We start from the raw sequence: 72,089 nt of genomic DNA, 5'->3' as shown, positions 1-72,089 counted from the left end.
TTAAAACATATGTAGCTATTATATCTTCTTTCACACTTGACTTGATGTGCTGTAGGTGTTTGTAAAGCAAGACGCAATTAAATGAACAGAAAGTGAAGATACAGTCACCAGCAGAGCCTATAGTAGCCACAGTGCCAAGACTTCCGCCAAACATGGGGAGTTTAGCTGCTGAATTCTTATGTGTGACTTTAATGCATATTATAAAAAAAACAAAAAATGGCACAGTGTTCAACTACTCACAATACATATGACTGTATCTTCACAAAAAATATAGTGACTAATTTGGAACTCTCTAAGGGAAATAGGACACTTTGTTGCATTCCAGAGAGATTTTTATCTCTTAGGTATATACAGTATTACACATAGGTACAGATCTTCTATCTGTATTCTCTTAGAGATTAACTATTTTCATTAAGAAATATAAGTACTATACTAGTAGTAGCAGTAGTACTCTGCACCATCTAGGATTTTGTCTGTGAATATAAGAGAGACCTCAAAATCTACCAAGTGAAGGAACATAAAAATTGATTTTCCATAATAATGACAAGGTAAGATGCATATACTCAGCCTAAAAACAACTGCCTACCTTTATGCCATGTAACTATTTTATTACTTCAGAATAACATTTTTACATTCAAAACGCCCTTTTGAGTCACTATACATTACACAGTATCAGTCTACACATCATTCACCCAGGAAATACAACACATACAGCCAACAGCAGAAGTGATATTCTGTCACCATACCCTCTTCAATGAAAAAAAAAAGAGGCGTTTCTGTGTTGCAGGTGGTTTTTCTCCCCTTTTATTTTTCATTGTCTTTAACTACTAGAAAAAAAAAAAGAAAAAAACCAACTAAAAAAACAATGGATCTTCACACGTTAATACAACTGAATGGGTGTTTAAGATCTAAAAGCACAGATGGTATTGGAGGTGAGCCAACTTTGAGGCTTATTTTGTAGCTTGAAGCTTTTTTGCACAGCTGATCTGCATTCAGAAGGCACCATTGGGCCCAAGAAGCAAAAGACCCAGAGTATTCATGGGCATAGGCAGAGATTCTTGTCTCTGTGTAGGCTGACTTAAGATCTATGCTGTAGCTTTGCCAGATTTCCAGCATGTGGTTGGTATGCAACGACACATCTGCTCTGACTGAATGGGAGAGAGGGAGATGCATGAAAATGGCTACTATTTCAAAATCATGCTTTTCTGTGGTGGAAAAACAGGAGATATGAACTTTAGAGGAAGAATATCCAAGTTAGTGAATGTAAAAATAAAAATGGAAAAGGGTATTACTGTCTGACCTTTATTGAACTTGTATATGTCAAATGTGAAACATTTTATTAGAGGAAATTATTTTTCTTTCCAAAATACTCTCCTTTAATTCTATTGAATTTCCACACACCTTTACACTGACAATTCCTTAGCCAGAATCCTCAGCACATAGTTGCTGTGAGTTCAGCTTTCCCTCAGAGGATGTGTAGCACAAACATTAAAAAGACAGGAAAAAGTACTAGAAAATCTTAATTTCTGCTTTGTCACTGCCATGAATTTTTTGAGACATTAAATATGTATAAAATAGTCTTTCTCTGCTCCCCTTATTCTTCTGTAAATTTTCTGCAATTTTCATTTCATTTTTAGTGCCTGAAGGGTCAAATAAGATTCTTCCACATAAAGGACAGAAATGCAGAAATAGACAACCTCTGTTCTAAAACTATTGTAATATTAACAGCTAGAGTAATAAAAATTGTGAGGGAAAAAGAAAAAAGTCTCAAGGTGCAGGAATTTATGTAATTTATTCAAGTTAACATAAAAACCTAGCAAAATTAATATAGATAGACCACTTGAAGACCAGCTGAGTGACTGTGTCTTATCCACTAATAAATTATATAACAATATAATTCAATTATAGGGATATTGTGATATTAAATAAATTAAATCTAATATTTTAATATTAGATGAAAATCTATCAAAAAACAAGAGACAAAAGGAGGCATAGAAATTTTGTAAAGTATGTTAAATTCAACTTTAGTCAAAGACTTGGGATATTAATCTCTGTATCATACAATTCCCACATAAGGTACATTGATGTTCCAATGCCATTTTCTATATAGGAGAAATATGATGGTCGAAGCGTTTTCACAGGCAGAACCACCTTGCTAGTGATGAAAGCACACAAAAAAAGTGTGCCCAGGTGGCAAAGAAGGTCAATGGCCTTCTGGCCTGTATCAGGAATGGTGTGGCCAGCAGGACAAGGGAAGTCATTCTTCCTCTGTACTTGGCACTGGTGAAGCTGTACCTTGAGTGCTGTGTCCAGTTCTGGGCCTCCGAATTTAGTAAGGATGTTGAACTGTTAGAGCACATCCAGAAAAGGTAACAAGGCTGCTGAAGGGTCTGGAATGCAAGTCCAGTGAGGAGAGGCTGAGAGAGCTGGGGTTGTTTAGCCTGGAGAAAAAGGAAACCCAGGGGTGAGGTTATCACACTCTAAAACTACATGAAGGATGTTGTAGCCAGGTCAGATTGGCCTCGTCTCCCAGGCCAACAGTGACAGGAAAAGAGAACACAGTCTTAAGCTGCACCAGGGGAGGTTTAAGCTAGACATTGGGAATTTCTTCACAGAAGGGGTGATTGGGCATTGGAATGGGCTGCCCAGGGAAGTGGTGGAGCCACCATCCCTGGAGGTATTTAAGAAAAGACTGGATGTGGCACTCATTGCCATGGTCTAGTCTACAAAGTAGGTCATAGGTTGGGTTTGATGATCTCAAAGGTCTTTTTCAACCAGTTGATTCTGTGATCTTCAATTTGAGCATTTTGTACTCCCCTTCCAAGTAGATAATGTCCAATATAGTTATATGGTGTCTTAATTCCAGACTTCTGAAGGTCCTATGTAATCTAATATAATTTTTAAGCACTAATTTATGAACAAGGAAATGCACCTCAATGCATAAAGAGAAATGCATTCCTTATTAGCATGCTAAATAATGTAACAATTAGAAATTGTTGTGGCCCTAGAAACTGAACTTCATCTCTGATATTTGTTTCAAATGAATCTGATTTGCACACCTAAATACACAGGATGTTTGTGAAAAAAAAGAACAAGGAATGACAATTATTGCTCACTATTCAGACATCTCCAATTTCATAAAGTATTATTACAAAGCTACTAAAAAAACCTCTGCTATAATTCATCTCATGGATCTAATTACTTGTTTCTCCACATTGAATCCAAAATATTCAGTCTTTCTCTGTTATCATGTGTTACCATTGTTGCTTTGATCTAAGAAATAGCTAAATAATATCTCTTTGAAGTTCATCAGCTCTCTACTGATTCTTAAATGTTAATTAAATGCATTTTCAGCCTCACCTGAATGTTTCAGCTTCCCTATGAATATAATTTTTTTTTCCTAGTCTATAATAATTTAATTTTGGAAGAAATTTTCACATGTAATACTTTCATACAGAAAACAATTCATTGCATTTCAGTGATATTTAAGAAATGTACCACAAATCATCTGTAGCTAGCTTATATTTCTTTAAATAACCATATGTCAAATAATTTATTTTTATCTCAAATTCATAAATTTGGAATAATAAAGCAGTTGAAATATATGTTCTTTTATCAACTGTACACCAAATAACTTGCAGATTAAATATACAAAGACAAGGGAATTCAAAAGATGTATTTATTATGTCACTGTAGATCAGTTAATAATGCAGATATCTAATTATGTAATTAGATTTAGCATTCAGATGCCACACTCAATTAACTTAATTACAAAATGAATTTAAAAATCAATCCTGCAAAAGGTAAACTTTTACTATGGGGATGCTCAATGAATTTTTCAAATATTGCAGACAGAGACATGAAGTATTTAAGATACCACTAAATGCAAATTAATGACAAAATAATTTTATATGTGTTTCTTCTTAACAGAAACATACTCATATGTCAAATTTATAGTCCATTACCTTGTCTAGTAGATAGCAGTAATAATGAAGATAATGCAGAATTCTAATTATATCTGGAATAGGATATAAAGAAAATTAAACAATTTTGTACTTAATCTAGTCTTCTCTAAAGAAAAACAAAAATCCCAGTTGGTCAAAAAATGCTCCATATTTTTGTGATAATGACCTAGAGACTATGCATGGTGATTCTGATTAAAACATTAAAGAGCTATTTCAAGTCATGTAACTCAGTCATAAACTGAAATCGTAATTTGTCTGAACTTCAACAATCATCAAGAAAGCAATAGGATAAGTTGACAGATTTCCCAGCAGTATTTCAATATGACCAGGGAAATCTTCAAATTTTGATCATAATTTGAACTCAACCTGTTATAAAAACAGATCAGTGAAATCAAGCATCCACTAGTCAGAGAAACCTGCTTTCTTTCTGTGCCTGATCTTGGAAAGGAGATTACAGCAAAATATCACCAGCTACAAGTGTATCTTCTTTAAGACTTTGTTCATTCTTCTCTTTTCCCTTTTGCTTAAGCTAGGCCACAAAATTCTTATCATTCATATGGTCCACAGCTGAAGGTTCAAGGATGCAGAAACAAATTATTTAATAAATGAATAAAAATGACTGAAATTTTAAGGCCTGATCAAATGAAAATTGAAGATAACCCATCATTTCACTGATGTGAAAAGGAATACCTCAACTGGAAGAAGGTTAAGGGAGGTGAATGGAATATTTATGACTTTTCCCACATTAATTATACAACATCTACTCTAAGAAAATTTCGCAATCACTGAAATTTTATTTTTGCTGGAAATGGGACTCATGCTAATTTTAAATCAGGCCAACTACAGCCTTATGTTTGGGGCTACATGCCCTTGAGTTCTCTGGCAGAGAAGCTCAGCAGTGTGCACCTGCAAAACAGAAAGCCAACTTCATTGTTTACTTCATCAAAAAAATTGTGGTCAGCAGATCAAGGGAGGTGATTTTCCTCCTCTACTCTGCCCTCATGAGAGGCCACCTGAAGTATACATCCAGGTCCAGGGCCCTCAACATAAGGACATGGACCCATCAGAGCAAGTCCAGAGGAGGCCACAGGAGGAGCATCTCTCCTGTGAAGACAACTCACTTTGCTGAACAACACAGTGGGGAGAGGGCTCATATGCTTTTTCCCATCCCTTGTCTTTGCTGTTAACCACTGCAGTCTGGAGTGTGGAGGAAATAATATTGCAGTTTGGGGTTGTTAACACCCACATGTTAGCATGATCCATAGATAGGGGATATCTTTTTCACTTCAAGGATGTAAAAATACTCCCTGTGTAAATTTGCAGCAAATTTCAGTCCATTTCAATCCCCTGGTACAAAAAGCCTGTTTAATAATAACATGTTTGTGTTCCAGTTGTAGATGCTTCTTTGTTAGATGAGATTGTGTTCATTCTTTATATACCTTTTTTTTTTAATTCCTTGGGTTTTTATACCTTAAAAAAAGAAAAGGTATCTAAATAAACAAAGGGTATCCAGATAGGTAATTGCTGCTGACTGAAAATCCCTCAATAGTACAATTTCCTCCAAAAGCATCAGCTCATGAAGTTTTAATTAAATTTTACTTTTTGGGAGAATCCACTGACTAGACAAAATTTTCAAATACTTAGAAATAAAATATTGCTGTCATTCCTTTCTAAGGCTATGTGGTTCATTTCAATCTTTATATTAACTTAATATATACTTTATGGTCATTACTGTAAGTGTATGAAAGAATCAAAATAACACATTTGAAATATCTGTTAACCAATTCAAGAAGTAACATTATTCAAGAACATGGTGTAATGTTCATCACCAAGCTGAGAGGGAAGTTGAGATTCCTGCTTCCCTTTGATTCATAATGCAATTAATTTTTAGGATGTCAAAATTTCTTTCCTAACTGAAATGCCAGGTCCTGACCAGATGAGCTGATTAGGGAAACAATATTTATTCCTGTAATTTGCTGTCTGATTTTGCTATCTTTTCAGTGTCAGAGCAAAACATTCAGAATAAATGATCACTAAAGGTCATCCAAAATGAGTTAATATTTTTTAAAAAGTCGACAAATTTATAACTGAGAATCTTCTTCTCCTGTAGTGACAGCAGTTGCCTGTTTACCTTGAGTTCTGCTCATACACAACCACCAATACTGAACTGGACACCTGCCCACACAAGAAATAACAGCATAAATATACCAGTTATCATTAGGTACACTGCAAGAACTGTTAGATGTGCACTTCCTACAAATTTATTTCAGCGTGTTGCTTTTTGCCAAATTTATGAATTTTTAAAAAACCCAGAAAGCACAAAAAAATCACCTTAACAGAAAAAAGCTTCTTCTGTTGAAAATTAACATCTTATATTAGTGATGGCCAGAACTAATGTTCTCTGATGTGTTAAATGATTTTAATTCCCCATGCAGACATATTCATAATGCCAAGAAATGCTGATGCAATTAAAATGCAAAAAGGAAGCCCTGTCCCTGCAGCTGAGTACCAGCACTTACACTGTGAAGACACCAGTATGTCTTGCATCACTCTGCAGAGGTGAGATGGAGCTTAAGACCTGCCCAGCTGCATCTACACCACCACTAAACTGATGAAATTGAAGCCCTGCTGTTCTCTTTGGAGCACCTCTGTGAACTGGCCAGGTATAAACAGTCCCTGCTGCTACAGGGGATGCTTTCAGACACAGATTTGTGAGGATTTGTTAAATCAACCCATTTAAGCCATTCTCCTTTCATCAGAAAATTATATTAACATATAAAATGGACAAATATTTTGTATATGGCTGTTTAATGAGTCCATTAGTGGTTATCACCTATTTTAGTCTAATGTGCAGACCAGCCCCATCCTACTACTTCTCCCTTCCAACTACTAACAGCAATCTTTTTCTGACCAAAGTTTTTTTCTTTCTAGCACCAAGCAGGATTTTTAAATTCCCCAAACTGTAGTACTTCTTCAATATGCCAGGCTTGCCATGCTATCTAGCACATCCTAGCAGCATGTTAAACTATTGTTTTGGGAAGCAAGTCATAAATTCCTTCTTCCTTTTCCTCTCTCACCATTCTGCTGCTCCTGCTTGTTCTCTCACCAGGTAAATATTGTCCTAGTCCTCCAGCTCTGGGCCACTCACCAGTGCTATCTATTTCCTTTTTACTGTGGTGGAAATGCTACTCCAGGCAGTCCCCAAGACAGTGGCTGGATGTTCAGCTGTCCCCACTGAATTTAGAATCCCTGGCAGAAGTCTGGACAGCTCTTAGCTGTCAAACCAAATTGTTGTCAAAGCAATCCATGAACCTTTTTTTTCAGAAATAATCCTAAAATCATAGCACAGGGATGACTGAACACTCTGGTTTTACAGACTTACTGAATGTCTTCCAGATCTAAACCATCTAAACTGTTACTCTTAGTGCAAAAAAAAACCAACCCAAAAACCTCTGCACCTGTCCGTCTCTGGAGCTCTCCTAACCCAACTCTCCCGAAACCTGAAAACTGGGGATCAGTGCTTCATTGTGCCATGTTCAAGCTTCCTTATGGAGGTGAAAAATTGCACCTTGTGTGAACACTTGAAGGTAAAAGCATTTCCTTAAGGTGACAAATAAAAGTCTTCCTCAGCTTCAGATTGTTTAGAGCTTATCCTCCCACTCCCATAACCACACATTCAAGGAAAGTATCCTTGAACTTCAGGTTTTATCTTTGATAAGAACGTTCCTCGTGTCTCATGTTGAAATGATGTCAAATTGCAACCAGAAATAAAAGAGGCACAAGAGAGAACAAAAGTAGGTGATATCTGCATAGGATGAGGTAGAGAAAACATAAGTTCTGGCTCCTAAAGTATTTCAGAAAATTAATACTGAGCCAGACAGGAGCCAAGCCTAGCTTTTACCTGCTAGGAGAATTGGAGCATTCTTCCCAGCAATACTGATTACGGCTTTCTGAATGGAAACAGGATTAAAGGATTCAAATCTCTTCTGAGATAAGAGAGAGGGTTTCTCTTTACCAGCATGAGTGCTATGATTACTTGGCAATGATCACCACCACACATTCTGAATTGATTCAGATCTGTCAGCACTTGTTGGACAGCTAACAATGACACCTAAGTTCTGCTAAGAGTTACTGGATCAAAATTCTGGGTACACTTGAAAAAAGAGATGGCTTGATTACCTCACTCACCTGTGCAGGAGTCATGCTATGGATGCTAGCCTAAATAGATATGCTCAGGGAGATTTCAGGTTAGCTGGCAAAGCACCTGCTGTGTGTACTAATGAGAAGTCCACAAGACCCCCATTATCCCTCTTCTCTGCAGGGATTGGGGAAGACTGCACATGGCAGCAAATATTATCAGCTGACCAACCCTCTGACCTGAGGAAGCTAAACCAGGTGAGACTCTAAGGCAGGACAGTCACTTTCTCATAGCACTGGGTGCTCTCGATCACATCCCACACTTCAGCAGATCTCAACGCTGCACTTCCCCAGTCGTATCCCTTCTATATTAGCATTTTCTTGGCAACCTAACAACCTTAGTGTGCCCACCAATCTGCAATGTAGCTAGCATGTAAACTACCTGTTAAACAGTCTATAACAATTTTTCTAACCCTTGATAGAAGAGAATGCATCCTGTGACCCAAAGGGACTATTTCACAGCCATTTTCCTTGTTGTATGTACAAATTACCTGGGTACAGATATAAAAGCATATTCCCACTTTCCAAAAAGTCTGGTACTGAGCTTAGATCTGTTCAAGGACTGCATTAACCTTTGCACTGTTATTTACATGAATTTGTCATCTTTTAATTACTGCTGGTTCACCCACAGAAAAATCTGCCCTCTTCTTTTTAAGTAATGGCTGTATACAGGAATTTATTTGTGGGTTACTGAACACATCCCTAGTCATTAGTCTACAGTTCACTTCAGAAGAGGTTGATTACATTAACAATCCAACCATCACAAGAGACTTAGAAATGTAGTAGGTTTTGTTTGCTGTGGTTTTTTTTAAATAAAAACCCACACTATGAAATAAAACAAATGTAAAAAAAATCATTGTGCTTTTTTTCTATCACTATACTGTCTTGAAGGTTCTCTGAAGAGGACAAATATTTTCTTTAACTTGTGTGAAGGGAAAACATCAAATACTTGTATGTACTTCAATATGCAATCTATGCAAACAAAAAAATGACAGCAAAGGCACAGTCACAGTGCAAAGAAACATACTGCATGGAATTTGAGACCATTTTATTTGTTTATTTCATACATACCTGTCTTTTCCATTGCTGTTTAGCATCTTGCATACCAAGATAGAAAATATGTGTCTGCAGCAAGTGCCAAGTTTTACTTTACTGTATGGTTTATTTGCCAACCTATACCCACATAAAAGACACTTATTGATTTCTTATACTAAAGACATAGATGATATAAAAATTCTGTTCCATGGATCATGGGATAATCTCATACTCCTGTGCAACCTTCTATTCAAGAGCTTCAGTTCTATCACACTGGGGTTAACACAAGAGGTTGTCTTCAACCTGTGAAGCTGTTCTTCCTGTGAAAGCATAAACAAACTGGTATAATAACTGACAAGCTAGAAAAATCCTTTCTTTTCTTACAAGCTTCTCCATTCCCCACAATTCTGAGACGGAATCAGGTCATTTGAAGCATATATAGAATACATTTTCCCAGATGTCCCTGCTTAAGCACTATCTTTCCAATACATTATGCAAATTGTCAATAGTTAATTAATCTATTTACTACCAATGCTTGCTGGCACTTTCTCCATTAATGACTCACCCACGAACCAAAAGTCATCTTTATGGATTTCTTATTATGTATTATTTTCATTCTAAATAGTATGATTTTCCAAATTTTGTTTTGGTGTTCTTGATTAGCTCATCAGTATTTGGAAGAATTTTTAACCTTATATAAGATAATATTTTTGTCTAAAATCATGAACAAAGGCAAGAGAATCTCTAACTTAAAATACCTGTTTAACTTCTTTAGGGAAGTTACTTATTTACTATAAGTATTGTATAAACAATGAATTTCCCTGATGCTGAACTCTTTAGGTCTCAAAAATTTGAGAACAATGTATAAGAAGAAAAAAGCACCCTGCAGAAGCCACAGGAAGTTGAAAAACCCATAATCTAAAATAAGCAGGTTTTTTAAAAACATAATTTTTTCAATATCCCTTTATAGTCACAGAAAAATATTTTAAAAGATTACTTAGGACTTTTATATATATTTGACCCTTTGACAAGGAAATCAAATACTGAATGTCAGAGATATGAAGAAGATAAAGTGTCTGATTTTTGTTATGCTGTGAGTGGAAGCTGCTGCACAGCTGCTTTCTCAGAGGTTGTGGAATGGAAGGAAGAGGGTGTCCACAGGCAAAGGGGCATAAGGCAGGCAAAGGGCTATCACAGATCAGTCTCTTCTCCTCCAACACACATGTGATACACCTCTGCAAGGAATACCCATCTTTTAGATTGACTATGTTGTTAGAGTGGCCAATTAACTATTTTAAATAAATCAAAAAATCAATCAAATTAATCAATTAATCAATTGGATATTTTAAAAGGTGTTACATGTCCACTTACTATAATCATAGTGAAATCTTTTTCTGATATTTAACCTGTAGTCTCCGAGGAGCAAGAATCTGCCAATCCATTTTTCCTCAGAAGCACCTTAAAGAGTCCACATTGACACGGCAATCAGCTGCACACTGAAGACGTAATTTTAAAGGATCATAAGAATCATGAGAACATAACACAAACTTGAGTATTTAGCACTAAACATAAATTTTACCAAAGCATAATAGCCATTCAAACATTGAAATCTGTAATTAATCAGGAAATTTTTTAATCAGTAAAAACCTTCATGTTGACCAAGGGAACTTCGGTTTGCCTCTCTGTGGGCTCTCTCCCCAGTTCGACAGCAAAAATGTCCACAGGTGCTAGTGCTGTATGAGTTACAGCAAACACATTGCATATACTTTTCACAACCATGCTAAGGTTTTTGTGACTGTGAAGAAAGAGAACAGCATTACACCATGAATAAGAAATTGCATCAGAAATGCACAGACATTTCAATATAGCTTTTTTGTGGGTGGCATGGTTTGAATTAAGCAATATTATGTCTTGAACATATCAAGGTACAGAGTTTTCCCTATTTCTTTTTGCATCATGCAAGGTAGACTGATGTATATGCAACTCTCATTACTTATTTGCAGACTTGAAGAGAATATTTAAACAGTTTTTACTTCTAAGTTGCTTTAGTATTTTTCTTTTATAATTGCAGCAGATGTTATTATTTTTGTTATTGTGGCCAAGATGAGTTACAGAATCAGAGGCCTCTGAACATGACCTTTTTTGAGAAATGCACAAAGAATGGTCATTAGGAGGAGCTTTGTCAGTGGTTTCACTATGGTCAAATCATCTTTGAGAAAAGTGAGCTGTGGGTTTAACTCTTGGCTCCTAGACAACAGCAAGGTCTGATCCTTGTCAAATGAGAAACAGGAGGTCACTTACACAGTCTATAAATTAAAAGCTCCAGTTAAAACAAAACTGACAATGCATGAGACTCTTTAAAACAAGGGGCAAAAATACAATTTAGAATCAAGAAATATGAAACTATCAGGGAAGATAATCAGGAAGACTTACTTATCAAAAGCTCTAGTATACTATGGAGAACACCTTAAGATACCAGAGTATAGAAGCAACATGCTGCAAAGTAGGATCATATCACTGTATGGAACAAAAAGAAAAGTGGGACTATAAAGAAGGCAATACTCGTCATACCTGTTAGCATAACTGAACTGCCTTAAAAAATAATTCACAGGCATTTAGGCTAAATAATTTAGTGTCCCTCTCCTACGATATATTAATATAAAGAAAGTAAACTACAGTTTTAAAAAGTAAGGTTGCTAAGTTGCAGCATAGTTTATCAGCTAATTTACCATTTCTAAAGACTCATATTGAAGGAGACAGATCACAGTGATGCTCCTATCACTTTCTGAGCAGATAAAAATTATTCTTCTCTGGTGTAAAAATTTAATTTTAAAACAAACCAATGTGTGTGCTTTTCTGGCATCAGAAATGTAATTGTCCATTTCTATGCTGTAAGTTGTATAAATTTAACAGGAAAATACATTGTTAGAAGTGTGTCTCAGTAATGAGTTTAGTTCTCTGGATATTTTAAAAAACATATTTAACCTTTTCTATTACTGTTGTTACTAATGTACCAACAGTATAAGCCACTGTGCTCCTAAAATGCAGATACCTGTATAGATTTAATTACCTTTCCTTTAGCTCTATTGGAAGATTTCTAAGTTACAGCTTCTGGAAACAGCACAGGTGCCTTAGCGTGGTCAAGCCTTATACAGTCACACAAAGTCACTAGTAGCTCAAGAACATTATTTCAGAATATTCCACCCTGTACAAGAGATTTCAGTTCATGATTCAGTAAGGTGATATCTTCACATATATTCCTAAACTCGAACCAAATTGACTTGGCATGAAACCTAAACTAGAAAAGATGGCTGGGTAAAGTTAGAGGAAATGGCTAAGCTACATTCACATCATAAGAGATGTTATAACATTATAGGGTAAGATACAGTTGCTGCTCCCTAGATGGAATGTGGTTGGCATGCTCAAAGCTTGAAAAAATAATATGCAAAGATTTTCCCAAGATGGAGGAAGGCATTAAAGAAAAGTGAAAGGTCAGACTAAGATAGCTGCTCATGATCTGCAGTTCAAACACAGACAGCTAGCTGCCTTTGCAAATTTACCTTGCACTCTCTGCCACCTTCAGGACAGGACTGGCAACTTTCAGGACAACCAAATAGATAAACAGATACAAAAATGGAGTTTGAGGAGTGGATGATTCCAGGTTATGATTCTTCATTTTAATTAATTTACAGTAATATCTATTCAAAGCACTAACAACAAAAGTTTTGTACTACACTAAGAAGCTAAGAAGCAGTGTAAATTTTGTATCAGTGCTGAGTTTCACAGTATTTTTGCACAACTGACCATGTCTTTACAGATGAAAGAGCTGGTCATGACAAAATCAGGAATCAGTATCCTTTGGGTCATTAGACCAGAAGTATACATAGAAAAGAATTGGCTGTATAAATATTAGATGTACTTAAAGCAGACAAAGATGCAGGACCACATAATATGCATCAGTAAACATTATCAGATGTTTCTAGGAAACTGGTGAACATTTAAATTATATTTATAAACATTCAATCACTTCAAAGGAGATTAAAGAGGAACCCAATTCTCTTGATTTTAAAAGTTATAGGAACAACATAAGAAACTAAACAAGATGTTTTAAAATAATAACTGTTATCGGGAGAAATAATCTTAGGAAATATCTTAGAGAATAAACCACGTCAAAAAGCATGAGAAACTGTGTTGAGGGAATAGAGAAATGGGTATTCGTTATTAACTCATAAGTTTGGAAGCTGTAGTTGTATTGGGTTTTGTTTGGCTTTTTTTCACAATACACAGAGGGTTAGTAATCAAGGATAGTGAGGTGGGAGTTATGTGGTTTATATCACCCTGGGGCAACCTAATCTCAGCATATTAAAGAGAAACTGCAGGAAGTCTAGGACTTCAGCTGTCCATAATTGGAGGGTTCACTTCTGAGAAGAAAAAAAAGCAAAACAGCAGGATAGTTCTAATTCTGGAGACAAATTTTGTGGTTCAGAGAAAGGGACTGGGACTGCAAATCCTTCTCTTCCTATCAAGTGAAAAGCTGAACAAGGATGCATGAAGATTGCCTTCCTTCTTGACTCCACTCAGGCTCATGGGAGTGAGCCTCACAGTGCTGTGGGAAGGGCTCTGCTTCATCTACTAGAAACCTATAGAGAAAAGACTTCTTCATTTTTCCATTTTAATAGATGGTTTCAGAACTGGCAGAATCTGGCAGACTGGATGTACTGCCACCAATTGTCAAATTTGCAGAAAGAAAGTAGCGGTCATTTGAGCACCAGAGTGTTATTTGGATAGCAGTGTACTTTTACTTCCATGTGTTTCATTTGGAGATTAAAGTAAGTCATTACAACTTGGCTTAATTGAGGACAATCTTAACGAGGTGAAATGAGATTTATTTCATTTAGAAGATGTCATCAGTTTCAGGAAGACTGAGTGGGAGAATCAGTAGAAGGAAGGATCAAAAATGCTATCCTCAAAAAAAAAGGAGAGGACTACAGCCTAAACAGCATTTCACATGGGATACAGCAAAGACTGATTTTTATGACTGATGTTTTAACAAATAAGATAACACTAAGTCGAGATCAAAATTTAAGACCTGGTTTATTTCAGATACTAATGCAAAGCATAGCATAAACTGGTAGTAGAAGAATGGCTGGTGATTGGGAGACAAAGAAGTTTGAGATCAAAATAATTGCCCATAAGTTCAAAGACACAGCATTTATTATTAAGAACTGTGTCTATCTTGAATTCAATATTATATTTGTGAAAAAGAAATTTGAGCAAAATGGAAAATATAAGCATCATAATTGAAACTCATGACACTAAATTCAATTTTTTTCTATATATACTTGAAAAATTCTATTCTCCCCAATTAAAATGTGACTAATATAAATAATAAACAAGGTTTTCATTTACAGTTTTTTATAAATGAGGTTTAATTCTAGATAATTTTTCTCTCAACATATTATTTCCTGCATTATAAAATAGGAGACAGCAAAACTTCCTCTGAATACAATTTCAAGCTTATAAATCACTAACTACTGTATCTATACAGTGAGATAAGAAATTGAATATAATGAAGTGAAAATATATTTCTTATAATGCCATGTTATTCTGAGCTCATTATTTTCAATATGTGGTTCTGAAGCCTAAATACAAATTAAAGTATCTTATTTCTATACACAATGTGGAAAAGTCATCACTTCAGAATGAATGTTGATCCACCTACTGCAAAATAAAATGGTAACTGAGGGTTTCCACATTATGGATCACTTAAATTATAAGCATGCCACCAGCAATATCAGGGATCAAATATTTAAATTTTTCTCATATTCAATGGTTACTTGGGCAAATACTAGTGACATCAAGTCATGTCATACTGAAATGACCTTTTGACAAAAATACCATTAATATATGGTGTTGTAACACATACACATCTTCTGTTTATAAAATGTGGAGTATGGTAACATTAGGAGGTTTATAAGAGCTATAGCTTCATTTAAAACGTCTTCCTGCTCTTTGATGTTGTACAATCACCAACTGCTCCTTTGAAATGCAGCAGCAGCTGAACCAAATCACCCTCAATCGACATTAGTGATAACCCATTCAATCTCCTGTCCCACAGTTGACCTCAGTCTGGTTTTGATCAGAACTAGTTTGGTTAAAAAAGCATTCACCTTCACAGTCTGACAAGGAGAGTCAGGTAAATTGAAAGCTATTTTTGTCAGCATTTCAATATTGTATAGCTATTACAAATATCTATATAATCAGCATTATATAAAGAGGATTGTATGTTATGTGAACTTTCAGCTGATAAGCAGTTGATCAGATATTAATATTTTAATATACAGCTAAACAAATTCATCAGTATAAAGACTTTTTTATATATCCTAGGTTATAAATTGACAGCAGCAGCAGCTTTCATGCCAATGGTATCAAATATATGATCAATGCTTGTGAGAAATTCAAAGTGACTTTAGACAGCAATGTCCTAAGCTACTTTGCTGACTGTTACAGGGTTGTGGATTTCAATATGCATTTTAATTTGACCTTTTACAGCCATATTACTCTTTCACCAGTAGTTTTCACCTTCCCTGTGCCTGCTTTGGATTCTGAAGTAACCATGTCCAAGCTTAGGATTTGGTTATCCAAATTCACCACTATTTCCCTGAGCTAAATGTTTCTTTGATTTTTCTAATCAAAATATATGATTGTGTGACAAAAGAAACATTTCTGTTTCAAACAAATTTGTCTTAGAAAGGTTTAAGACCCTCAGTTCCAGTAGACTGGTATTGAAAATTGTATTTTTCTGTCCAAAGCTGGGGACATTCTAACGAGGTTGCAAATACACACAATTATTTTCTCTGAAATTTTAACATAAATAGGCCTTAATTTACCTGACTATTTAAAATAATATATTCCAGTTTCAAATTTAGGACAGGAAAATATGTGTTTCCAGAAGCACACAACATATAGCAAGTAGTTTTCAATAAATTAAATTTGTAATATGGGATACGGCATTGTATTAATACTAAATTTTTCCCTCTGTGCCATCCACCAGAATTAACTAGATTCTAAGGACACATAAGCAAATATCAGCCATCAATTGTGGCCATGCATCCCTCCTGCCTTTGGATGGAATTGCACTTTTATGATTGGCAGAATTTTGCTAATTAACGTAGCTGCAGACAGCTACATTGTCTTGGTGATTATAGGAAGTTTTCCTGCAAATGCAGATTCCAGTTTACATAATATTCTTAGAGGCTGTCACAGTTACCTCTGATTGATGTATACATGTTTGGCTGCATTCAAACACTGTAACCTGGAAAAGCTGTCAGAAAAAGAATCAAAACACTCAGAAATCAAAATATCTGAAATAATATCTAAAAAGACCTTAACAGATATTTTAGCCATCTGTCCCAAGGCCAGATCAGCTATATCTGTCTCATATCTGTGAGACTTTTGTGTAGCCTGTTCTTAAAGACCTCCAAGTCTGAAGACTGTATAGTTTCTTCTAAGCAATATGTTGCAGCACTTACCTAACCCTACTGTTAAAATAGGTTTAAATCTTTCTTGCTTCAGTTTAAGCCCTCTGCTCCTCTGCCTCTCCTTAACTGATGGGCAGCTCTTGACTGACAATACTGGTCACACAGTTTAGAGAGACCTGGGCTCAGGAGGAGAAGCTGGTTTAGAACCAGACCAGTTACAGGAAGTGGAGGCAGGAATGGTTTATCTCAGAGACTACCTTTGTTCTGTCAGTCCTGTTAAACGTAAAAGAGTCTTGTGTGTAAATTTGTTAAATGTGTTTAGAGGGTGAAGTATGTCTTTCCCAATAGTACATTTGTAAATTTGTGCTCTTCTGCTATGCAGAATCTTTTGCAAATATGCACACACTAACATCTCTTCCCAAACTAGGAATATATGTAAAAATATTTTTATTTGATTATTTGAGTTTTTAAATTCATACAGCAGCTGTGTTGATTAGTATCAGTAACCTTACAGATGTTGATTTATGAAATTTGTTCCCTGCTCTTTTAATGCAATAAGTGCTACTCTGATGTGAAAGGAAACATTATTGTCTTAATACACAAATTAAGGAGCAATTTGCTTTACACAAATTTTTACTGTTCCTGATTTTCTTAATTTCTTTCTGGATGTTTACAGAAACTTTGATTGTGTATGACAGGTGACGTTATCGTAGTTGATCTGTTAATCTTCCCACTCCTCCCTTCCTTCTTTCCATTTGATGATAGAGGACACATCTGCCATTTCTTGGCTGTCTAGTGTATTAGCTGTCTTATACAAATCCAGTGTAACTTCTGATTTTTATGAGACTTGCTTAGTTAGTCTCAAATGCCCTAGGAAGAAGTCCTTTAGGTCCAATTTATTCAGAAGTGTGCAACTTATTCAATCAACTTTATAACAGTTCTGGAAGACAAAAAACAGGGTAGGCTTGGGAGACTGCTAGACTGAAAGTAATCTGGAGTACACAGCAGAATATTTCCTTTGACTGCAAACCAAGAAGTAATGAGCCATCAGGCACTTTCTGCATCAGAAAATATTTTGTCAATATTCTATCACTGAAGTTTCTTTATAATCTTCTTAGAAGAATCTAAATTCCTCCGATTTGCAAGTATTAAAACCTATATAAATTCACATCTACTATTTATATTGTGGTATTTCTTAAATGGGATGGCAAAGTACCCTGGCAAAGACATCTTAATTGGGGCTTGGAGGAAATAATTATTGCACAGGCTGGAAGGTCCTGCAGGAAGGTGGAGAAGCTGAAATAAGACAGCAGGGGAGCAAGTATTTCTGAAAATTTCTAATATGCAGAATAATTTATCATTTTTCTGCCATAAAATGTTCTAAGAAAAATTTACAAAGTGTTATGAGGATTACAAGGAACAGAATGTGACCTTGAAGGTATGAGACACTTGCAATTTCTTTTTTCTTAAATTGTATAAACTTTTATGCTTTATAAACCCTTAAGATTGATTTTGTGCGCCAAAAAAGCATTTTTAAAAGAAAGCATTAAGGCCACAGTGTCTTGGCCTAAAAATAGCAGATAGTCAAAGTTCCTTTATCACTCAAAATTATTGGAAATTTTATTTAAAAAAAAAAGGATCTCTCCATTTTTGAGTTTTAAATTTAACAGAAGCAACACTGATAGATGCAATAAAATTCAAAGCCTTCGAAAGATGCCATTTCCCAGACATCGCTGAAAAAAATATTCAGGAAATTGTTTAAAATTCCTCTTTCTTCTTCCAAGTATCAATAACAAAATGAATACAGCATTTCATTTCTGCTTGGCTAGAAGTCCTGGATATTCTAGGATGCTATTAAACAGATAGCTTTAGCACATGAAAAATTCATGCTAGTTGTTTTGTTCTTATGTCAGTTGTTTAGCACACTGTATATAAATCAGTTTGCAAGATATAGAGTTTAATCTTTTCTTGTTTTACTGCTTTACCATTTCACTGTACTTACATTGCATTCTGTGAAGATGAAACTTTGATTTAAAATTGTGCATTTGTAGGCCTGAGTGTTAATACTGCGCACACACAACTCAGACAATCGCTGATGGGAATCACACCATTAGGCTTTACAGCCAACATCCCCTCCAAGGATTAGTGTAATTTGTAGTCCCAAATGAATTCACATTGAGTGCACATACAGGACAGTAATGTCCTTTGGACCAGAGCTGCTTCTTGTTGTCTGTGCAATATCAAGCACAGTGCAGCCTTTCATGTTCAGAGTTTACAGGTGCTATTACATAATTTATGTTCTTTTGGTTTCCCTCCCCCCCACTCTGCTGGTAAAAAAAATAGTAATTTATTCATCCATTATATAGCTGTGTGTTAAGTTCTTTATGTCCACTTATCTTTAAACACAACATAGGGACTTAAAATGTAAAGGTTTTCTGTGGGCATGGAGGCCACTCTCCTCCCATTGTAGCCACTGACCCTTCAGAAAACAGGAAAACCCCTTAAGCTCCACCTTGCCTGAAGGCAGTGACATGTACTCTCACTGTGCTCTTTCCTGTGCTGTTTTAGTTCTGCTTTCCAAGTACCCACTTCCCTTTCCTTTTATTACTACATACAGGTGTCCCCTTTCCAATTTTTCTTTCATTCTTTCTTACTCTCGGCCTTTATCCTTGTTTCTCTCCCCTAAGTTTCCTAGAATTATCTTCTTCTCTGTGATTGTCCAAGCACCATCGCTTCTCTAATACACAGTGTTTTGTATTTACATGTTTCAAATTTTATTTACATGTTATCAGGGTTAAAATATCTTATCTCATAGGAAAACTGAGAATTTATCTCATAGGAAAACTGAGAATTTAAAAATTCTCCTGCCATGAACTATATCCCCCACTGTTAAAGTTTCCAGTTGTTCTCTTCTATATTAATAACTAATAATTTCTTTATCACACTACATTTTAGTCACACCCTGAAATCAATTTTTTTCTTCTAATGTGAACTTTGCATTTTCTGATTTTTGAATGTATCCCTTCAAACATTTGGCTTTGTTGCATTATTTTCACATGTTATGACTTATGCATGAACATGTTACATTGCACAAAAGGTCCACGAACACCTTGGTCAGAGTGACACCTAGAAAAAAGTTGGTCCCCATCTCAAGAATGTCTAATTTCCACAACCTGTCCTATTTTTAAACAAAGGCTGATCTATCTTGATACATCTAAATACTTTACTTCAGTGAGTAACTTACATGTTCTGAATCCCATATGGCAGACATGGCCACACTCCTGAAATGTAACCTCAGTATCAGACAGACCCTCTCCTGAATTCTCTGCCAGCTGTCTGAAGCATCCTGCTCCTCCCCACACACAGTACAAGGAATTTATATCCCTAACAGCACCATGAATTCTACCCAGCTCTCAGGCTGGCTCTCAGGCTCTTACATTGCTAAGGATTCTACTTACCAAGCCTCCTTTACATTTAGCCTGAAGTGTTTTTTCATAGGCATGTATTTAGTACAGATGGCAAGCCATAAAACTGTTAGAAAGATTATTTATTTTGAGGTATTTCATCAGGAAAAACTCACCAAGATGACTCAGTTCATTTCCAAGGCTATCCTAAGGCAAAATATGTTGGTACTAAAGTCAAATAAATCACATGTACAAAAAACAATTACAAACAATTGTGACTTTTTTGTGGAGAATAAATTTTAAAAGCTGTAAAATAGGAGCTAAAGTCTTCTAGTATTAAAGGTTGTGCATACATTCTAATCCAGTCCAGCTGTTTAGCATGCAGAGCCTATTATCTTTCATAATCATTAGCCTGTGCATTGAAACTTACTTTTTAATGCTATAAATTGCCAGAATACCCTTTTAATAATTACATATTAAATATTAATATTAAAGGTACTGACCCAAATTCTGCTAAGACATGCATGTCCCTCAGAGCTGTATTCACCCACAGGAAGGCTTCATACAGAATAAGTATGTCAAGTAGAAAATATGTGAACCTTTTCTAGATTATATCAGTCTGAACTCTTTTAATATTTATCAAATTTTCTTCTTCTGTGCCTGCAGTTTACATACTTTGCCCTTGTTCCACACCATGAGAACTGTTTCTTGGTGAAAGGCACTGCATGGAATATATCTGAGAAGAAACAGGTGACTCACAAGGGATGGATGGGCTCAGAGTTGCCTGCCCAGTTGTCAGACACCTCTAGCTCTATCTTCAGTAAATTCTCCTCAGTTAAACTCTGCTCTGTCCCCTGAAATTCCCTATGGATTTTATTGCCATATATGTAGAGAAGTGAGCCTTTCTGGCAGGGACACCTCCAGAGGTACAACTCCTAGATGGTTATCTGAACAGAGAGGTTCAGGGAAAGCTTAGGATATCACAGCCTTACTTCTTTAAATGTTTTCTACTCCAAGTGAACATGAATTTATCATTTCACGATGAGCAGTTTGACACCACATAATGACACAGCAGAAGTGTCAAAACTGTAAGTCAAGACAAGCAATCAGAAAAGCTGGAGCCAAGTAGGGAAAGAAAGAAACTAATTCCAGAATAAAGATTGCAGTAACAATGGGATCCTGACAAACCTGGAAAGAGTGAGCAGTCTGGACAAAGCATCAATACACCAAAGAGGAGTAATGATTCACATAGAACTCAAATGTGATTATTATCATATAAACAAATAATCATGGGCTGTAGTGGAGAGCCTCACTCTTCCTGGCATGCTGTGGGGTACCTATAAGACTCGTTTCAAGACAAGAGACATTCTTATCTCTCTTCATGTTCATTTGAAAATAACAGGATTATCTAAACTATGATTTCTAGTCTCTTTTGGTCTCTGTGTAAGAATTATTTGAATCACAGTCTACAGTTGACTGTTTCTGCATTCTCTCTAAAGAAAAACTGTGATAACTAGCTCAGAGCTGAATATTTTCACTAGAGACATCAGCATTTGGTGAGATGAATTTAAGCCTTAGAGTTTAAACTGAGAAGACAAAGACTAGTGATTTAATAGCATGAACAAAACCATGGCTTGCATCAGCATCTTGCAATACAACCTGAGATTTTTATCTTTGTAGAAAAAGGGGTTACCAGAGGGACTTGGCCTTTTTAAAACATTATTGAATGTTTGTTTGATAAGTACGGGGCTAGCAGGGAAAGAAAGGAAAGAAAGCACAGGTGAGGGACTACTGAATACAAGACAAGGAAAACACCAGGACAGCTTGCACAATTGACATGAGGTCAGCAGTGTGTGGGACATGAAAAGGTAAAACCAACAGCCAGGACTTTTAGGGTTAGCAGTATCCAGCCAGAATTTCAGCCCAATAACATAATCACTACCTGATGAGCCCAGATTTGTCATCCTGAACGTTCACAGATCATGAATACAAGACATGACATGGACTTGAAAAACAAAATTTCTGACATTTAAAAACAATGAAAGCTACTGCATATCTGTGGTTTTGTGAATCTGACAGCATCCTCTTGATTTTTTGAGCTTTCTTCCAAAACTGAGAGAAGGTATTAAAGTCACTTTTACAAAAACTAAAGATCTCTGGGGTGTTCTATTCAGCAAAAATTGAGTTTCTAATAGAAACAATAAAAATTGTTGGATATTTGTTAAAATTTCAAGGAATTAACAAAAGACATGTTCTTTCTGACCATACTGTATGCCTGTCCTTTATGCAGAATTGTAGGTCGTCAGGATAACTCCTCTGCTACTTCTTTGTTACATAAGCCGACATTATTTAAGGGATTCAAAGCTGTCATACAAACTCTGCTCCTATCACAGCCGCGACAGAAATATCTACCATTATTTCTCTAGTGCGACTGGTCTGAACAGAAAGGAAATTATGTTTCTGGTATTCTCTCTTTGTAGCAACAAAAGATCAGCATTACCTGACATAGACAAGAAATAGTTGAGTTGCACAACAATTTCCTTTGTAAGGGTTGCTGCCTTAGAATCTTTCCCATAATTGAATTGACGTCTGCTTTTACTGTGCATCTGGGAATGAGATCTCATAAGCGACATGAACACTGAAGTGTCTCATGGACACTTTTCTCTTTCAGGCAATTGATACCTGTCCTGAGTCCAGAATCACTACAAATCCTATCTTCTCCTGTGGTTAGCAAAAACCACATCTAGATCTCTAACCATGCTCTGTGATCGTATTGTGGGGACAAAAGAGATAAACAGAGACTATTGGTGTTGCTTAAAAATGCCCATGGCAGATAAGAGGGTACCCTGGAGCACAGGGAGTGTTTCAGTACCTGAGTACCTGAGGTTTGCACCATGAGGACTGAAAAAAACCCATTTGGGGTGTTTCACAGAAAGCAACAGCAGTGAATGAATCAGGCCTCCTGTCACATCTACCCAGAGTGCAGACTTCATGTGAAAGTTCATAGAACAGAAAAAGGTAGAGCCACAGCTGCAGGCACAGGCACTTTGGACTATATTAAAACACAAAAGTGTCTTGTTCTGTCTGGTACTGAAACTACAGAGCACATGCCTGCATGTCAATGTCTCTCCTACCTGACTTAAACAGAATTCCTCAGTGATAGTACTTAGCACAAGTAGCATAAGAACAGAAAGATTCTTTAAACCCTCAGTGTTCAGGTACAGGTACCACAGATATTAAAACCTTTATTTGTGGCAGGCCATTTAAATGTTTTTAATTTCTATTACACCAACATTTTCTTATATTATCATATGTGCTATAAATAAATTACTTGCTTCATTTGGCATTAAAAATTGTTAGTTTCAAAAGGAATAAAACCTCCAAGGATGATTAATTCATTGTGATTTGGAAAATAATTCTAAGGAAATATTTCATTTGAATTTTAAAAATTTGTGAAGGGTTTTCTCAAATGCAATTTGCATCTGATAGTGGGTTGGCTTTTGTTCCTTGTTTGTACAAAATACAGATCTTGGGTAACAGTGCAGCTTTCATGTAAACATACATCTAGGCATCCTATTTTTTCATACATTATAGGTTAAGTCTTGAAGGAAATTAATGCCACAAGGTTAAACTGATTTACATCAACTTACAGTATGTGATGATTTAGCTTGTCTTAATTATTTTGAATTGTTTCAATCCTGCACATCCATGCAAAATTAAAAATACAAGTGAAAACTTCCATTTTCAGCTCCTTTTGACTCTTCTCTATTACCCTGATTTACCTGTAGTGAAGAAGATTGTATCAGACAGACTAAGGATGGATCAATACAGGCAAAATGACAAATACTGAATGTTTCATTCCTGTTTGACAGTTCTGTGTCATATATGTTTTCCAAAATTCCTCTAAGGAAGCATAAGAGATAATACTGTGAACCACCAGAAGAAATAAACACAGTAGGCTATTTTTTTACTCAAGATTTTCAATATTAAAAAGTGGAATGAAATAAGAATATATTGGCTACTCAGTTGTGAGGTGTAGATCAGTCTACCACCTTTAGTGTTGCCTTTTCAACTTCCATCAGAAAACAATTCGGCATTAGAGAGGCTGTAATTCTCTGAAGTCATTAAATCTCTATAAGAAAAGTTACATCATTAATTATCAGCTACATCATCAGACTTTCTGGAAAACAGCTGGAACAAGAAAGGTATTGTTGCCAATTTGCTAAGAGTCTTATTTCCCAACCACAGTGATGCAACAATTTTTGAAAGAAATTGTTTAAAAGAGAAGGCAGCCAACATGTATTTTTACATTTCATAGAATTTCACTTCAGTTGTTTCATAAACATCAGAAAAATATCCAAAGCAAGCTCCCTTCTGAGACCAGAGAAAACTTTAGTATGAAAGCTCTCCAGCCTGAAGAGCCTTGTATATTACAGCATCATTTTGTAACCTGTCTTCAAATATTTCTCTGTTCCTAAGTTTTTAAATTCAAAGGCTCAGAATCAGGGGCCATTTAGTCTCCATTACCTTGAAGGATTTTTAAATAAGCCTGAGATCACTGTAAGTCTTTTCCAGAAGAAACATTTCACACTATAGCAAAAAATTCCCAGAGTCAACAGAATTTCAGAAGGGGAGGTTTTGATTTGCTCAGTTTTCTTTTCTCTCTGACTTCACAAAAGAAACAGAACTTTACTCAGGATTTATATGAATTTTCTGAACTTTTGGAACCTTCCCCTCTTTTCAAATGTCACTGGGTTGATGGGATGATTTGCATGGGTACCTCTAGAACAAATATTTTCATATGCTACCCCACTACCTGTCTTTTTAGAAGGTGAAAGATTGTGCACAATCAGGAGCCTGAACACAGCTGTTCCTTTCAGGTACATAGTTTTCACAACTTGACTATCAAATGTATTTAATACATTCTGCTCTGATAGGAAATTGCAAACATGAACTCAAAGCCAATTCTGAAATGTTCTCAAAATTAGGACCTCTGTGAAAAAATATTCCTCTTTTACAAATTGGAAGTAACATTCTCTGAAAAATTTCTCCAAAAGTTTGTTGACAACTCACTTTATCTTCCCTATGCCTTCCTTCTGTGAAGGAAACTGAGGATTTCTGAGGTCTTAATGTAGGATGTTAAGAAAAGAACTGAACTGGGAAGGATGGTCTTTATTGACAGCAAGTCACCAGACTGACAGACACTTCCCACTTACTAATTTCCCTATCATGCTTGTAAGAAAACTCTGGGAAAACACTGACTTATTTTCATTGCTCCAATTCTTGTAATCTTGGCCTGCTCATTCAGTCAAAATGAAAGCAAACAGACAGATGGAGGTGGATGTGTTCATTAGGAACAGAATCCATGTGATTCATCTCTTACTGTTCAAGTACTCAGTGCAGTGTGCTGACTGTCTAAGGATAGACCCTTAAAAAGAAATGTGAGTTCAGTGCAATTGCGTGAGATGTTTTTTTCAGTGCCAATGTTAAACTAGTTTAGATAATACAAGGTTCTTGTGAGAGAATAATTGGCAGGGTGGTGTTGATGCCATTTCCATATTAATTTAGAACCTCTAATCAAAATAGTTTAGGAAATAAATGGCTAACTATGTTCTACATATAAAATAATTAAACATGCAGAGCATGATATTTAGCAAGTATGTATATTATATTAAATTTGGTATTCGAATTTATCTAAAAGGACAGATTAGGCCCAATTAAAAAAAGCAAGAAAGCAAGAAAGAGAAAGAAAGGAGATAAAGAGCTGATGGGGAAGGAATTTACTAACAAAAATATTATTCCTGGAATAGCAGCAGAAAATCATGATACTCACAGTTATACTTCCCTATGTATACTACCAGTTATTTGTCAAGAATGGATGGTAATGTAGCAGATGAATATTCTGAATATTCTGAATATTCTGAATATTCTGAATATTCTGAATTCATATTCTGAATTCCTAATCTTCACAGTCATATTGCACTGTTTGACCCTAGCCCACCTGTCCTGAATGAAGGGAAGTCATGCTGGACTGAAAAGATCCTCCCTTACCTCCTTAGGGCACACTGACACTGCATAAAGCAGCACAGGAACATGCCAGGCAGCAGTGGTGCTCAGTGACAGCAGCATTGTGGCACCATGGCATTACTCCAGCTGAGCTGAGCATCTCTGCTAGCACAGCAATACTCTTCTGGGACTGGAACTTGCTCTTTCAGCCTGTACTCAAATTTCCCCAGAGAGTACAGCAGGAAAAAACTCACACCTGGTGTAGCAGCCAACATTTATTATTAGGAGTGTCAGAAGCATTTCTGAATATAAGCTGAATGGTGGTCTTTGTATGTTGTTCCTACCTCCTCTTTCCAACAATCTTGAAGTTATTCTTAGGCAACTCCTAAACCCTTCACAGGGCTCTCAGAGGTGCTGAATAGCCTTGGGATCCACTGGTACTTCATGTATGTTTGAGCTAAACAACTAAAAAGGCCAGTAGGCAATGCTGCTGGCAGATTATTGACTTTCTTGTGATGTGACCTAACCTTTACAGACAGAGAAAAAATGCCACACTGAAAGAGCATAGTTTATGCTTAATTTCAAAGCTCTAAAAACACCCTAAGTATTTTGTCCATATTTCTTATTTCCATGTGTTTAGAAGTAAATCTATTTTTATATTGTGAGGAAGAAGATTTGGGGTTTTACCCACACATGTACGAGACTAAGGTTTCCTGTGTATTTTGATTCTGCTTAGCTGTCACAATGTGAATAACAAATATACAAGTATAAATTTTCCAGAAGACGGATAAGCAAAAGGAAATCATCTGGCCAACCTTCATAGGGAAACAATGGCTGGGCCAACAACACACTGAATTTTGCTGCATCAGAAGGTTGCTGTTAATCATCAATTGTTCCCCTCTACCCCTTCTACCATTTCTTTGTAAAATAAACAGCAAAGGAGTTAAGATCAAATAGTAAATATTAATTTTATCCTCAATATTTGTTAAATCAATACCTATCTCTGTGATATGCAGTAATAATTATTTTTTCCTCCTGCTTTTTCTTAATTTAACTTCCAAGTAGTTTTTATTAATTGTGGATTTTTCATGTGGATTCTTAAATGCGTTTTCTTTGTAAACTTCTCAAAAAGACATTTTGTAACACTCACTTTCACACCCTAGCTGAAACAGATACTTTGTAGTAAGTTATAATTGACTAAAATAAATACAGTTATAATTTAGAATCCTAAATGTTATTACTGCAAAAGGCCTTTATTATGTGACGTGTTGATGCTCTGTTACGGTAGAACCAAACACTAATACGAGAGTAGGACATTTTAAAAAATATTATAGCAAGCTTAAAATGTGTCTGAGTTAAGCATATCCTGGTTGCATTCATTAAAAAAAAAATAAGAAAAAAGGTTTTTTTAAGAATGAAGTAAGAAATGGCTTGAAGAAAAGGCAGCCTTTCGGTGGTATCTGCTGTAAAGCAGCCAACAGGTACCTCCTATTTGGTATTCCATCTTCTTTTAAGGGGCAGCCACACTTTGGGCCACGATTGTTCAAGATAAAGAATCTGATCCAGTGGTATTGCAAACAGGAAGGAGAGATTACCTTTGGCCCTTTTCCCAGACAAACATGGTCCCAGCACAGAGTCAAGAACTGTCATTGAACTCCTCTTCCAAATGCTCAGCTCCAAGGTCTGCACTGCCCAGCTGAAGGTGACTCTTCCTAATTGCAATCTATTATATCACTGTGATCATACACCTGCCTGAAAGCCACTAGGAGATTGATTTCAAAACTTGGTATTCAGTGGAAAACCTGAGATGTATTTTTGAATGGGTTCTCTGCTCCCAGTGTCACTTGTTTAAAATCAGAATTTGTATTTCTGTTACGTACACTTCCTCTGCAGCTCCATGAAACTGCCTATTAGGTACAAAACCTGAAAGCCACTAGGAGATTGATTTCAAAACTTGGTATTCAGTGGAAAACCTGAGATGTATTTTTGAATGGGTGCTCCCAGTGTCACTTGTTTAAAATCAGAATTTGTATTTCTGTTACGTACACTTCCTCTGCAGCTCCATGAAACTGCCTACTAGGTACAAAATATGAGAACTACTGGAGAGTTCTACACTTTTAGTAGGCTATCTGAATAATAGACACTCCTGGAAAGGAGGTTACTGCAATATTCTGGTGCCTAATCTCATAACTGTAACATATATATATATATATATATATATATATATATATATATCCTTAATTGAAGGTATCATTTCAATCCTTTACAGCACTTTAAATTTCCAATATATTCTTTTTATCATAAGAATGGGGGAAACAAGGGAAAGATAGTCCTGACCCCTAACCACAAATGAAACTTAAAAACTAGGAGAACAGTTACTTTCATTTCTTGATTGAGTGAAAAGCACACAGAGAGCAAAAAAAAATTTTAAAAAAAGGAAATACTGCACCTTCATCTGTTCTCTGGCCAAATACACTTTTTCCATCATTGTATATAAAGGGTGGACATTAATAGAGGTAGCAAAGGTGAGGCCTGAAGTAGATATTTTAAATAATTCTGGTTTCATTTATCAATCTGACTGCTAGCAATCAGGGAATTTTTTTAAAACTCCAATGATTTTTATCTTGGCAGTGCCTCTTTAATAACTAAATGGAATTGATATTAATTATTTATCTCCTTTAAAGTGCACTGAATAGCTTTGCTGAAAATTACCACGTTTGTATTTATAGAACACTAGTACATGTATGGATAGGTTCAAAATTCATTATTTATACAGTGATGGCTTTATTTATAGGAATCAAGTTCAATAATTAGCATCAAGTACAAAATCTCCAGTAGGGATGGTAATATTAATGGAAATAGTGCCGTTAGGTTTGCTTTGTCACTCCTGAATTTTCAGTGACTGTTTCAGTTCCTTACTCTCTAAGTCTTTTAATCAATATTGTTACCTGGGCTTCCCTTGTTCCTTTGAAAGATGGGAAGATAAGCTCAAAAGGCAGTAAGTCCAGCCCTGTTTTCAAAACTCCTTACTTGTAAAGGTGTATAAGGATAGTAGTATGAGGAAAAAAAAAAAAAAGAAAGAAAAAGAGGAGCAATTTTTTCTACCCTTAGGAAAAAATACAATCATTCTCCATGTCTGTGAAATGAATGACCTCTCTGTTGCATGGCATTTTAGATGCTGTTAAGGTTGTGAAAAACTCCAAACAACCTTCACCCAGTATTTCCAGGTTATATTGAAATTGGCCTGATAAATACAAACCTTAAACATTCAGATGTTTGTAGAGAAAAAGCTTAAGGCTGTAATCCTGTGGCCTTGTATCCAGTAAGACTGAATGTGGTCCACTTTTATTGCCATCATGTAACTAATGCACCATCAATATTTCATGCATGTAATTTCAAATGAGTAAATAGCTTTCTGCAAGTTGCATAATTTGCTCATAATCTCAGTGCATCTTGCTCCATTTAAAGCTAAGTGCTACCATTTTCAAAATGCCCCCGCAGGAATGATTCAGCCTAGCCAAGAATGATTATATCTTACAAAGTCCTCAACCTCACTTCTGCTGTTACCTATTCTTACTGCCAGGGTGAACAATTTATCCCAATGCAAACACCAAAACAAAGTCATGCAGCAGACCCTACCAAACCTTTAGTGTTGCCACTTTTTAGTCACTAAGGCAGAGAGAGGAGAGCAAGCAAAAACTAAACTGTGACATATAAGGTGTGATACGTTTAGTTGAAGGTAATGAAACCAAGGGCTCAGCCATTAACCTTCAAGGAAGAAAACCCAGGCCCACTGCTTTAAAAATTGCTGGGACCAATCTTTCACTATGACAAGCATTAGTAATGAATAATTAAGCATTTAATATAATGTTGCTTTGGTGAAAAATGATAATTTTACAATTGATGGCCCCAAACCCATTGAGTGTTATTATGGTGCAGTAAAAGCAAAAAAAGAGTTTTGATGAAATGCTTGTTTTCCAGTGGAGTGGGTTTTTCCCCTTTGTTTTCTTTTCCTGATGGCTGGACTGAAGCAGTTATGGTTATTAGGTTCAAAATCCTTTCAGAGCTGAACAGTAGCCTGCTGAGAGAATTTCATGAAAAATTTAAAAAGGAAAATTCAACCTGGAACAGTTTCACATCTCATGCCAGCCTGCCAGAGGTTGAACTGTGTTTTCCCCATAATATTAAGCTAATGTCAGGGATATAAATCATTCAGCAGATGCAAATGCTGAAATCTTCCTAAAGGAAACCTTAACAGCTCTAGAAGCTATGCGATTAAGTGACATAGTTATTTAAAACAATTTAACAGATTCTCTCTAACAGTTCCTCATAATCAAATGTTTATTGCAAAAGAACTATTTGAGTAGTAAATTATTTGAACTGTACTCTAATATTTCTCTTTGCTTTTAAGAAAAACTGAAGAATTAAGCTGCAGCAGTTCCTCTCAACCATTTCTCTCTTCTTTTAGACCTTGCTGATGTTAGAAAGAATTTTAACTCTAGATTATCACAAAATACAAGTTTTGGTAGGTTTGATGAGGCAATGGCATATTTTGTCATCACAATTCAGACTAATTGCTTTGCTTTAAATTGGTTTCAAACACAACTTCTTTATAATCCACTTTCTAATATAGCATGGAGGTATTCAATAAAAAATTACACCTTTTATCACATAGGTGAGAGGTGATGGAAAGTCTTCACTCCTTACTGTTGTACACTTAGGTATGACGTTTGCCAGTGACACTGAACATTTGGTTGGACTTCCACTGAATAGGCTCAGGCACTGTGAGTTTTCAATGTATAATGAATTATCCTTGAGAAGCAAGAGGCTGAAAAAGATGTATCTAGTCCTTTAATAGCAAGATTTAGCCTAGATTTTCCTCTCTGTGGAGAAGATTATTCTCCCAACCTCACAAAAACTGAATTATCTCACATCTATGGTATACATTTTCTGACTTTTAAAAACACCATATACTGTGGGGAGTGTGTATATGTGCGCACACACACGTGTTTAGTTACTAATTCCTGTGAAGTAAGCATAAATCACGAAACAACATGTAGTTAAACTATTCTCCAGATGGATTGCAGTGTGTAGCAGTTGCTTAGAAATGGCCACTAGCTGGTTGCAACAGCTTCCTTTCACAGGGTTTAAAAATGCACCAGCTACAGGAAATTCTCCTAAGCAGATTACTGCTGAAATTCAGACAAAAACAGTTCATAAATGAATTAATTATCCCAGTCTCCTACAAAAAGAAGAACTACAGGTTTTTCTGAACACCTAAGAAAGTTTTCTAGAATATCTGCAATAACCAGAGATGGAGTATTATGAGTCTCTGAAATATAACTATTTTTACTTTCCTCTTGATATTATATGATTGAAATTGTATTAAAAAAACAAAACACCACCACCACAAAACTCTCAAGATGGCTTTTCCTGTCCAAATTTGTTCTTGAATAGTAGACACAGTAACTCCATCATGATTTTAAGTAGATCTCAACTATCACCATTCCATGTTGCAGTAGAGATATGGAGATACAGAGCTTGGGGTAAAGTTATCAGAGGCACAGCAACCAGTGCTACCCCATTTCCCCTCAGTCCCAGGTCTTCTGCTTCTTTTGTCATACAGCATCATCTGTGTCTTATTCTCCAAGTTTACCACAACACCCCATTCCAACCACACACTTTGAAAAGAAACATCTTAGGACTCCCTATGAGTGCATTAATACAAAGCCTAACAATTTATGCCCTGGATTTAATGGAATTTATACAACAGTACAGCACAACTCAGTGTGAGATTAATTGCAGGAAGCTGTCTGTCTTCTTTCAGGAATCTGTCTGCCTTTCAGCAACATAGCTTGGACATTAAAAATTATTGAGTTTTCATCTTTTACTGAAAATCTCTCATGGAAAATGACTGAAATTTGAAAAATTTGAAAAACCCAGATAGCTGTCTGTCTTCTTTCAGGAATCTGTCTGCCTTCTTTCAGCAGCATAGCTTGGGCATTAAAAATTATTGAGTTTTCTTCTTTTTACAGGAAAAACTCTCATGGAAAATGACTGAAATTTGAAAAACCCAGATAAAGAGGGAGCTCAAAACTGAAGACATTAAATAGCATTTACCCTTGCTATCAGAAACAGAATTGTTTTTTCTCCAGAAACACCTTCTGAAAATCTAACAAAGGAATTCAGTTCAGCGAGTTTTCTTCTTTTTACAGGAAAAACTCTCATGGAAAATGACTGAAATTTGAAAAACCCAGATAAAGAGGGAGCTCAAAACTGAAGACATTAAATAGTATTTACCTTATTACAAAAATAATGCTAAAAGGTACAGAAAACTCTAGGGAGGGAAGGAGAAAGTCAGTTGTGTATACAAAGAGAAGTTAACTTGCCCTTGCTATCAGAAAAAAATTGTTTTTTTCTCCAGAAACACTTTCTGAAAATCTAACAAAAAAATTCAGTTCAGCACTCATTCTTATTAATCAGATAGGTATATCCAGAGATAACCAAAGAAAAGGAAATCTTTAGGAGTACTTCCTCCATGTATAGAACCATCTCCAATATTTATACACCATCGAAGATTTCAAAGAATGAAAATACAAATGGAAAACTAACATCTGTAATAGGGAACAGGAAGGAACATAGGCTCATATAAATGCAATACAGAATTCTACTAACTGCTTAAATTTTGGGAAACCTGGTAGGTTTCCCATGAATGAACTTTTCTTGCTTCTTAGCAGAGATGACACAAACTGAGTATGTTTACTGCTATTACAACAGAAATAGAGACAGAAATTACAAGGGAGCCTTAGTACCTCACTCTGAAGAAAAAATTCCATGAAGTTCAGCATCACAAGCCTTAGTGAATAAAAGACACACCTTGGAGGGGGATTCAGCTGGACACCAGAGTCAAATAAAACAACAGTCCCTCAAATAAGCTCAGCTGTCATTCCAGAGGAAGCAGAAGTCTGAGGCAGCCTTCTGCTCCCTTTATTCCTCAGGATTTTTCATTGACTTCTATCCAGTCAGTGAGTAGAATGAATAGACAAATTTTACTGAGAAAGCTATTTCTGCACGAGACAGGGCCTTCACATTTGATAAATTTTGTGGTGTGAATGCAAGCAGCATGTCCCCTTTACCAGGGCACCCTTTCACCCAAACCCAAGGCAACATTTTCAAAATGTGTATCTTCATCCTTGTCAGAAGAGAGAAACCCAGTGTTCTCAATGCACAAGACACTAGGAACACACCTCTTTATTAACAGGCTGACCAACACTATTTTCCATTATTTGTCTGTGTTTTTACAGAAAAATCTACGCTGTAACATAAGGCAACACTGCATATTCATAGAATCTAACACTTGATTATAGATGTAAGATACAGTTTGACTATCTTCCTTCCACATTTTTTGATAATTTCTACTAAGTTCACCTTTTTATCCAGTAATAATTTGATTTCAGAAATGCTAACATACAAAATGTAATCTAAAACTATGGGAGATTATTAGATTACTTGGTGAAGGTTTGGATCTCAAATATTCATGGTTTGGTCTTAGACAAGATACAATTTTATTGTGTTACCTTTCCAATTACTTTAATCAGTTCCCTGCCAGTAAAAGAGGCTAAGACATGATTACCTAAATTGCTACACTTGTTCCAGGGAATCAAAGCCAATAGCAAGAACAGATGGATCAGTTACTTTGGTGAATACAAACAAAAAGGTATCTAAATAGAGTGCCATGGTTACTGGATAAAATTAGGGCATATGTATGTCATAGGCAATTTTGCTGTTTATAAATACAATTACGTACATATCTAGATATATAGATAGATATAGAGATATATTTATGTATATACATCTATAAAACAAGATAAACTAAATAAATGGCATGAAATACTGAATAAATGGTATGAAACTGTATGAAAGGCAGTTTCTAATGCAGAGTTCTAATGCAAATTACAGTCCTTTCCAATCAGAATCTTTTCAATTGATTTGCTTTAAGTTGACCAGAAAGATATATCCAATACAAGAGCAAAATGATCAAGGAACAGCCACTGAGAATATACCCAGTCTGCATGATTCATTGTGTTCAATGAAGCAAAACCAGCAGCATTTCGAGTGTCTTTCATTTTATCCATTTAATTTTCACTGTACATTTTGACATGTTTGCAACATCATTGCTCATAGAATCTGCTGGAATTTACAGGAAATGTTTGAGAAATTGTTCCTTCCACCAATACCCCTAGAAGAGAAAGAAGAAAAAAAAAAGGCAAATCAGTTTTGGTGGTCTAAGCACATGTGAAATAGGGTTCATTGTAGAATGTGCTTAGATTTCACAGGACAAAAGACTTCTGCCTCAATACAGGGACCATCCAACCCTGAGATCCCTGTGGATGAATCAATACCTTGAAGTGTAGCCATGACAACCAAAGAAATCAAATAGGCTCAGCACACATAGTATTCACAGTATTGATTTTTCAGCACAGGACAATACAGTGCTCTCAGTGCCTGAATATGGATGAGGAGTAGCTGGCTGAGACAGACTTCTCCTGCAATGTCTGAAGTGATGCTGCTGAGGACAGAGCAGCACTTGGAGGAATTTCACATCACGATAGTGAGGGTGTCCACTCTCCAGTCATTAAGATAGACTCCAGCCTTTGTGTCCACAGCTCACAGCCCCAGGTTTCTAAACAACTGGTTAGCCATGATCAGGAAAAATAAATCTTTATTATTCCCTTTTTATGGAAATAAGTATCACTGACATGCTGGCATTTGTGAGCAGGGCTTTGGATTTGCAGCTCCCAGCATTTAAAGAATGAAGCTGCTGCACTTTAAATAAATAAACAGCATATATATTAAAAGTAAAACACCACCAGCAGTTCAGAACAGTAATCTCTCTTCTCAACAGATGCAAGAGAATTCATCATTGCAGTTTTTGGGCTCTATTCTGCTCAAGTTATATAGGCCCTAGATTAAGAGATTTGAAGTTAGTAAACTCCTATAAAATAATCAATATGACTGTAATTTTGAGTGATCTGGAATGTTATGTTAATGTAATTAATGGGCATCACACCCAATGATAATGACTTTTAACAATTAAATTTAATTGGAACAACAGAACAGCAAATTTAAGTGTGTCAGAAAAAAAAGCTCTTAAGAATATGGAACATGTTCAGGAAACCATAATCACTGTTAACATGAAAATTTCTGCAGAAAATGTCATTTTTTGAATTATCTATTGAACACTTAAAGCTTATAAACACGGACAATTCTTTTTCCAGAAAACATCATCTGCTTCCATCAAAAAAACCCAAAAAACATCAATATATTATATAAAATAACATTTAAAAATCAAATCCATTACAACCAGGGTGCAATATTTTCCAATGTCTGATTGTGATGTTTCATAAAATGTCCAGTTCCTCCACCTCCCTGGTACTTACTTAAATTTCCACCTAAGTGTGTGCCAACACCTACTGAATAATTTTTTTGTAATGCCACACTGAAGGCACAATCTACCTAACCTCAGATTGGCAATGAATGTGCTTTTGGGTGTTTCAGAGCACAAAGCTCATGAAAATATAACCACCCAGGACAGAGCTCAATACATTCCAAGAGCTGACTCACGCAGAGGGTGACTCAACAACCATTCCTTCCTAGTCTTTCCTAAATATCATGACAGCATTCCAGTCATTCCAGTTACGTGAACTGTCCCACCACATCTCTGTAACTGCAGTGAGATCAAAGCCTTGTGACTGCACACAGATCTCTAGTTCCTCCTGGTTGTTCTCCATACTGTGTGCATTTTTGTGTGTGTACTTGTATGAAGTGCACGTACATAAATGCACACAGTATGGAGAACAAACTTCTTTGAAGTTTGAACTATTTTAACTATTTGAACTTCTATGAACAACTTCTATGAAGTGTTTGTGTCAATGTCCCAGTCGGGTTTGAGAGCGAGACCCCAGTAGTCCTGTCTCACAGTGACAATTTTGGGTGCTTGTACTTATTGGAGGTATCCCCTCTTAAGCCTCTTTTTGCTGCTTGGGTGGTACCTTCAGTTGCCCCCATTGCATAGGTTGTATCTGTCAAGCCTGCTATATTCCTGTACCACTTAAGCAGGACTGTATTTCAAAATTGTTTTTGAAAACTTTTTCAAAAAGTTTTTAAAAAACTTTTAATCCTTCATCTTGATTTTATTCATCATTTGCTCTTTTTTCTTGAAAGCATTTCCTTTTTCTGCAAGTGTATCTCTAAAAAATAAGCCTCTAGAGGAGATACAGATATCCCAGAGCAGATTCCTATTCATTGACTGCTTATATCAATGACCAATATGAGTCTTATGGCAAAAAAAATACAGCAATGATAGTTACTGTGAAGTAATTGTTAATACACAAGTAAACTTTTAATGAGCCAGCTACAGTTTAAAAAAATGCAGATTACCTAATTATGTTAAGCACATGTACAGAGGATATTTCCCCTCCAGACTCACTATTCATTGTTCTGCTGCAAGTCTGCAATGGATCTTCATTGATGCTGATGTTAATCCAGTTCTTTTTTGCCTATGGAATTAGGCCAATTTGAAGTAAGAAGGAATCAGGCCAAGCTATTCTTCAGAAGAAGCACTCAAAATGCAAATGGCTAGGACTCCTAGTTTCACATTTTAAAAAGCCCTTCAAATTGCATTTTACTAAGTGTTTCTAATGTAACATTTTATTTCCGTATGGATGCTCAAAGAGCAGCAAGAACACGTTTGCCATTAAAACTGACAAAACTTCAGCCATATCTATTTTCTCTTGGTTAGGGCATACAGGAGATGTATGCCCTACATACATGTATTCCCATCCTACCCCATGAAACAAATGAACTACTGAGAAACCATCCACAAGCATCCAAAAGAGCTCGAAGATTTATGCCTGTGAGTTACCACATAAGAAGGTAAGGCTAGGTTCAGAGATACATCTCTAAATGTAAGACTGCTGGTTAGATATTAACTGAAATCTCATATTGTCAAGATACATAGCATATGTTAATATAGAACACAGTCTGAGTAAAAAATGTTCAGCAAACTGAAATATTAGTACTATTAAGGAAAAAAACCATGCACATCCAGCAGCAAATTCTTACTTAAGGAAAAGCTCTTTTCCAAAAATATTGCCATATTCCATGCTGTAGAATAACAAACCTACTGAAGTCTTTGAGGAATGAACTGACTTGCTTCTCCACATGCTTCATAATGCACCTGTGATAAGTTTTAATGGTCCGTGACATTTATGCACCTGTTCCCTTGCTACTGATTTGCATTCCATTATTAAAAATAATGTGATCTTGTTTCTAATTACATGCATCTGTCCACAGTTCAAAGACCTTAATTCTTCCTTATTAACAGATTGCTGGTTATTTAGAGAACCTGTCTGTACAATTCATGAATTCTCTCTGAGACTATGAGCTCTGAATATGCCTATGCCAGAATATAAACTGTTTTACTCAATGAGTTGCCTTTGCCTGAATATTTTTTGTTTCCTGTGTTGCATACTATTCAAGAGTAGCAGAGAAGATCTAACAGAAGAGGATTGTTTTCTTAAATATTCTAGCACTGAAACATATTCAGCATAGACAGCGAGTTACCACCAAAACTGGGTCTCTGACTGGAGGGTGGTCGTGCACATAATGCTATTTGCCTGTATTTGTTATGACCTTAGGGGAAATGCTCCAAGCAACACCTGATTAAGGGTTTGGAGAGTTACACAGGGACAAAGTCAGCTGTTGTCCTTTGCTTGGTTTTAGTCACTAAAACCATAGGAGTGAGCTATCTGCCCTGGGAACCTGGTGAAGGAAACACTGATATTCCAACAGACAGACCTCCCACAACTTCCAATGAAAGGATTTATTAGAACAAGAAAGTTCATTGTTTGTTTTATTTTTCCTAAAGCAGTACCAGCTCCTGTAATTTTTCTTCAAGAAAGTAAAAATATAATAAAAAACTGCTGAACACCCCCCATTCCATTTTTCAAGTGTTTTTCATATCCCATGCTCAAAAATACGTCAATGATACAACACAAAAACATTCCAATATCTCTAGAGCCTGTGAAAAAAAGGGCCTTAAGAAGTCTTAAAGCCTTAAAGAAGCCTTCTCAATTATAAGGCCAGACACCAAGAGCATTACAAGCCCACTGAATTTTATTTGGAAGGAATGTACAACTATGCCTCTCTTTAAACCTAGCAGTATTGTGGGGACAATGTTTGCAAGAGCTATCAGCTTAGATTCAATCTTGTGAATCACTAACCTTCCTTAGAATCCTTTCCACTTTTCCTTGTCTGTATTTGTCCATTTGATAGACGTTTCCTATAAATAGTACTTGGCATTCATTCTGATTAAGCAGCAATTTTCCTTCAAATTCATAAAGTTCAGTTAAGTCAAGGTAATTATGAATGTCAATTCTAGATTCCAAAATGCTGAAAAATGTTTTACTGAAAAGTTTCTAACAAATTTATAAGTAAATTCTTGCAGATTATTTACATTATACATACATTGTGTATCAAATATATAAGTAGAGAATCATAGAATTGTTTGGGTAGGGATCTTAATGTTCATCTAGTTTCAAACCAGATGTATGTACATAATGCAGCATAGTCAACTACAGCTCAAAGGAATAATTAAAAATAATGCATTTTCTAATATAACATGATAGTAGTAGAGCTTAATCTGCTTAAGAAACTATACAGCTTATGATGGCCAGAGATAGTTTTTAAGTTCTTTTAGCAGTGAAACTTGATAAATCTAATCGTTTAAATATTAAATACAGAGGTAAGACAGCTGGTGATCCAAGTATGAAATACAGGTGGCAGAACTCTGACTTGTGACACATTTTTGCCAACTAAAAAATAAAAAATAGGAACAGTTTTTTAAAAATGTTTCTAAGTAGTATGTTCTCTCCTGGGAGACAACAAGTTTTAGTCTCGAAAATTAGGGACTTGCAGACTGACTTGTTTGATTCTATTTGCCTGCAAGAGGGCTACCAAGGGCTAAATTCTATGCAGTAGTTTAGAACAAATTTCTTTGTGAAAGAAAAGCAATTAGTTGGCAACAACAAGGGAAATATTTTCAAGGATTTATAGGCAAAACTCACCACTTATTTTGCTGACCAGGAAGATGCCTTGAAGGTACTTTTTGAACATCATCTAGCAATAAAGGTTCCCACCATAATAGAAGCACCTGTTAGAAGTGACAAAACAAATACAGTTTATAATAAAAAAGACTTATTTAATTCTTTTATTCCCTCTATTTTAAAATCCTCTGCTCCCTTTAGTGGCCCTCAGGCCACTACAGAGGAGTTTGTTTACAAAAATAACTTGTGTGTTCTAACATAAACTGAACTTTCTCATTTTGCCAATATGCTCCACAGTCCATTTGAAAACTTAGATCAGAAACTTTGGCCTGGATTTTTAGTTTTAATCTAATAAGGCCTTACCATGGTTTATACTGTTTTGAACTTGGTGTACACATCTTCTGAGTCTTTCAGCAAAGAATTTTTGGGCAGAGAAAAACCGTAAGTGTTAAAATAAACAAAGCATCTTAGTGCCTGGGAGCAGGTGTCCCAGCTGTTTGGTAAGATTTGCAGGCTCAAAAGATATTACTTGCTCTTATCCCAAATGTCAGATGCATGTTACAGTAGGCATATATTTAGTAAAGGAGCTTAATCCTTCCTGCTCCATCAGTGTTGAAGATGCAAACACTTCTGGCTTATGCCAGTGCAAAGTCAATTTAAAGGATACCAAATACTGATGAGCCAACTACAGTAGCTGGAGAGCAGTAGTAAACCATCCGTAAAAGCTTCTGACAAACTGCTGAACCTTGGAAAATTATCAAAATTAATTCTCAATTCTTGAATATTTTCAGGTTTCCTAAGCACTGTTGGCTATAACTTTAATCACAGCACAGAAAAGTTTTAATAATGTGACAGGTAAGGTAAGAAAGATAAAGAAATCATAAAACTGTTTAAAAATGGCTTGAGATTTTATATAGAAGTACACATAGACAACAGGCATGTCTGCCAACAGCCTTTGCACAACTTTGCTTGAATAAATCATACAGGAGCAGCAAGGTTTAGCTGAAGTGCTTTGAAGGCACTGAGCCTCAGCGGTCCCAGTGATGGTGGGTCTGAGTCTGACCCTGGTTATCCTCACCAGGCCTGATCCAGAGCTGTGTTCTGATCTCCAGCCCCATCACCAGGAACCTGCCTGCTGCCCTGCCCTCCTGGTCCAACGTGGCTGTGCTCTCTGGGTCTGCTCTGCTCCCTTGCTCGTGTGCACCTGGGTCCCAGCTGGCTTTGTCCCTGCCCTGCTGCTCTGCTGCCCCCTGAGAAACCTCCTGTGTCTCATCTGGCCTTTGCTGCTCCCCTCCAATGACTCAATCAAATCACACTCAAGTGGGTAAAACAGAAATAATCTACATCTCTTTGTACCCATTATTCCACATTTAGATTCCATATCACAGCAAGCATTTTAAAGACCTGTCAGAATGTCTCTGTTGACCTTTACAGTGGAGGAAAGGATTCAAAATTATTTCATATTATCTTGTAATTTTTTTAACTTTTTTGAAAAGTTATTTAATTTATACACTTCACCCTTCCCATGGCTGGCTAGAATGCCTGCTAAAACATAAATTTGGGCTTGCCATTTTCTGTAACCTTGGAAAGAAACCCAGAGGAGTGAGATACCATGAGAAGAATAACTGTAATGACAACAGGAATTTCTTATGACTGGGAAGTCAGGCCAGGTGGCAGCCATGACTTAGTGTGACTTGCCTAACAATTCTAATTGTCTTGTTGCACAAAATCCTTATTCAATCCCAGGTGACAATCTTGGGAGCAGCAGCTCCCAAGGTCTATTATTCTGCTACAAACGGAAACTAAGCTAGGTTGGTTCAATTCATTTTTGGAAATCGTATCTTGCTATTCTTTTTATTATTTTCCTAATACTTACAAAAGCTTGTTTTGTTATTTTCCGAAGGTTTTGTCTAGAAAAAACCTGCTTGACCTATGATTCCTTGACTCTCCTTTTTGGTTTTCAAAAGATAGCATGACGTACTTCTTCAGCTTTCTGTCAGGTATCCTTCACAAAATAATCAGTAAGAGTCATTATTCTTTTTGTAACTAGCCTATGTTGAACCTCATCAAGGAGTTGATAAGAAAATATCTGCTTTATCTATCCACACAGCGCCACGTTTTTGCCTGAGCTCTTTCAACAAATTGTGGTAATAATTGCATTAAAGAGCTTTTCACCATTTAAATTTCTTCTTGTGAAAAACAGTAAAAAAAACCAGATATTAAACGCTGCTACAATTCAGCATCATCAATCACCAGTAAAAAGGAACAGATCATCCACAAAATCTCTTTTCCTGATTATAGAGTTAAATAACAATTTCCTTTACACTTAATTTCCTTTACACTACTAGTTGGCCTATATTTATTCTTTTACAATTCCCTTATACACACCCTTAACAATTTTGCTTGGTTTATATTTTTCACCTACTTTTTATCCTTTGATGTCAGTAATGAGTTTGTGATTTTGCCAAGTCAGTCCCTTTTTACTCTTCTTACTTCTTTTTCCTGTAACTAGTACTGTATTTCTGAAAATTAAAGGCTTTTCCTCTTTTTTTTTTAATGTAAGATATGCCTCTAAGATCCCACCCAATTTTTTCAATTTAATTACTTCATACTGGTTTTAGTTTATTTATTTTTACCTTCATAAGGATTCCAAAATTAAGCATACCTTTCTTTAGCTATTCTACTTTCCTCCTTCAATCAATCACTTCCTTTTGAGTAAAAACTATAGATTTTGATTTTTGGGCTCAGGAAAATGAAGGGGAATGCTAAGTCATTGTGTATCAGTTACTATGCCTCCACTGATACTCTTGAGTTTGAAATAATTCAAGAAAGGTTATACAATAAGGAGCCTTTGACATTAGCCTTTGGAATCAATAAAAATGCGCCATATAGACCCACAATACACTTAGTTTTAGAATATTCTGAGTAGTATATTGTATCATATTCAGGGGTGGAGTTGTTTACTAAGAAACCAGTGAAAACATCTATTTATATATATACTGTCATTTATGTCTAGAGTAAACTGTGTGTTACATGAATTTTAAATTTACATTTATGGGAGTGAATAACGATGGTATTGGATGCTACCTCTGATTTTGGATCTGTGATTCAAATATAGGCAGCAAATCTTACCACACAGTCAGTAAGAACAAAGAGTCACCAGGCAAAACATGACAGATGGCAAAACCAATGAATGGTAGAATACTTGAACAAACACAAAAGACTGACAAAATATCCCTAGGCCTGGCATCTGCCATGACATCTCCTACGTCTGTTGTACCTGGCCTTCAATCAACTGAACAGCATTCCACTGATATAGGGAGATGATGGGACAAGAAATGAGGCTCTGAGGTCAGGCAGAGATATTATTTCAGCAGGGGAATACCCAGGGCAAGTACTGGTCTGGTGAAGGTGTGCATATGGATTACAGAAGTGTTTCTCATTTTCAGAAGCACATTTTGGAAGCGATTTTGTACTCTGACATAAGAAATAAAAAGCACAACATAAGGTAAAAATGCTGGTTTCCGTCCAGACTAAAATGTTAAAAATATATAACAGCTTGGCTTTAAAAGGATGTCCATCTGTTAGCAAACTAGTGATCATACCATATCCACAATGATCTAGCAAAATAACAGCCAAAAAATTTATTGTCCACACCCACAGCTCAATAAATATTTTGGGCTGGGGTTTTGGTTTTTTGGGTTTTTTGGGTCTTGTTTGTTTGTTTGTTTGTTTGTTTGTTTGTTTGTTTGTTTGTTTGTTTGTTTTGTTTTGTTTGTTTGGTTTGTTTTGTTTTGGGGGTTTTTTTAGGGTTTTTTTTGTGGGGGTTTTTTGTGGGGTTTTTTCCTACAGCAAGAGCATTTTAAGTGATGAAGTGAAACTTTTGCCATTTTAAAAACTGTCTAAATCTTACAAAAATGTCTTACTGGAAAATGTTCCTTGTCCTTACAGGTCCTGGTGGGTACACAGCAAACTAGTTCTTTTGCCTTGGTAGGTGAATCTTGATCTGAAATCTCATAATAGTATTTGACATTCAATGCAAGAGCTTGTGGAAATAACAGTCTTCCACAAAAGTGTACTTGGCTAAAAATTATGTTCTTGACTTATTTATTGGAACAGAAGTTAAATATCTGCACTACCAATTTCAGCAGATTGAAGATTGCCTGTTTAGCAAACACAAGCCAAGGCCTTTTCATTACTTGCTACATCTAAGCCAGCTAGATCTAAAGCTAACTCAGATATAGCATCCAAGCTGAAATTGTGTTCCTAATATATACAAGCTCTTCAAGGCTTTATCTCATGTCACTTCAAAAAGTTTTACATAGTTAAGAAAATGGAACCAGAGACTGGTGGTACTTCAATTTTCTGAGGTTTCAGCATCTCCTGCTGGTTTGACCACAGCTCTGTTTGCAAATGAACAGAGCTGAAGTCTCAGAGGAAGGGCTGTTTACATTTGCTGTACTTCATACAGCACAGGCCCTGCACTGGTCCACCGTGCAAGGAGATGAACACAGCACATGTAGAGCTGCTCAGCTGAAATGTCACCATGAGAATCTGTTCCTACTCCTTCATATTATGAACCTGAATTTCACAAGGCTAGAACTGAAGCAACAACTTTCAGTAGAGTCCAAGCAGCAATATTTATTAAAATTGCTTTCCTGGTATATTTTTGTTTGACTCTCAATTTATCAATGTTTTTTAAAAATGCATGAAACATATAATAGTATAAGTCTCATATTACAACACAGAGAGTCTTCCTCTTGGAACAGCTATAATGATTTAGTAGTTTAAGTTCAGTGCAATCACAATTTTATTGGATCAGCAGAACTCCGATTTGACTGTCATTGGCTGTTTGGTAAACACAATCCCATACAAATTAAAATGTCTTTGTTGCCTGGCCTAAGAATGAGACCATTCTGGAAAACAAAAAATTCACTCTATACTACCAATCCAGTATTGGATTTTCCAGTCTTTTGAAACAACACTGAAAAATGTAACAAATTCAGAATGGCTAATTGATAGATATGTATAGCCTATCAACCCTCCTTTGTGAGAGTCATTTCAGAGGCCTTCAGCTAAGCCAGGTGTCTACTGTAGCATGTACTAGAGATAAAGCTGGTCACACCAGCACAGTCTACATCACAGAATCATAGAATTACTTGGGTTGGACCTCAAAGGGCTTGGGCATGGACAACTTTCACTACACCAGGTTGGCTCAAAGCCCTATCCAACCTGGCCTTAAACACTTCCAGGGATGGGGCACCCACAACTTTTCCGGGCAACATGTTCCTGTCCCTCAGTATCCTCTAAATAAATAATTCCTCCCTAATACACAATGCAAATTTACCCTCTTTCTTTTTAAACCCATTATACCTTGTCCTGACACATTTTGTCCCACTCTGGGGCTAGCTGAGCCAGGACACCACAGCTGGCATTAAATGTAAATAAGCCCGCAGAGTTTTCCTACCTGCTGCTAGCAATAGCCCACCTGGAAGAGGGAAGGCAGAGTCCTTGGACATCTCATGATGTGCTTTGCAACAAAACTGGTGCTGTTTTAAGTGTTGTATCATTATCTTCCAAATAGTACCTAATTTTAAGGAAATGCTTTATTGTATTAATTTATAGAAACGGGAGACTAGAAGGAACCTGCGTCATCATGTCTAATCCCCTGCTATTACAAGCAGTCACATCACATAATCCTTTTAATAAACTGAAGTGTACTTGGATACCATGGTGATGAGTACTTCATAAATATGGATATTTGTAGCTGAGCAGAAAATAAAATGATAAAAAAGTACAGTGGAAGAAAAGAAGGACTATGAATGACAAAGGTGAGTATAACACGGTTCTAAGGATATTACAGGTTTGGATTTTTTTTCACAAGAGACTAAGGAAAATTTTACTGAAACCTTCACACCTTTGAAGTAAGAGTGATGCTAACTGGGGAAGGGGTCAATTTCACACAGGAAATACAATAATGGAAGAAAGAAAATAAGGACAGTAAAAAACAAAAGAAAGGCCACTATCAATGCAGAAAACTTGCTCCAGTCTTCACAGTGCACAATGCAATGGTAATAGCTCACAACTGCAAAACCACAGCCATTTACAGATTTATTGTGATGTTATTTAATCAAGCAAGTTTATAGAAGAAAAAATCATTTCCCTACTTTTGTACCTATCAGAAAACCAGGGACCCAAGCCAGACCTAATTTAACATTCTTAATCACAATAATTCATTTTATGCATTGTGCACATCTAGTTTATTTTCATATGCTTGGCTTTCCTGCATTTGCAGACTAGTTCTAGAAGATAATTCCTTTTTTAATGAAGGAATTCTGATGGAATATATAACCATTTTAATTTTTTTTTCAGTAGTGTTGATCAGTTTCAGCATAAAACAGAAATCCTCTCCTGCATATCCTTGATTCAATCTCCTTCCATGCAGAATAAACCTTCATTTAGAAACCAGACCTTTATCACACAAGCTGCCAGAAAAAGGAATTAAATTTCCTAAGGTAAACCTTCTATTTACAGCCACAGGGAGAACTAATGAAATTTAATGAAAGCTGTAGCTCTAAATAAAAGCACAGGGAACCTCTACCCCTATCCTCCTGAAAATGAGGTTATGGGTTGTACACAATGAGTAACATTCAAACCCTTTGCAACCCCATTGTCTCCAAAGGACTTACAACAGAGATATATTTGGCATGCATTTTATTCCAGACAGAGGAATGAGGAGTAAAGAACTAATAATTTTCATTCCTGCAAGTGCACAAAAGAAAGAATAGGAACAGATGTCACAACAGGTATGATTATAACAGAGTAAAATAATGTATTTCTTCTCCACTTTCTTTTTTTTAATATTAAATACATGTTTAGGTTAAAGAAAAAATCTAAATACTAGGTTATTTGTGATTTTCTAGGAATGCCTAGAAGGAAAAATGAAAGCATTTACTATAGGAAAAAAAGCCGATCTCTTAATTTCCTGTCCAGTGCAACTTTTCTGTTGAAAACAAAGAAAACAAAATAAATGTAGGCTGTATCAGATAGGATACCTTCTCTGTTGTGCTACAAAGAACACATATACATTCCCTTGAGAAATTTAAGAGATCAATTTGGTGACTCTCCAATAGAGATTGATGTTTTTTTAAAGCCTTTGCAACATCTCCTTTAGTTGGTTGGCTTATGAAAGGAAGTTCTGAAGGTCGAGAAGGGAATATATTCCTTTTATAAAGGGAATTCTCGGTATGGTCACAATACAGCAATTAATTTTTTTAATCTACTTTTATGAAATAAAGTGATTCAAGTATGAAAGGACAAATATTTAAAGTTCAAACTGTGGGGGTTTTTCAACCAGATAAATTTTGTAGCAAATTTTGCTTCCTATTTTAGAAGAAAATCGGTTTAGTTCAGTTGAGTCTTATGAAAACTTGCAAATATTGGCAAAAAATTTGCAATGACTCGGTGTTACGATGATGCACACCTTGTTTGCACACCTGTTGCTTGCCTGTATGTCCTTCCCTCTCTTGAGCAAGCCCACAATCAGGATACAGCCTCTGCTGAGTAGGACAACCAGAGGCTTTGTGAGGTGAGGCTTTCTCTGCCAGTTCAGATGCAGACTCTAGCAGTAAAACCTTTACTCTCTGTCAAGAAGGGTCAATAAAAGGAAAGAAAATATCTGACAGGTTCTAAATTTCAAAACATGTTTGAATTTTCTAGTCTTGTGTGGCAAAACCCAACAGTCTGGAGAGAGTATTGAGGCTTCACTACCAGGCTGCATTAACTGTACTGCAGAAGTACAACGTGATGGCCATGAGCACTCTCGTCACTAAATGGGACCTGACTCAAGAGTACTGGATCTTAAAACACATTCTCAGCCAAAGACTGGAACGATCTCATGAGAAGGATTCCATGGCTACAGCTGTGCGAAAAAATAATGTGGTGGGTTGACCATGGCTAGACAGCAAGTGCCCAACAGCTCTGCTCCATCACTGCCCTCCTCAGCTGGGCACAGAAAAGGAAAGACAATGAAAAAATTAGTCAAGGTAAGGATGGGGAGAGATTGCTCAGCACTCACTGTCAAGGGAAAAACAGATTCAAGTTTGGAAAACTGAAGAGAAATAAATCCAAATCTTAAAAACTCTTTCCCCCCAGCCCTTCCTCCTTCCTGGGCTTTAATTTTCCCATTATTTTCTCTATCTTCTCCTCCCCAGTGGAACAAAGGGATGGGGAATGGGAACCATGGAGTGTAGGAATCCCCAGTAATCACTGCATAGAATTAGTCCAGTGTTCCACATTCCTCTGATTGCACACAAAAGGCACTCCTTGTATTTTGATTAAAGTCTTCACCATTCTTTAAGGCCATTTTTGTGCCATTGTCATGTATTTATACAATTAGATCTAATTTATACTATTAGACCTAATTACTTAATTGTTGTAGCGTACATGATGAAATAATGAGAATGTGCAATTAAAATGTTCAATTACATAATTACAATGTGTAATGACATAAGGTATAAATATCCTAAAATGTTATGGAGAAAATATACTGTTGAAACAGAAGAAATTTTTTAGGTACTACATTGGTTTTAAAAAAAAGCAGACAAAAAGATAAAATCATTCCTTAAAGTTTAGAAACTTTCTTCTTAAGACCCCACTTAAGACACTGCCCATTTTTAGCAGGAAAAGTTATGTTTAATACAATCAAAAAAGGTAGGGAATAGTATTTAAAAAATCCATATGCTTGCATAACCGAGGCTATATTTTTTGCTATATTTTTGAACATCAGGCTCCAATTTCTGTGTCTTTTTCTATAATTTTGAGAAAAACTGTAAATGTAACTCTTATATACAAACCACATATCAACTTAAGAATTTAGTGTAGCTATACAACATGGATCCAATGAACTAACACATTAATAAGTGAAACAACTAATTCCAGCCTTGCCATGAAACCTGGTCTCAGCTTCTCTCAAATATACACAAACAGAAAAGTGTCATGCCAGCAAGAACCTCCTAAAGTAACTTTTTGATCTTCCCAAGGTTTGGAACCTCCCTACTGCCTCCTTCTACCCTGCCCCTGAGAAACCCCACAGCTGCCTCCTGAGACTTGCTATGGATCCCCAGGAACACCTGCTACTGCATTATCAATGCATCACAAAAGGTGAGATTTTTCACTCGACAGCTTTTTACTTGTTAAAATTAGATTCAACTCCTGTAAGCATTTTAAACCCCCAAAGATACAGAAGGGTGAGATGGATTCCACTGTACCTGGGGCAACTTCATTGCTGTTGGTAACATACAAGCAACCCACACTGATCCTGAGCTCCTAACGGAGCTGGCAAGTAGAACAGCAAGAATTTTACAAGTAAAATGAGCACTAGTGATTAGAATTTTTCTTTTCCTCATAAAAATAATCTTGACAAAACATTTTGACTAGCTAAATGTGAACTTCCCAAACACAAACTTTTGTAATATTCCCACTCTGAAAATTCAAAACAGAAAGTAATTTTCACCTGTCATTTAAGAATGCTACTTCATGTTTATTTAAAAAACCTTTCATTGTAATATATCATTCTGATATCTTTTTACTGTCTTCTCTGGGAAGCTTTATAATATATCATTCTGATATCTTTTTACTGTTTTCTCTGGGAAGCTTTATTTTAAGGTATGTTTCTGTTACCCTTTCATTTCACTAGAAGAAGGAAGGGAAGGGAAAAGAACAACATAAATATAAAAGTTTGGCAAAGTTTTCATGGCCAAAATACTAATGTTAGAACTGACTGGATGCTGTATGCTGATTTCTACCATCAGTATCTGAAGTATAATATCTGAAGAGTATTTGAAGTGAAAGAAGGGAGACATTCTTTCTCCATAAGAAATAAAAAGAAGAATCTTGAAGTGGGTGGCCATTAAGGGATAAAAGGATCAATGGAAGTAGGAGGCTGGGAGAGACTTTACTTGCAGTCCTAATTTCTAGATCTCCAACCCCAAGACATGGGAAACCCATAACATACAGAGAGCAGAGCTGCCAGAGATACAGAGGCACATTTCTCTCCCTCCCAGCTGGGTGGTCTCTGTGGAGGAGATATTGCACAGGTAATTAGGTTGGTAATTTGGACCTCACAGCATCTGTCAGTTGCCTCAGTCTTTCCTGAGGCAATAAAGCTTTTGGTGACATACCAGCAAATCCAACACCTACAAGGTAGTGAAATCCCAACTGGCCGTATGCCTTGGAGCTTGAGATTCGTAAGCTTTGAAATTTTGTTCTGAGCACAACAACTTTAGATGCGGCTTTTACAAAACTTCCATTATGCATCTTTCTTTTAAAAAGCAATTTTATTTCAAAACAAGTTATAAAGTAATATAATTTTCCCTTATTGAAGAGTTCTCAGATAATAACACATTATACTTAGGCTTCTCGAAATATTCTTCTTCCTTTCTGAATATTTCAGCCTCAGCAACTCTCCAATGTCAGACCTGAAGGCCCACCTAAAACCCAAAGATCCCTCTGTAACAAGTGTGTACTTCAGGTTTAAAAGATTATCTGCCTTGTGCTAGTTCAAACCTGGCTTTTCTGATGCTTCTTCATTCTTTGTGTGGCTGCACATCTTAATATCATACACATATAATGTAACACATCCTCAGACCTTTAAATGTAAGTTTAAACACTTTTCATGATTGAGATTGTGTTGGCAGAATAGCTATAAAAATGGGATCCAGACAAGAAATGTATCGTTGCCAAATAATCTCTTATTTTTTTTCCATTTCCTGACAGACAAATCCTTATAAAAAGGGACATGAGGAAGAAATAATTATCTTGCATTAATAGTTTCCTTGAAAATCCTAGAAACACTAATAATAACAAAGATATTTTTGCTCTTGCATCTAAAGAAAGACTAACTTTTTATCTGTCAGCCTTGTCAAATGATAAAGTCACTTTTGTGTGTCAGATTATCAGCAATATTCTCATAGGGTAGGTTTGCATTTTATGTTAGTTTAGATTATCATGATAAGTCTTTCTCTTTTTCTTTTTTTGCCATTTATGATAACATTTATTATAAAATTATATTTAAAATGAAAAATAGTTTTATCCTGAGAAATGTATTGGCAAACATAATTACTACATCAAATGTGGTAAAGCCGTCTAAATCACCTGCTCATAAATCCTGCATTGTAATGCTCTAAAATCTGTCACTAGCCTTTATTACAACTTTTCTATTGTACAGGTGAAAAAAACATGTCAGGTGAAAGAAGAAATTCTATTCTTTCACCTGATATGAGGCTCATGGAATTACAAAAAATATATCAGAAGTAAAGTGCTGTTCATGAAACCTGGTAGGGTATGTAAAAGTTAACTGCACTGTGTATTTTACCCTGTAGTTGGCTTACAATGAAGCAAATCATGCTCTGAATACTGTGGTGGAAAAGAATACATCTTTCATCCAATTAGTCATTATATGGATGTGTGGGACCACATGGACTGCACCATGGAAAACAATCACACTGCTCCCAAAGAGACAAGATAATGCTGGAGGATTTAGCTCATCCTGTGTTTATACATAGGGTTATATGAGTTCATATAGCCTTATAGACCTCATATAGCCTGAGTTCTTGGGGCTGCTGTGGCCTGGTTTTCACTCCTGAGCTGAGCCAACTGTCAAATGACCTAGCAGGTCATTCTGTTTTACATGTTTCCTGTTGAGTACCTTTGAAAGAAAGTCTGAAAATTGAATTAAAAATCTGTTCCTAGAGATGATTCAGTGAGTTAGAGTAACTATATAAATATCCCAAGTGAGCTTTTAAGATCTGAAACCCTCATAAGCAGAATTCACTATTCATGAAACAAGGTGAAAGATGAAAATTTATTTTCTTGCTTGTTTTTAAAGAGGCATAACAATATACAAACAAAATTTGCCTCTTGAATATCTTTGTCGTTTAGTGTGGACACAGCCAGGACAACTGATCCCGGGTGATCAAAGAGATATCCCATTCTATATGTTGTCATGCTCAGGACATAAAGGCAGGGTGGAGAAGAAGGAAGGGTGGACATGTTCCAAGTTGTGGTGTTCTTTCTTTCTGAGTCACCAGCACATGTAATAGAACCCTGCTTTACTGGGAATGGCTGAACTTGCCTGCTCGTGGAAAGTGGTGAATTAATTCCTTGTTTTGCACTGCTTGTGTGAGCAGTTTTTGCTTTCCCTATTATTTTTTTTTAACCTCAGCCCAGAAGTTGTCTCATTTTTATCCTTCTGATTTTCCTCCCCAACACACTGCAAGCAGACAAGAAGTGAGCAAGTGGCTGCATGGCACTGAGTTGCCAGCTGGGGTAAAACCTTCAGCTCTGGTGTTGTACATTCACAGAGAGAGTCCATCTTAAATCCCCCCAGATAAAAAATGCTGCAGCACTGCTTTCTCCTTTGATCAAAGACACACTCTATCAAACGCTTCCTCTTATTAAAGTTAATCAAGTCAGCTGCTTGGAGTTGATCCAGTCAAAATTAAGCCCAGCATAAGAATGTTTCCATCCCTTTTAGTCAGATAGTGGTAGAGCCAACACAGCAAGGCTGGGAATACAGGACCAACATTTTCATTTTAGGACACTTGTGAGATAGAAGAGTAAGGTAAAGAGACTCTAAGGGCTTAAGAGACACGTGCGACATTTGGAACCTCTGATAGCAGGGAGTTCTTTTAAATGCTGATCAACATTTGACAGTACAAGCAGTCTGTGAAAATACTGCTGGATTGGGCTGTTATTTAACATTTACAAATTAATATTGCATTTGAGATAATGAATGGCTTGAGCACACATGCTTTCACACACCACCTGTCCATTCCCCTCTCACTTCTGTTGTTTCTTCTCACTCTGAAGATAGCTTGCTAATTGCTGCTCTTGTATGTAATATGACATGACCGCAGGGAATGGAGAAATGGGAGGGGAGGGGGTGAGAGAGACAGAGACATAAAGAACTTGTGCTCTGAGCAACTACTTCATCTTGTCTCTGGTGGTAAGAGTTTATTGTCCTAACCCCTTGGTCACCTTTTAAAATACACGAAAGGGCAACGACAACAGTTCTTAGGCACTGCTGAGGCAGACCTGTGATATATAGCTACACACCACCCTCAGTTTCATCAGTCAACTGCTCCCTTTGCTGGCATTCACAACTGAAACAACCAAATGTGTCCATTAGCTCCCATCAGATGAGCACTTACTCAGTAACCAGTGAGACCCATGTGTTATAAAATGGGATGAGTGTTCTGGATAACAACTTATTCTTAAGCTGCATCATCAGAAGGAAGAAGTTATGTAAACTCAGGCTTTTGCAATAAGATGCAGTATTTAGACAGAAGTTAATGTGGTATCAGCAGGGATTTTTGGAAAACTGCACAATTTCTAGGGAAATTGATAAATATGGACATTCAAGAAGCACATATTCTAAACATTAATGCTGTATGTGACATTTATTTCCAAAAGAAAGTACATTAATGTTTCTGCTTCATTGATAGTAATGATGACAAACCCTTTTGTTACTTTCAAATTAAAACATTTTTCATTAAAATACTGCCATTTCCATGATCTGATGCTTTTCTTTCAATCTTAACAGTGAAAAAGTATTCAACACAAAAAAAATATTAAGTCATTTTTAAGCTATTTGATCAGGAAATATCCCCAAGCAAAAGTGTTTGTTTTGGAATTATGTTCTGTTAAGAGCCCACTTTAATCTCTGTCACAAGAAGATATTTCCATCTCAAAACATCTGCATAAATCAAAATACTAATTTACATCAGAGATAAGTTTACATAACTTCGTATTTTGTCAGCTGGGACCTAAGTATTTTTCTACAGGCAGAAAACAGAGCATAGGCAGTATCCAAATAGAAAGGTACCCTGAGCACACATTGTGAGTTAACCATGACATCCATTATATGACTACCATATTAAATGGGTGGCACTTTTATGTATTGCCCCAAGTGTTCCCTGTACAGCCTTGACTCAGTACTTAGAGCATTTCCTGATCCACACTGTCTGTAATATGAGAGGATACATTTTAACACATCTCAGGATACTTAACATGAGCACTCAGTCCTTACTTGTGCAGTAAGACTCACACTTTCTGGCACTGAACCAAGCTAAAGCACTAGTAATGTGTATATAATAACAGTATAAACCAAAATATATGCCTTCTGTATATGCTGCACAGGTATTACACACGTAAGTTCTAACCAGCAAAAACAATAGAAAAATTTGAGTGCTTCTGTGTGAAGACTTTTTTCTTGCAAGCTGGATTTAATTTCATATGGGTAGTGAATAACAAATCCTGCTGAGGCTACTAAAATCAGGTAATCTCTGTTATATCTGTAACTTTAACTACGTATTTGGATCCTGATTTTTTTTCCTGTATGGAGATATTGTTTCCACCTGCAATAAAAATGACAGTAAGTGGAGTTTTCCCTTTCAGTCTCCATGTGAATATCTGCTGGCACTTCAAAACCATTAACACAGCAACATATTTCCTGTGCTTTTATAGGAGACTGGAGACCAGAAAGATCAGTATTACAATTTTATGCTGCTGTTTGCTTTACCACTTGTGTGCTAAACCGATTAAAATAGTAAATGTCGATTTGTCCTTCAGACATAGTATACACATGTTCTTTAGGAAAATTTTTCACAGAAATGTTCAATTTTTATATTCAGAGTTCTTAAAGCTTTGAAAGGTTACTTTTACAAACTGTATAAGAAATCGTAACAAGAAGAAAACCTCACACTTGATACATTTATTTGTGTTCTTCTGTGATACTTTCTCACTCAAATAAATGAATTAATTTATGTCCATAATACCCTTGTGAGTTAAACATTCCCATTTCCATTTGTCTCTGTACCCATGTAGATGTTTGAAGCTTTTCTTCTTGTCTTGGGATAGTACGGGGAGGTATTCATTTGCTGAGTGGATTTCCATTTCTGTATAAAGCAGCTGGAGACCAATGTATATTTTAAAGCAAAGAAAAACCCAGGGAAATGTACCATACTTAAATTGGGATATATCAAAGCTGACAGTAAGCAGGCTCTCTTCATTTTCCACCATCTCCTTGTTCTATTCTACACCCGTCTTATACATCCCGAAGTTTTAATTCTTTTTATTACTTATTATCTATGCTGCTGAAAATATGCTAGACATTTTTGGAGACAGCCCTTGCCCTGAACAGCATAATGCAATAAAAATGTATAGCTCCGGAATGCCATTTCTCCCACTATTACTGTTTCATCTGAGCAGCTCTGAAATTAATGCATTTCTCCTCATCTCCCTATGCCCCAGGGAAGGAACACCATCTCCACTGTACAGATGGGAAACCAAATAGATCTCTAGTGTACACAGAACAGAGCTCTCAAGCCAGTTTTTCTAGTCTTTGGTCTCATTCTAATGTGATCCATTTGGAATTGGGCTGCAGGGCCCTTCCACTGTATTCTACATTAGCAGCAATTCTGTGTCATCCTCAGATAATTTTTATAGGGCTCCTAGTGCCACCTGTCTAAAGGGCATGAGTGCTCACAGAAAAGTTGATTTGTGGTTGCTCTCTTAAATAATTGAATTAAGACACAAGCATCCTGCAGCTGCTTAGGCTCTGAGCAAGGTAAAAGAGACAATCAGATTCTAGCTCCCACAGACATTGTGTGTGTCCCCAGAGGTTAGTGGACAGATTCTCGGGGAATTACATATCTATCTATCTATCTATCTATCTATCTATCTATCTATCTATCTATCTATTTCATTTGAAGTCTGAACTTAAATTACTGGGGAAGTCACTGGATGAAAAGTAGCAGGGGATTTCAAAGCCTGCCTTACAAGACCTAGGTAAACTAAGAAGTCAATGAACTATCCCCATCTCAAGTCTGCAGGACACCCAAACACAGGGATCAACTCTGCAGAGTTGTAATACATAAAGCTATTTGCACAGACCACCTCTCTTTCCCCATTCTTCCCTAGGCAGTAACACCTTCAGTCATGCACTGCACAGCCACAAAACTGAGGCATTTGCAATCCGTGGAACAGCTGCCTTTTGAATGTCTCCTCCCTAAATATGTATGAAAGTGTTGTTTTTGATTATAAACACCTCCTACATCCCTGCTGAGCAGATCTCCATTCTCCCTCCCAGACTACCTCTGCAAGTACACTGGGAAATCTGCCAGCACCAAGGTTCCCCTTCCTCCTTCCTTGAGAAAACTGCATCCTGAGAATATGGTACAGTGCAGCTTTCACAAGGAACAGCCCCCACAGTCAACTAAAGTTGCTTTAGTCAGGATGGAGACTTCTGGGGGATTTTCCCTTATTTTCTAAAATCTTCATAACTGTACACAAACACATAAAGTTCCAACCATTCTGTCTGTGATAAATGAACATATAGTAACTCTGAGTAAAAATGGTTCTATAAAAGAGATATTTATTAATAATGTCTTATGTAATAGTACTTTAATAGACAAATTAATAGACAAAAGACCCTCTTTTACATACCATTTCCCTTTAAATTAGTGGGAAAAGGAAGAAAAGGATGGAAGAAATAAATAAAATACAGAAAAAAAAATTTTGCAGTTTGCAGGAATTTGTTTTTCCAAATATCATCACATTCGGCATTAAAAGTGCTATTTTTCAAGAAGACAGACCTGTGTGGTCACATTCCTGTAAACTCACTAGTTCTCACATACTTTATTCTGTCATTTGTCTCACAGTCATCTGGATTCACACTGCCAAGTCTCATGCAGTGAACATGAAAATAAAACCAATAATGTCTCCTGCAATCCAGCTTTGCTGGAAGTGGCTTCCATATGCATGTCATTGCAGTGTCTCTCTCCCATACAAATGTGAAAACAATCTTTTTTCTGCTCCACAGCCATCTCTCCCAGGCAGTGGACTTAGCAGGGCAATGTGACCCACTGTCTGATGTATCCAGGGTAAGGTGAGGTTGCAGATTAAGGACAGGACTCTGACTGCGACTGTTGTACAGCCAAGAACATTTTCTTGACCAAGAAATCAAACACGGGGAGGTCAGCTGGACAATGTAATGTCCAGAAGGGATTCAAACCTCCTGCAACTGCCTTACTGCAACAGCAGTACTTGTAGCTCTTATTCCATATGGAACAATTGTCAGCGCTGCAGCCCAACAATACAGCTAGTTCTTCCACAGGATGGTGATCTAATGTTCAAGAGAGACCTAGAATAAAATACAGCAGATGACATGAAATAAGATGTGTTGATATTGGCTAGCAGTAGAACATAATACAAGCAGAACCATAATAGGCAACTGGCACCAGCTCTCTGGACTTTAAAAAATTGTTTTTAGCTCTTGAAGCCACCACTTCCAGCCATTTTTTCCCACTGTTTCTAACAGTGTACACTCATTCATAATATGGCACTATCTCTTGTAGAATAAAAGTTCCCCAGTTCATTTTTCTCTTTTCTCTTTTCTCTATATAAATAAACATATATATTCTATTAGAAAGCATAATCAGTTACTGCATAGCATGATATAGCACATATAACTGCGTGTTGAAGGCAGAAGACTTGTGATTCAGGGACTTTCACTTAAGTAACTGATAATTTTTAACATTAAGTTCTAATTACTGATGCTGGTATTAAAAAAAGTAGAAATAAAACAATTAAGCCAACACTTTGCCTCCCCCTCCTTCAGACTCAAGCCCAGTAACTCTCTTTCCACCTTCCCAGTCTCACTTTCCTATGTTTTGTCAAACCCTTCAGTGAGGTGTTGGGTGGCACAAGAGCTCCAGGTCAGTGCCAATTTCATCTCCCTTTTACTTCTTGCTGTTCTTCTTCTACTGCTCCTTGGCTCTTACTGCTCCTCTGCTCTGGTGCAGGACTCTCCATCCCTTCAGGGAGGCTCCTGCCCCAGTGTGAGGGTCTTCAGCTGTGATCCCAGCACTGTTCCTTTCCACACCACTGTCCCACTTTGCCTACCTTTTCTTCTGGTAGGTGTATTCACTTTTTTTCCCCCCTCCCAACAGGGCACTATGCTATCAAACCCTGCTGCTGCTGCTGCTCCATGAGCTGTGCTGTGAGATTAAACCCCATTCACAGTTCCACTTATTATATCATCTAAATATTTCACAGTCCAAGAATGTTCAGTAGCACTGGAAGTCCCATGAAAGTCAACATGACTTTTAACATAATGAAGTTCTCTGCTCTGTGTTCCCAAACAGAGGTTTACCTATCTCCACCATTTGAATAAAAAGGCAGCATGGGTTTTTTTGAGGAATTTTGTCATTGCTAAGCACATAAAAATGAAGAGTCAGAATCACAGAGGACACAACAAAATTTTGGGATTTGCTGGTATGGTTTGAAATTAAATTCTGAGCTGCTAGTGATGGTGAACAGGATCTGCTGTAAGAGAATCCAACTTCCTATTACCATTGAAGTAGATGTGGTGTTTAGGGATGTGGCTTAGTGCTGGACCTGGCAATATAAAGTTAATGATACCAAATGACCTCAGAGGTCTTTTCCAACCTTAATGTTACTATGATTCTATGAAAGAATTCACTGCCTTAATCTGCTCTGAATTTATGTGTTGCATACTAAAGTATTTATTACATCAAAAGACATGTAAGAAATACAACTAGACAGCTCATCCTACTAAACTATCTACTGAAATCACATTAATGCTTTGGTTATTAAGCCCAAATAAATATACTGGCTGGGTTTGTCTGGGGAATTTTTGAGGCTGACACTGCAGGACCAGTGAAAATTTCCATCTCTTGGTTACCATGGTTACAGTAAGAAAAGACTGTGAACTCTTGAAAAGATAGATCTCAAACATTGAATGTCCCAGTTATGGCCTACACCTACTCTGGCTTTTAATTAGTTTAGATATATGAAATATTTTTCTTTAATCCTGGATTGTAATCCTAATGCAAAATACAAGATTCCTTTTTGTATGTGAAAAAGGGGTTTGTATTTTTCATCACCAAAAAAAGCATTTTTCACCATTTGAAGGGCATTTTTTTTCATTCCCTGCACTAATTATATGACTACTGTAAAAATATGGCAAAAAATTTGAAAGAGATCTCTGTTTACTTTAAATCTCTCAAAACTTAATTTGGACAAAGTCAAATTATATACTGTGAGGAGAAATGTCAGTATTCTTTCTGAAACAAATATGCCTGAATGATGTTCTGCACATGAGCTACTTTTAAGAGCCATTTACTAATAGTGTTTTTAAATTAACAGATAACTTTGTATAAAGCATGAACATGATCTAAGTAGTGTTGACATTACATTTATGATAGTAATAATGAATAGAAATTATATGGTCAGGCAAAATAATAAAGAAAAATAAGTTACTATACTTTAGGCTATGGTTTCTAGAAGCCAACATTTTTGATAATTATTTTTCATGGAGCTTTTATTTTAACAGGTAATACCACAGTGAAATATTAGATTCATTTCAACATGAAAGTTAATTGCATTCAAACATTTGAAGAATAAACAGTAGAAAACTGTCAAATTTAAGATAGGTGTATCTGTGTCCAGCCTTTGGTAGCAGGATGGCTACAAGGGTGGCTTCTATGAGAACCTCTCAGAAACCTTCTCCATGTCCAACAGAAGCAATGCCAGACAGATCCAACGTTAACCCACCACTAGACAAAGCTGAGCCCACCAGCAGCAGATAGCACCTCCAGGGTAATACAATTAAGAAGGGAAAAAAATAAATGTGCAGCAGCATCCAGAGAGAAAAGTGGCAGTATGTGAGAGAATCAGCTCTGCAGACACCAAGGTCAGAGATGAAGAAGAAGCAGGAGGTGCTTCAGGCACCAGAGCAGAGATTGCCCTGCAGTATACAGTGAAGCCCATGGTGAGGCAGCTGTGCCCCTGCAGCCCATGGAGGTCCATGGTGAAGCAGAGATCCACCTGCAGCCCAAGGAGGAACACAACGTGCCAGGGTAAGTGGATGCCCAAAGAAGGCTACAATCCTGTGGGAAGCCCACTCCTGGCAGAGCTGTATCCCTGTGGAGAGAGAAGCCCATGCTGGCAGCCCATGGAGCAGTTTGCTGGCAGAAATTGTGACCCCATGGGGCACAGACAACATGTGATGAACTGACAGCAGTCCCCATTCCCCTGCGGTGCTGAGGGGGAAGAGGTAGGAAAAGCAGGAATAAAGCTGAGATGGGAAAGGAGGGAAGGGGAAGGTATCTTCAAGTTTTATTTCTCATTATCCTATTCTGATTTGATTGGCAATAAATTAACTTAACTTCTCCACATGAAGACTGTTTTGCTGATGATGGTAATTGTGGAGCGATCTCTCCCTGCTCCTCTTTCAACTCCTTCATTACATTTTCTCTCCCTTGCCCTGCTGAGGAAGGGAGTTGTAGAGTGGCTTTGGTGAGCACCTGGAATTCATCCAAGGTCAACCCACCACAACAGGACAAAGAAAAATATGATAAGGACTAAAGGAATACAGTTAGAGAAAAGAAAATTTAAATCTGGAGTAAAATCAAATATAAAATATCGAGTCCAATCAGATGACAAAAATAATTAGAAAAAAATCTGTCCCAAGACTCAGCTGAAACAGGAATAATCAAAATGTTTGATACTTTACTTTGTATAATAGTCCTAAGCTAATAACAGAAGGATCAATGTGCTGAAAAGTCTTAGCATCTGCTAAGAGATAATAACTCTCTTCAGGTGAAAGGCCAGTAAGATATTTCTAACTCCTCCAACTGAACATAGTTCAACAAATCTTCTGACAGGTTGAAAAAGTGTGAACCTAACACCTGCTGTGCTTAAGTATACACATGCTACAGCTGCAACAGCCCACTAAACAGGGCCAGAGCACAAGCTCGGCTGCAGCTGGTTCCCACTTATAGGAGCACTTAATGAGCTTTCGTGCTCCTAGATAACACCTAGGCATAGATTTGAGCACAGAATAGGCCAACGAGAGCTTCAGACATCCTGCTTTGTATGGGAAGAAAGTTTAGGCATCAGGGTACAAGTTGTGCCAGATAGTTACCCTGAGGGCCAAAATGTTGTTCATTTTATTTACCAGGATGCATTTAGTCATGAAGTTTCAGAGCAGTAGGACATAAAAGTAAATCCATGCCCTTCTGTTGAAATCCATTGCAAATGGTTTGAAATCCATGGGACTTTTCTGTTCTGTTAAGGAGTAATAAATAAAAAAATACTCAAAAGCAAAGAAAAAAGAGCACTGCCTTTTTTTTTAGTAGAAAGCTTAAAATTTACTAAGAATGTGTCGCATATCCCTCAGGAATCATTTAGCTGATCTTTCATTCACTTATGCTGATGTTTGATTCTGTATAATTCTTTCACTTATGCTGATGTTTGATTCTGTATAATTCTTTCCGAGAAGTCAGGATTTTATTCAGCCTGTGCTTAAGTGAGGAAGTTAATTTAGTAGAGAAAGGGGATTTTAACCATTATATTCAGTTAATTTTGTATGGGAAATACTGTCATAATACCAGGAGCTTCAGGAGACATGCAGGCAAGGAAGATCAGTTGATTTATATCTACCGTAAAAACAGATTCTAATGAGTCATTTCAAGACTGCCTGGACACAAAATTTGCGACTGAATTTACACATAGGACTACCTGAATAACTCCACTGACAAAACAGCACTTTGACCTGGTCACATATTAACACAGCTCACAAAGTTGTCCACAGGACCCTCTGGATATTCCAGCTTAACAGTAGGAAAGTGTCTAGTTCTGCCACTGACTGACTAACTAGCCTTAGACAAAACATTTAATCTTGCTTCACTGATCCATTGCTGAATGAGGATTTGAGTCCTTAACTACCTGAAAGCCACGTATGAAAATGTGCAATTATATAGCAAATATGTGTTATTATATAGTAAATATTACTATAACAAAACATGCAAAGGAAAACCCCTTTTGCATGTTAACATAAGGCTAGGTCAAAATACTCTTGCAATGAGTTTCTGTTATTATGCTTACTTTACAACAAATCAACACCAAAACTCTCAGTACTCCAAAAGCTTGAGGAAAACTATGGACCAGTTTGACCAGATCTGAACTTTGCAGGTCTGTATTTACATTCAAAAAAGGACTCAGCTGACCAACTGCAGCCCCTCCTCTAATATGCATTAACCTAAAGCTGAACAGCTGCCAATATCATCTCTGTAAAGCTTCATTGCATTCCCTGCTAAGTCTTCATTTTGTCACTTTATAGTATTTGTAGACCAAAAACAGCTCTCCAGCCCTGCCTTAAGCAATGGATAAAGCAATTTCCTTTAAGATTTTTAGGGTATTACACCCAAGTGCATTTCTGAAAAGTCTCAAACGGAGTAGATAAAAGGGCAAGCAATGGATATAAAAAGAAATAATTTCAACTTGATACCTGGCAAAAGGGGGTGATTTTTGTGTCTGTTGATTTCACAAATCATTAAACTTAACAGCAAACATAAAATGAATGTTTCCTGCCCATTTTTTGAATGTGGAGGCTTACAGGCTCTTGTAATGTTCTTCTATGTGAGTGGCCATTAGATTGAGCATTGCATGCAGGGCAACTGCATAAGTGCTCTCACAGCATCATTGTCAGACACCAGATGCAGTTGTTCTAGCCCCAGGGCCAGAAACCACAAGTACTTATTGTGATTGCAGTCAAAGGTCTCATCTGTGTCCAGGTTTTTCTTTTCTTCTCCAACAGAAACATCAGTGATTCAGCTTCACTTAAACTATACAGTGCTTATATAGAAGATGACATCACTCACTTTCTCTACATTTATTTCAGGAAACCTCTCTTTAATGCACTCTTCTGCTTTGCTGTGCCACTCCTCAGCTGATACAAGGAGCTGCAGCTGGGTGCCTTTTTCACCTGACTCCAGCTAGCCTGGTACACTACCTGACAGGGAGCTACTTTTTTCAGATGTTTTTCCAACTTCCTTGTCTTCAAGAGTAGCCTTCACCAACAGCATATTGCAGTAAAGACCTTCCTCAGGCTGTGCTTCAACAAGACACGCAAAGGAATGAAGAACAGGTCCTGGATTCAACAGCCTACATTCAAGAATACCCAACCATGACAGTGCACAGTACTATTGCAGTGACGTTTAACCCTTATGCCCAAAACTGGCCTGAGCACCTTGCCCTCTAGGCATTGGCTGTATAAACACTGGGTTTCTCATATTTGTATCTTCAGATGTTTGTCATGGTGATTCAATCAACATTAAGGAGGAACACCATTGTTTCTTAGAGTATCAGCTTCAATGCTTTGAAGAAAAGTGCAACTAAAAAAGAAACTAAAATTACATTAAAATAGAAAAGCCAGGATACAAGAGTTTGGACTCCTCTATAGAATCACATTTGAATGATTTTAATGTTAAGTCCTGCCTTCGATGTTTTTGATACATCATGTACATAATTTGTACATAATAATTCCCTCATGTGTTTGAGTAAACGCAGGTCAGAAAAGTCAGGACCATCATACTAGTTCTAAGACAGAAGTATCTTTCTCCTGAGGACCAAAAATTAATTTTTTCAACATATTGCACTTATACTAAATCAATCAGTAATAAAACTTAATATTAAAAAATAAAATTAAAAGCAATTTTTAAAAGTCAAAATCTCTTTATTCCCTTTATCCTCGATAGTTTTGTTTTTCTTGGCAGTCTTCCCGATTTATATTTCCTGCTCTTTATCAGCAATCTTCTAACAAGAATAGTTTTGACAGACTGAATAATAGAAAACAGTGTATACTGACAATCAGATGAATTAACGGACAAGTATTGGTACTTAAAGCTTTCTTTTAATACTAGCTCAGCCTTGTGTTACAGCAGTGAAATATTAAATTACTGTGGAGAGGAACAGAAAGTGTGCACATTGGTATCACATCATTGCATTAGCTCTAACACTTCTGTTTCTTTGATTTTTTTGAACTACGAAGATCCTGCATGTGGTATTTCAGTAATTAAGATCATGTTTCATGGAAAAATTCCTTCTGATTATGGTGATCATACCATAAGGTACTTTTGAATGTAAGTTGTTATTAAAAAAAAAACCACACACACACAAGAAAACACCACAAGATGGGATGGGTGCTAGAAAGTACTGACTGCCCTGAGTTAGACTTTGTAAGACCATACTCTGAAACTGCTTGAATCGCTAAGCTTGAATCACTGTAGGGAAGAGAAGCAAATACCCATGAGTTTTTGATTCAGAATTTGTAATTCAGATTTTTCTCAAGACTTGATTGGGAAAAACTATTCCTAGGACTAATCCAGAAAAAGGCTAAGTTTTACAGAGAACCCCATAACTCACCACGTCATTTGTACTAATGTCAGTGACAACTTGTGGCGTGAATTCTGCTCAATATCACTTTAAATATGAGGAAGGAATTCTCATTGGGAGCCCCAAATGCCAATGTCTTTTCACAACACAATCCACTGATTTCCCAGGATTTGGTCCATTAAAAACAGACTAAGAAATTAATAAGCTCTATCTCAAAGTGCACATTTTCATTTTTTACTTCCACATGATTTGAGAGAGACAGACCTTAAGGTCCACCCTGGCTCCGTAGCAGTACTGCACACAAGGAGTGGCAGCTACTGTGCCTGTCAGTTGTCTCAGAACTGGGCAGAAGCAGCAAGGAATAAGCAGTCCCTTGCATCTGACAAGTTAAGGAGCACTTAAAAGGATAACAAGCTTTTCTGTTCCTTCAGCAGCAGTCAGGCCAGTGCCCCTAACCCCAGGAAGGTCACAAACTGATAAGTTACAAACTACTGACCAGCCTCCGTCACTAATTCTGCTGGCGACAGGTTTGGTTGATTTGCACTCGTAATCATGCAGGCTGCTATGCAGCACTAGTAATATGAGAACTAATGAAGCAGCAGTTGCTTTGCTCAAATTATTCCCCATCCTTCCCTTCCAGTGGTTGCCTGACTTAAAAAGAGAGGCCCTGAAGGCACAGAACATGCTGGATTCCCAAGGCACATATATCAGGGCATCCCTAATGCAGATGTCATCCCTCTCTAACTCTTGCTACAACATCCAGCAAAATTCATAGCTACTTCTGAATTATCTTGACATATCATTAACTTTACAGTATAGCTTAGATTTCAAGCACAGCTTTTAAGCACAGGTTGATTTATAGGCATATAGGCATATGTTTTTTCTACCAAAAAGAAACAACTTGATTTCTTTATTAATCAGTCTATCCAAAGATGTTGAGATCTAACTAAATAATTCAATACAGTATCAGGAAGGAGTACTAAAGGACTGGAGACCTCTTTTCTAAAAGAAAACTGCAGCTAGGACCTGAGGCATGGGGCATAAATTTAATACTTGTTTTGATAACTTGAAGGCAAATAAGTTTTTCTTTGCAAATACTGGCTTAACAAATAAGCATGCAAATACTCCAGGGTAAACCCTCAATAGAGCACATGGAAAGTATGAGTTATGAATATACTACAAAATAAAAGGAGCAGATGTATATCTCTGGTGTTCATTGGAACAGTGAGCCTTCTGACTGCAGACATGCAGCCACTTGGACATTTTTGGACACCACTGGAAAAGCACAGAGCAGATGGACTCTACCCTGGTGAAGCTCCCCTGCCTTTGCCCTCTGCCCTCACTCTCCTGCCACTTGGACATTTTTGGACACCACTGGAAAAGCACAGAGCAGATGGACTCTACTCTCTCTGGTGAAGCTCCCCTGCCTTTGCCCCCTACCCTCACTCTCCTGTTTCTGCAGCACAGGTGTGACTTTGCAGGCACTGCACAATGCTGTGGTGCCCACATAAATACATACTAAGAGCTGTGGAATGGCTCTGTTAGGGTTGATGTGTTTGTTTTGCCAGGTGATGCACATTTGTGGTATTAACTGAACTTTGAGAAGAAGCAAAAAACCTTCTGGGAAATCAGGCAATAAGGAGTGCTTTTTCTCATCTTGAGCTTTCTACTGTAAAAATGTTTTTCTCATTTACCACAGAATGTTCAGAACCAACTGGGATAAGTTTTTAAGATGTTTGTCTTGTCAGAATAAATTTCTTCAGTGAGTTTATAACTAGTTCTGCACTGGACTATTATAAGCAATATAAATTTACCTTTGACTGGAACCTCAAACTTAATACATTTTTTTAAATTAAGATCTTTCTCACTTTTTGCTATAAAGAGCATGTTGCTTTTCTTTTTCAGAATAAAAATATTTCAAGTAAATGACCACTTGCAAAGAGGATACCAAATTTGAGTTTTCATTATAGTAAGCAAAACAGCAGCAATGCCCATTCATTCTGAGATGCTTTATAGGTCAAGGAAATAAAGTGCTCATGTTTCAGACTTAAATGATGATGGGGCTGCTCAGCTAGAGACCAAACCTAGCTTAAACTAAATTTAAAACACAAGACAGAAAGAAAAAAAATGGCGGGAAAAAAAAAAAAAGAAAAAAGAAAAAATATGGAATCAGTGTTGCTGTTTCTGAAGGTGATAAGCCAGCATGGTTAGTCTTTTCCCCACGGGCTGGAAGCCCTGTGCAGTCGGCAGCCGGGCGCTCCGCCCGCTCTGCCGGAGGAGCAGCGGCCCCGAGCGGCCGCGCGGAGCTGCCGCGTCCTGCGGGCATCCCCAAATCCACCTGCTGGCACCATTTAACAGCTCCCCGTCGGTCGCCAAAACCGAAAACAAAACAAAACAAAAATATTTGCCTTTAAACCACCAGTTTGTAGAAGGACCTCCTTTTAATTCTCCATTCAGAACTCTGAGAAAAGTTCCACATTAGGCTCAAAAGTGGGGATGTGAATTTGGTATCTATTTTGGTAAAACACGTGGAAGATTGGAAATTTAAACCTGGATCCAGCAGAAGAAGGCAAAGGAAATTAATTATGTGTGCACATACAAAAGACCTGGAAATAGCACTGCTTACCCAGTCATTTTATTATCTCTGTTTTCTTAGGGCTTGGTTACATAGCCTACTACCAGGGCTAAGGGTAAGTATTCTTCATCTCTTGATAGTTTTTCTTAGAGAAAATACTGCTTTATCCCTGCTCAGTTTTTCTGCTGCCCAGCTACTCTGCTCAGTGAGGTCTCAGAACTCATGTAAGCTGAACACCTCTTTGACAAATTGCATTTTTTGACAGAACCAAGCTTGCCAGGCTGTCAGACTGAGGCAGCTGGAATGAGGATTTTTCAAAACGTTCGGGAATGACAAGCAAATTACTTAATGAAATAACATCATAGCACTATAATATACAAATTCTCATGAAATTACAACTGCACAGGCATTCTTGCCTGAGAACAGTCTTCACGATATTAAATCTACCCCAGACTAGAAACTACACTGATTTGATCACAATCCAGTTTATCTTCTGATGGATTCTACATCATAATATGGAAAGTCACTCAGAAAATGCGGGATTCCTATAAAACAGTGCTTTGTATAACATAGAAAAAGTCTTTTACAATATTTTGCATGCTTAGCAATCACGCTAACACAGCAGAATTCACTGAAGGAGTTTTTTACAATCCCTCATAAACAGAGAAGGAAATTAAATATTTTAATGCTGTTACATGAAGTGATTATCCTTCACCATCTGGGAACATGCTTTCAGTTCTGGTCATCTAGTTCCATTGGATACAGCAGAATTTAACAGAAGTCTTTGTAGAAGTTGTGATATTCCAAGAAATCAGTCTTATAAAACAGTAAATTATTCCACATATCCATGATAAACTAAAGGTTAAATTCCATCTCAACAGGTAACAGAATTCTAAAACCTGCTTGGCACAGTTGAAACTCATACAACACGAACTACAAACATAAGTTATTAGAGAGGATCTGATATAGGTTAAGGAATGTAGAGGAACACCTAATAATGACCACTTCTCTGGGGCTCATTTCTCATCATACAACATCAAAGGGCAATTGGTGACATCAAAATGCAAAACAACGGTAAAGGGATTGTTTCAGCTGAAATGATATTATTCCAAGGGCTACAGCCTCAAACAGTGCACATGCACCTTACTCAGACTGGGGAAAGATATTTCCCCATGAGCCACTCTTTGGAGAATTCTGGCACTTTCAGCTGACTCTCTGGCACCAGACACTGCTGAAGCAGGACATCAAATCTCAGGTTTGGCACAGTATAGCAGATCCTGCATTCCTAAAATTCCTGTTTAGTCTGTGCAAATTGGATATAACTAAAAGCTCCTGCTGGGCTTACAAAAACAAGGATGAAGTCTAAATTAGGCAGTAGGGTTTGGCAGCTGTTTTTAAAGCTGAGCTATGTGTAAGCTCAAAGTAAAATTCTACAAGGTAGTGGTGCTTCTACTGTCTGTGTGAAATTGTTTATAAATGCAGCCCCAAATAAAAAAAAAAACCCAAACAAACAAAAAAAACCCCCCTCATACTATTTACTCTGTAAAATTCCATGTAGGGTTTGAAATTAATTTCAGAAACTATTTATACTACCTATATATTCCATGATGCATACAGAATTTAAAAGTTGCCTTTACAATCTAGCCCATCAATTCAAACCACTAGAAATTAAAACCATGAATAAATAGATGGAAAATAGATTATACAAAGAAGATTGAGACCACCTGTAATGTCAATACCTGTGTTCTTAGAGAGGAAATGCTTGAAAGACAAACCCCAAAAACTTATATTGAGTACAAAACTCTTTCCATTTTTTGTCAAATTTAAACGATTTCAAATGTGAATGAAATCTTATAGTCTACAGACTGTATCTGAACCAGATAGAATGAGACTGGCTGTGTTACAATCCCCAGCATGATTCAGGGAAAGAGTCACCCAGGCTAGTACTACATCCATACAATTTTTTGGGGATTGTTAGTATTCAGCTGGCAAAGTAATGCAATGGGTCTATTCTGAGTTCCCTCCTTGTAGAAAAGCTGGCTCATATAACAGTACTTCTTGCAATGAATATAAACACAGTGTGGGCAGGAAATTCTCCTGTGTTAATAGTTATTCCAGTATTGCATTAAGAGATCTTTCCTTTTTATTTGTACTGTAATGTACCTACAAATCTTACTATTGACCACTATACCAGGTATTGTACAATGGAAGAATTGCAAGGCAAGTTCTGACCCAAAATGTTTACTGGTGAAGACTGAAATGAAAAATAAAAACATCATTAGGGTCAACTTCATTATGTATCTTCAAAGCTTCTTTAGGTTATATATAAAAAAGAAGAAAATAAAATCAAAACTATTTGTTTTGTAACTACTAAAGCAATAAACATTTTTGTATGTTTAATAAATATAAAAGAGAAGTCAGCAATACAATTTTGAACTTCCTCAGACACTTTTTTTCCCCATTTTTATCAGTTCAGTTTTCTTACCTCTAAAGTGGGAAAACTTTATAAAAACTGGCAAACCCATCTTTAACTCACTTTATTCTTTCTGAAGCATTTTGATTAGATTAAGCAAACATCAATATGGGGTGAAATTAAGCATTCATGTTTCCTTCATTTTTTTAAATGCAGATTTTATGTGAAGGTATGAGATTTTCTACTGAAAAAGTAGATGACAAACACAGAGAGAGAAATTATAAAGAGATGGATAGATATGTGCTTCTCAGCTATCTTAAAATCTACTTATAGAAATTTAAGCCTGGAAGTTAAAGCTGAACATAAATACTCTAACTAAATTCTGAAATAAATACTCTAAATAAATTCTGAAATAATTTCTCCAAAGCCTCCACAAATATGTCCAAAATTTGTTATAACTGTGTATGCATAACAACTCCATTACAGGTGCCATGTGGTTTCCAAAACAGATTATTTTGCATGTTCTTATAACCAGGAGAACAGACTAATGCCACATTTCCATTTTTCTAAAGTTTGTTTACTAACTTTTGTAGGTAGTTTTTTCCATGTTCCCTGGACAACAGTCTTTTTTTTCCTTGTCAAAAGACCAATTTAAATCCCAAGACATTAAAGCACTGGAAGGAAAAGAAAATGGTATGAAAATGTTTTCTAAAATCCTTTTAAATTTCAATTCCAAGCTTAGATGTAGTTTTTCCATATTTAATCAAAAGCATTCAGGTGTCTGCTCTCAGAGAATTTAGTGGAGAATCGCATTCTTACTATCAGGAAGTTGCAGTCCTTCCAAGTGCTTCGTGCAGTGACCTTAACAACTCAGAGGGCTGAGGAATTGAGGATTCTGACCATGAAGCATGGTCTGAATTCTCCAAGTATTTTAAACCAGCACTTACTAACTGCAATGTAGTGAGCACCATTACTCTCCACTATTTCTGAATTTAATTTTTTCTTTCCACTCTTCAAATAGAATTGAATATAATCAGTTGAAAGGATATTATCAAAGGAGGCATCAAAGAGCAACATTTTTAAAATAAACAGTATTAACTTGTCATAACTTGGTGTTAATAAAAAAATCAGGCTATTACAGTGTAGAAAATACAGAGTAAATGTGAAGTAGATATAGAGAGGAAATATGTTGGAAGTTTACTTTGAATATAAAAGGAAATAGTATTAAGAAGATCATGTTCAGGAAAGAATATCTATTACAACATCATGCAGCTTTTTATTTTGTATGGCTTTTTTATGACAAAGTCCAATATGCAAGCCTCGGCAGAAAAATAACCCTTAATCAAAATATTTGTAGTTGTAATTGCATTTATCTGAAAGTACCCCTGTATATTGTAAGGACCCCACTCAGGTGCCAAAAATAGGCATCTAGTGCCATTTGAAACAGCTTATTACTTTTGAGATATCCACATGGATCTAGCAGATTTGACATATGTCTTCCTGGGACAACAGTTGAAGGACAAGTAGGACAGCATTTAGGAAGCTTGAGACCATGCATATTAAATGTCACTATTTATCTATATTTGGTCAATTGATTCCAACTTGAGTCGCACATCAAATAATTGAGAATAATTACCAACTGAAGTTTCTCAATCAGGCAATAAGGAAGTAATTCTATGTACATAAATGAATAACAAGCCATTATAAAGAGGGTAATAATTAAAGATGATACTGCATGAAGTTTGCAAGTCTAATTAGAAGTCTAAAATTGTTTCCTGATAAATGTGTGAGCTCCATTTCACCCCCAATTAGTCAAAAATTTTCAGTTAAACTACCTCTGATGATTTTTAAACCCATAATTGAAGACTCTCATCAGCAAATTTCCAGATTTAAGCAGTAAGCGACTGCGCCTCTTCACTCTTGTGTTCAAGATAATCCTCCATAAGAATGAGGATGGTTGGATATTAGAAAAATGCTTTTCACCCAGAAGGTGGTTGGGCACTAGAACAGACTCCCCAGGGAAGTGGTCACAGCACCAATCTGATAGAGTTCAGGAAGTGTTTCAATGCTCTCGGGCCCACAGTGTGACCCTTGGGGATGGTTATGTGAAGGGCCATGATTTGGACTTCTATGATCCTTGTGGGTCCCTTACAACTCAGCACATTCTATGAAGTTAAAAATCCAATTCAAATTAAAGCAAAATTTAAGAAACATTAATGGTACACTAATTCTCTCAAGGCAAGGTTTTGTCTCCAGGCTATTAGCCATTCTGCCTCCCAGTCATGCAGCCTTACACACTTACTATTCCAGTTACATTCTGCAGACACTGGAAAGGATGCATAAGACATGAGATTACCTTGTAGGCCTTTCACCATAACTCAACATTTATGTATAGTTTTGGAGCTATTTGTAATGGTGATCCTGGTTACCATCAGCAGAGAGAAACAGACATTCTACTATGTCACACATCCTAATCTTTCACAGACATAAGCTCAGAAGAACCACATCTTTTCCGCAGTAGACTCTAAGGGGAATGTAGACAACTATCTCTAATGAAGACAACTGAATTACAGATTATAGAGTAATAGGATGGTTTGTGCTGGAAGGGAGCTTAAAAATCATCTAGTACCAACACATCTGCCATGGGTAGGGGCACCTTCCACTGGACCTGCCTGCCCAGGACTCCATTCAACCTGGCCTTGAACACTTCCAGGAATGAGGCATCTTCAGGAAACCTGTTCCAGAGCCTCACTACCCTCACAGGAAAGAAATCCTACCTCTGCTACCAAAGAGATGTTTTAAACTGTTACAATGAAAATTTTGCTGTTGACACATTCCTGGTTGCAGCTCTAAAGAAGACAAGTGTTGATTTACAAGGATGAATAAAATGAACAGCAACGCCTCTGAGGCAACTGCTGCTTTCCCTTTGGCTAAAGGATACATTACTTTCTCTTGTATTTTAAGGACCCTGGCTGTATCCATACGATACACTGAAGTAAAACCCTTTGGAGTTATTACATTCTATCAGGTAGCTAATATGTCTTTAAAAATACTCTAAATATGTTTACAGGCTAGAGACTAACAATCTGTCAAGTAATTCATGTTTCTGAAGTCTCTATTATGGTACATACATTTGGTAGGATTTCTTTTTCCCCAAGGAAAAAAACAGTGGCAGTCCTGATTACATCACGCTAGAAAAATTGCCTCTCCAGCTTCTTGGCTGCATTAAACAAATGAAACTACTGTACATTATGTAAACACTTGTAAAAATGTCAGTGGAAATTAAACAAGTTTTTTCAGCCTCTTGAGGAAGATTTCTGCAGGTATTTCTCAACTTAAAGTATTAGGGCTGCCTAGAGGGTCACCACTCTCACAACTTGCAAAGTCTGATTTCTTTCTGCACTGAAATGAGCTAAATAAAATGAAATAGTGTAGGAAAAAAATCATTTAGTGAGCAGGTATCTGCTCAGCGCTCTCCCTACAACATTCTTACACTCCCTATAAGAGCCAAACATAGTACATCAAAAAATCCTCCTTTGTCAGAATGTGACACAAAATGAAAGGCTTTAACATGCGTCAAAACGTGATTGGGAGCAAAAAAATAATAGTACAGAACTTAAAGGGAAAAATACAGTTTCTACTCCCT

This window comes from Passer montanus, unplaced genomic scaffold (genome assembly GCF_014805655.1).
Source record: "Passer montanus isolate IOZ18808 unplaced genomic scaffold, ASM1480565v1 scaffold34, whole genome shotgun sequence".
NCBI classification, from domain to species: domain Eukaryota; kingdom Metazoa; phylum Chordata; class Aves; order Passeriformes; family Passeridae; genus Passer; species Passer montanus.
This window is presented reverse-complemented; position numbering follows the sequence as displayed.